Source organism: Calliphora vicina, chromosome 3 (assembly GCF_958450345.1).
Source record: "Calliphora vicina chromosome 3, idCalVici1.1, whole genome shotgun sequence".
Lineage (NCBI taxonomy): Eukaryota > Metazoa > Arthropoda > Insecta > Diptera > Calliphoridae > Calliphora > Calliphora vicina.
In genome coordinates this window covers 59,930,657-60,002,745 of record NC_088782.1, presented here as the reverse complement: position 1 = coordinate 60,002,745, position 72,089 = coordinate 59,930,657, and the positions used below count along the sequence as shown (strand labels likewise).

Genomic DNA, 72,089 nt, shown 5'->3' with positions numbered 1-72,089 from the left:
TTGATATTCTGAGAACGCTAAAACATCAGTCGGTTCATAAAATTTTAATTTCTGCAATAAAACAAAAATTTTAAAAATGTCGCTTACGATAATTTGGCGCTAAGGGCTCGATATAACAATTTAATGTTTTTCTAAAACGTATCTTTACGGCGAATATTTTGGTATTAAAATCATGTCCAATTTTTCGATTATGTCGCCCCTACGCCCATCGGAATTTGACTTATTTTTTGTCAAAATTTCAGCTTTGGGTCGCATGTTCTAAAATTCCAAAGCTGGGATCAGAAAACGGAAAGCAGCTTTGGCAACCTTGCTATGTTTCCTAATTACTCCCAAAGTATTTAGGAAATGTGGACCCTATGGGCAAAATTGTAAAAAATTCCATTTTTGGGATTTTCTCTCCAATTTTTTGGAATTGCGGGATTCCTTTTGACCTGTTGACAAGTATTTTTCCACTTTGTTATTTAGAATAACAAACTTAAAAAATGTTGAAAATTTCATTGAGTTTTGTGAATAAATAATGATTTTATTACATATTTATTGATTTGCTAGAACTAAAATTTTTATCAAAATTTAAAAAAGGATTGTAAATATTAGGAAAAATATTATCCACATTTATTCCAATTAGGGTTTTTACCCCGGGAATTCCCGGTACAAAATTCCCGGGAATTTTGCCAATTTTTCACTACCCGATTCCCGGGATTTTTAGTCGGGAATCCCGGGAATTAAAAACTGACGAAATTACATAGAAAACAAGTTAGAACTCTATTTTTTCACCAAAAAACAGTGAAAAGTTTTTTGCTTATATCTTGGCAATAATAAACCGCTTTTTATAATTATTTACTTGGGGTTTTTCGTAATAAAATTTAAAAATAGAATTCATTATTTATAGAATTTATTTCTTATTGAATCATTCTAATTTATTTAAATTTCTTCTTCAAATCCATAACAAAATACCTTCAAAAATTTATTAAGTAAATGATTAAATTTTCTTCAATTAAAATCTAGCACAACAAGGTTTAAGACAATATTTTCAATTAATTATTCCCTACACCACCTTAAACCTTAAAGTATACCGATAGACTTAGAATCGCTTTCTGAATCGATTAAACGATGTCCGTCCGTCCGTCTGGCTGGTTGGCTGGCCAGAATACAGGTCGCAATTTTGAAGATATTTGGTACATATAATTTTTTCGGCCCAAGGACCAAGCCTATTGAAAATGGCTGAAATCGGTCCATTATTTCACCTAGCCCCCATACAAATGTCCTCTCGAAATTGGACTTTATCGGTCATAAATGTTTAATTTATATATGTATCTACACAAATTTCGCTCCAAATAAGTTTTATATATACAAAATTCATGTCACCAAATTTTGTTACGATCGGTCCATAATTAGTCATAGCTCCCATATAAACCCGCTTCCTAAAATCACTTTCATACAGACATAAATCACACGACCTAATTTCATGGTGATCGGTCCATAATTGGTCATAGCCCTCATATAAGGCCCATTTCGAAAATCACTCACGAATATAAATTATTGATATTTTAAAAGAAAGTCGGGCTTGACCGACCATACTTTCTTACTTGTTTTGTAAATGATTTGATTTAACAAAAATTTAATCATTCAAAGTTTGAATAAATTCTGTTATTAATTAACTTTGATTCAGTTTAAACAAAGGCTTTGGAATGAATCTAAAAAATTCAATATTAGGAATGGATTTATGGAATGAAAGGCTGACATTTTTTAATTACGGCTTAAGATTTTAGTGAATTAAGAGCAAATTTTATTAATTAATTCGAAGCTCTGATATTTAATAATTATAACACTAAGTTTTTATATGAAATTTGGCTATAATATGCGTAATTTACAGTATCATTATATCGAGCCCTTAGCGCCAAATTATCGTAAGCGACATTTTATAAATTTTTGTTTTATTGCAGAAATTAAAATTTTTTGGATCGACTGATGTTTTAGCGTTCTCAGAATATCGAAATTGTTAATAACTTCAAAATTATAGGGGGTAAGATTTTATCGTAAGTCAATGTTTACATTTTACAGTAAACGAATTTTATCGTAAGCGACACATAGCGGTATAGAAAAAAAAGAGGGAAATAAATCTGTAACTTCTAAATGGTTAGATTGGTTTGAATGAAATTTCACATGAGCAAAGAAGAAGTGCTGTTGAGTTTAAGTTCTGAACAAGGACCTCATGGGCCCACAAGGGTCGTGACCAAGGGTCCTCAAAGTAGGACACCTCGGGTATATTACTTTTTTAAAACGATCCTATTTCTTCGTTTGAGTACCGATTTAAAAAAAATTACACACATTAAATCTTTTCATCAAGTGTTACAAAAGACCTAGTCGTAGCTATCAATTGTCTCTTATAGCTTAGGAGATATTCGCATTTGAAAACTAAATTTTCAACATTTTTACCCAACCTACTCCAGTTTTTTGATAACAGCGTATCCAAATATTTTCCTTCATTGGACTAACAACATACGTATGTGTCAAATAAGAAAAGAACTGTTTAAAAATAATGATTAAGTCCAAAGTTATATGCATTTGAATTTAAAAAATTTTGAAAAGCCGATTTTTCGTTATTTTTTTTGGGAAAAAAGAACTTTTTTCCTTATTAAGTTATCGCAAAAAATTTCTAAGAGGATGTATAAGGAATTTATACTTGCTGAAAGCTAAGTTTTCATAAAATATTTTAAATGAAAAAAAAATTAAAAATTTTTGTTACCGAGGGGACCAGGTCCATTCAAATAACACCTATTTTTTATGTAAAATTAAACTTTAGGGCAAAAATTCTCAAATCGCATATTCGATATCAAAATATAATAACCGATTTTAGATGGCCCAATATGCTTTTAATTATTTTGTAAAGAATTCTGATAACTCCGACCCTGGTATGGATATTATAGCCAAAAAACTACAAATTTCCATTTTTGGGATTTTTCAACACTTTTTTGGGAATTGCAAGATTGCTGATAATAAATTTCAAAATTCGTTTTTATTTTTCCATTTTAAATATAAAATTTTACATAACTGTGAAATTTCATTAAAAACTATTCATAAATAAATATTTTATTTCAATTCGAAAAATTTGTATCTATGCAAAAATTCAATAAAAAATATTTTTTGTCATATTTCTCTATAAAGTATTCCATGAATTTTTAATTGTCAAAAGTTAACAGACAAATAGCTTTAACGAAATTATAATATATCGCATCATACAATTTTTAATTCTTTGTATAAATTACAAAATAATCGAAAAAACCTTTTCCTGTAAAATTTGTTTTTTGTCGCTTACGATAATTTGGCGCTAAGGGCTCGATATATTTCGGGAATAGCCGGGTACTCGGGAATGTAGAAAAAAATTTCCCGATTCCAGGGAATCAGAAAAGGTCGGGAAATTAAAAACCCTAATTCCAATCTATTGTTTTTGTTTACATAAGTTAATTTTTGATCTTACAAAAAACATTACAAGTCAATATCTCAATTAGATCCAAAAATGTGCCATTTTAAAACTCCGTCCTTCAAAAATATTGCAAAATTGGATTATTTTTGGATCCAATATCGATATTGGCCTGAAATCTTTTATATATTATTTGTAATTTAGTTGTCAAACTAAAAAACATAGTCGAAAAACATTCGGTCCAAAAGTACGCCTTATATTTTTAAAAAGCGGACCAAGGTATGGCAAAATTTTAAAATTTCAATTTTGAAATGCCTATAACTCGGCAAATTACAAGAGATAAGAGATAGACCTAGCTGAGCGCTTTCCAAAAATATAAAAATCTTTGAAATCGGATGGGAAACAAAAAAAATAGCACGAAGGTACCCTACTTTGAGCCCCCATAGAGTCGAACTTGGATTTTTTAATAACTTAAACTCGAATACTCCTTGGTTACGTTCGATCGGACCAGCCGTTTAGAAATACCAGATTTATTTCCAACATATATTGATTCTGCCCCACTGTGCAATACAGTGAACTTCAAACGAAAATCTAGAAAAGGATTTAACAGATATTGGTAAAGCAAAACATTTTGTACAGATTCTGATCAATAGTTTAAAAGATCTTTTGATTTATCATCATTTCTTTGGCTTACCATTAAGACACTGTTACGCCATTAAATATAATACATATGTTATTTAAATCATGGCTCTTTTTAAAAGACCAGACTTTCATTTCCTCATTGCTAAAACTGTAACGCACAAATTTCGCTTATTATCTCCACAAAAATTTTGCTAATTTCCCACACACAACGAAAAAAAAAACACTCCAAAACTTTTAATTGTCTTCAATCTAAGATCAAATAACAAGACTAATCACCTGATATTTGGTTTAAATCAAGAATGAAAGAAAGAATGAATAAATGAGAGAAAGAAAACTGTATGTTTTTGTATAATCAAATTTAATTCTTTTAGAACGGATTCAACAATTAACGATCACATGTAACTTTCACTACACTCATGCACACAATTCACACGCCAGCTAGTCACCTCTTATCATCGTCATGCGATTCATGAAGCTTTAAGATTCCGTATCGCATAATTTCCAACAATGTGATGGTAATACCGGTACTACTTACTCTGATTACTCATAAATACAAATGTTTTGTTCAGTTCAGTTCGATGTCTAATTATGGCCACGAGTGTATTTTCATTTAACAACAAACAAGAAATGATCATGATTTCATTCACATGTTTAAATATTTAACTAATTAATAAAAATGAACAAAAAAAAAAATAAATAACTAAAACTGTTTTTGGTTTTGTTTGTTTATTTATACAATTTAAAAATTCATTTGGCCGTCATTAAAGTATCTGTTGTTTGTCTTTTTCAATATGTTTTAATGAATTGAAAATTGTTTATTTGATCACATATTTTTACTGTTTTCAGTTGATTTACATTCATTTATAAGCGGAATTTACAAGATGGAACTGCTTTTAATTTACAAGACCGAATGAAACGATTTAAAATATACAAGTAGGGAAATTATGGTAGATATTGAGGAACATGCAATATTGTAGTTATTATTCAATATAAATTCCAATGATATTTGTTTCATATTAAGCCCTACTGCTCTGAATCGACATCTTTAATAGGGCATACATACTGTTGCTTGAAGGTGAAATGGTGTTGGTTCTATATAATAATTTTTCTACTTAAATACCACGAAATTATGGTTTTAGTATTTCAGCTACTGTCCCATTAGTGAAATCAGTAAAACTAATACAATTGTATAAAAAACAACTAAAGCTACGTTTCCGCATACACCGTAATCGGCACCGAAAACGAAATTCCATACATTTGCACCGAAAAAAAGTTCGTTTCAGAATATTTTTCGGTGCAAATGTATGGAATTTCGTTTTCGGTGCCGATAACGGTGTATACGGAAACGTAGCTTAAGAGAGCTATATTCGACTGTGCCGAATCTTATACTTCAAAATAAAATTTTTTAATATTTATTTTTTTAAAATTTTTTTTTTTCAAAGTTGTTTTTTTTCATTTTTTTAAAAAAAAATTTTTCGAATTGTTTTTTTTTAAATTTTAATTTTTTTTTGTTTTTTTTTTAATATTTAGCCAAAAAAAAATTTTGTGAAAAAAAATTCGGGTTAAAAAATGTTGACCCATTGTAGGTCCAACTTACTATGGACTTACATACATACGTCGTTGCAAAGGCTTTTGAAATATCTATCATTAGATATCCATATTGTCTATATCAATGACTTAGTAGTAAATATAGGTCAAAAATCGAGGTTGTCCTGAATTTTCTCGATTTTAAATAGCAACCGATTGGGAAGAATTCCGGAGATATTGATTCTATGAATCGTGTATGTAAGTAATTTGGGGGCTTCGAAAAGTTGATTTCAACAGACAACAAGACAGACGCAAAGTAGACAAAATCCTCTATCCATAGATATATAACATGTCTGTCTACCTTATGTTTTTTACGTGTCAACTTATTTAGGGAAAACTTAACAACTCGCAGATAACATAGAAATTCATAAAAAAGCATGTTGCCTACATAAAAACATTTTTATGAATGTAAATAACAGTGCTAGGTAAATTCTCAGCGAGTTGTTAGGTTTTCCCTAATTAATTTGCCACGTAAAAAATATAATGTAGACATGTTATATATCAATGGATAGAAGATTTTGTCTACTTTCCAATAATGTATATAACTTTTGACAATGAACAAATTCATGGAATACTTTTTTGAAAAATATGACAAAAAATGTTTTTTAATGAGTTTTGGCATATATACAAATTTTTAAAATTGAAATAAAATTTTAATTTATGAATATTTTGTAATGAAATTTTACGCTTATATAGATTTCTGTATTGAAAATGGAAAAATGAAAACAAATTTTGAAATTTGTAATCAGGAATCCCGCAATTCCCAAAAAAGTATTGAAAAATTCCAAAAATGGGATTTTTTCGTTTTTTGGCTATAATACCCATACTAGGGGTTATCGGAACCCTTTACAAAATAATTGAGAACATATTGGGCCATCTAAAATAGATTATTATAATTTGATATCGCCTATGCGATTTGAGAATTTTTGCTCTAAAGTTGAATTTTACATAAAAAATAGGCATTAGAATATTTGATGTAAAGTTAGCTTTTCAAAAAGTACAAATTCATTATACACCCTTTTAGAAAACTTAAAAAGAATAAAATTACTTTTTTCCCCAAAAAATAGCGAAAAATCGAATTTTTTATTTTTTTAAATTCAAATGCATGCAACTTTGGACTCAGTCATGATTTTTAACCAATTCTTTCTTTATTTGATATATACACCTGTTGTTAATCCTATAAAGAAACAAGTAAGGAAGTATGGTCGGGCTTGACCAATATATACCCTACACTAAGTAAAAGAGCAAAAACATTTTGCTTTTAAAATTTCAATAATTTATATTTTTGAGTGATTTTCGGAAGTGGGCCTTATATGGGGGCTATGACCAATTATGGTCATTTTAAAGTTTACTATGTTGAATTTTGTGTGTATACCAACATTTTTAAGCGATTTATGCACGTTAAAGTGATTTTCGAAAGCGGGTCTATATGGGAGCTATGACTAATTATGGACCGATCGTAACAAAATTTGGTGACATGAATTTTGTATATATAAAACTTATTTGGAGCGAAATTTGTGTAGATACATAGATAAATTAAACATTTATGACCGATAAAGTCCAATTTCGAGGGGACATTTGTATGGGGGCTAGGTGAAATAATGGACAGATTTCAGCCAGTTTCAATAGGCTTGGTCCTTGTGCCGAAGTAATATGTACCAAATTTTATCGAAATATCTTCAAAATTGCGTCCTGTACTCTGCGCACAAGGTTTACATGGACAGCCAGCCAACCAGACGGACGGACGGACGGACGGACATCGTTTAATCGACTCAGAAAGTGATTCTAATTCGATCGGTATACTTTAAGGTGGGTGTTAGACTAATATTTCTTGTCGTTACAAACATCTGCACAAACGCATAATACCCTCCCCATTATGGTGGTGTAGGGTATAAACATCGGGAAATATTTGGAACCGCGGTCATCAAAAAACTGGAGTAGGGTGGGTAAAAATGTTGAAAATTTAATTTTCAAATGCGAATATCTCCTAAGCTATAAAAGATAATTGATAGCTCGATGAGAAGATTCTATTTATGTATGTTTTTGAAATCGTAACACAACCGAAGAAATAGGATAATTTTTAAAATTGAACATACCCGAGGTGTCCTACTTTAGGGACCCCTGGCCCCGCTCGTGGTGGGGTCATGAGGTTAAACTCGACAACACTTCCTCTTTGCGCATATGAAATTTCGTTTAAATTGGACTAAGGGTTTAGAAGTAACATATTTATTTCCCTCTTTTTTTTTCTCATACCACTGTGCGATGTGATAGGTAGAAGATTGACTAGACATAACCTCACTAAAAGGAGTATAGAATTGTCAAATCCCTGAATTGACCAAATATTTGGTCACCAGGCCGCACAGTGGGTTGAATGGTACCCAAAGTGGCGATTAATTCATAGAAGCCGTAGTTTTAAAATATTATATTTTTTTATTGATGAGTTATTATAAGAACATAAAACCACAGCATATTAGAAAAAAAAGGTTAAAAAAAATTTTTTTAACCCTTTAAGCGCATTATTGTTTTTTTGGAAAAAAGAGCTTTTTTCACAATTTATGCTGTAACTTTGGAATGGAAAGCGTTAAATTAATGAATTAAATTGGAAATTAAAGCATACTTAATGTGCTACTAAAAAATAAAATTATAAATTTATTATATGTATTTATATTAGTATAAATTTAATTTAAAATCCAATTTTTGTTTTACACAAAATTTTATAAATGTACAAATTCACAAAAGAGAATATTATAATTTGTTCGTAATGAATAAACATAAATACATAAAAACACAGCATTTAAAATAAAAAAAATTTTAACCCGTTAAGCGCATTATTGTTTTTTTGGAAAAAAGACCTTAGTTCACAATTTATGCTGTAACTTTGGAATGGAAAGCGATAAATTAATGAGTTAAATTGGAAATAAAAGCATACTTAATATGCTATTAAAAAATTCAAAACATACATTTATTATATGCATTTACATTAGCATAAATTTAATTTAAAATCTAATTTTTGTTTTTCACAAAATTTTATAAATGTACAAATTTTTTTAAAAAAAGCCACAAAAGACAATATTCTAATTTTTTGTAATGAACAATCATAAATACATAAAAACACAACTTTAAAAAAAATGTAAGAAAAAAATGTTTTAACCTATTTTGTATCCGAATATGTTTTTTAGCAAGAGGAGTTCTTTCTCTATAACTTAAATAAGTAAAAAACCTCAATAAAACCGCACGATTTTTTTTCTGTATATAGAAAATATAATGGAGAACTTTAAAAAAAATCTTAAAAAATATTTTCAAAACATTTATCTAAACAAAAATTATTTATTTATGTTCTCAAATACCTGAAGTTGATGGTTACATTTTAATATTTCTACTTTTAACAGATTTAACAAAAAATATAAGCTCTCGAAATATCACAATTTTCAATTTTAACCACAGCACGCAAAAACTGTAATTTTAGCAGTTTGTGATGTATTATTTAATGCGCTTTAACCCAATACCAAACATGACTGAAACAGATAAAGTTCAGCTTTTGAATTAATCGCCACTTTTGGTACATTTCAACCCTCTGTGCGATGTTCGGATGTCAAAACGTAATTTCGGTGGTGGCAGTGTTATGGTTTGGGCAGCGTTTTCTGCATTTGGCAAGTCGAAAAAATGTTTTGTTCCGACAAAAATGAATAGTGCGATTTATAACGAACTGTTGGAAGATGCTCTTCTCTCATTTATGGATGAAAAAATGGATGAAGATTGCATATTCCAACAAGATAATGCTGCAATCCATGTTTCTAAGCAATCGAAATCTTGATTTAATGAACATAGCATTCCTCTGTTGGACTGGCCGGCTTGTAGTCCGGACTTAAACCCAATGGAGAACTTGTGGGGATACATGGCCCGTAAAGTTTATGCAAATAATGCCCAGAATGAAAGCATAATGACTGTGACAGAGCTGAAACTAAAAATTAAACTAGTTTGGGAGTTTGCTACAGTGGCCCATAAATTAAAGTGCTTCCTATAAACGCACTTTAATTTATGGGCCACTGTAGCATACCCTTAAAAATGGCTGTTAATCTCGAAAATTAAGTTAAAAAAAATGAATTTTTTTTGTAAACAATATTATAAGTGAAGTCTTATCTAATTTAATAAACAAATTTTTATCCCCCTAAACATGTTCTTGTTCAATTTTTACAATTTTCTTTAAAAAAAAGTAGTGTGCGTTTATAGAAATATGCACCAGTGTAGATGTATAATTTTTTTCTGCAATGGTTACATCAAATTTTATCAGAATAAAATTTAATATACATATTTCAGCTTGTATGGAACTCCGGAGCATCCAAAAGCATGGAACTATGCTCTATAATACTAAACTCGGTTTGCTTCTAATATTTATTAATCACAAGTCCAAAATAAAACTCAATTCTTTTAAGCCTCTGATTCCCGCTCCAACTACATACACATTCCATTCATTACTTGTTTAATGAATGAGCCTACATCAACAACAAAATCTTACATAAAATTATAATCATGTACTCGTACAACGAACGATAAGCGGATGCCACAAATTTGGTCATATAAATGAGAGAAGAATAATGACAAACTGGCTACATGGAAGTCTGTGTGACCGAACCGTGCGACCGACTGACTGACAAGTAACCCACTAAACAAATTAAACAGTGAGCAGGCGAGCAAGTAAATGTAGCAGTGAGTCAGTCATTCAGTAATTGAGCGAATGAATGAATGTACAAGACTGTTTCTGTAATTATTAAAGTGAGCGAACGAACAACAGACAGACAACCACCAACGAGTGAGTGGTGGCGTATACTTTTGTGTCGCATTGTATTTCCTTTTGTGAATTTTTATGAATGAATTTTATTGTTTGTAGTTGTTTCGTATATAACAGTGCATGTGTGTAGATCTATTTAAGTGTGAGAGCAATAGTATTTTTTAATTAAGTTTTCTATTGTAGTAAAACCAATAATAGTAATTTTAAACTTAATTATACACTCACACTTACAATTAAACGCTCACTCACATTTAAACACAACACAATGTTTTTTGTTGTTACTAATTCTATAAATGAACATATGTACATAGAAGTTGTAATAATTGCTGCTTTTATTTTGAAAATATAGTATTTTTTTACTAGATGACTACAATTGTGCATGCAAGTATGCGAAAATTAGGTGAGATTCTTAAAAAACAACAATTTTTGCTTTAAAAAAATATACAGCCAAATTATATCAAATAAACGAAGGCAGTCGGAAATGCTATTCTTGGGTGACAATACAATGGAAACTTTTTTGGAAAACTATATTCCATAATTTTAGTATTTAAAAACATGAGCAAACAAGGACTTGCTAATGTTGTTCCATCACTTTATATTTGAAAAACTGTTATACTAAATATATATCAATAAATTTCATTTACACCCTTCGAGGTACTACTGTTGCGTTGATCCTGTGATGATCGGTGATTACGGTCGGCTCCGATTACGGTGTATGCGGAAACCCAGCTTTAGAAGTAGTACTGTACTGTTGAAGTACAATTTCATTTCGTTGATCCTGTGATTTTTTGATCACCGATCAAAAAAATGTTGAAGACCAAATAAGAATTGGAGGAAGATTATCGTCAAACTTAACAAGAGTTTCCAAATTATTGGGATCCACTCAATCAGCAATTCAAAAGCAGGGAAATTGGGTACCATAATTACTGAAGCCTAGACACTTGAAAGACGATTTTGCATGACGTTATAAATGAAAATAAATTTTTCACCGAATCATTACTTGCGATGAAAAACTGATTCATTATGATAACCCGTAGTGTAAGAGATCTTATGAAAAGTCCGTCTATCCATGGCGCTAAGGTACAGCTCTGTATTTGGTGGGAGCAATAGGTTCCTATCTGTTACGAGCTGCTGAAATCAGATCAGACCATCACACCGAATGCAACTGATTTGTTTGAAGTGAGCATTGGCCGAAAAACGCCCAGAATATGCGTCAGACCAGAAACCGTAATATTCCATCATGGCAACGCTCAGCCACAGGTTATAATACTTGTTAAAAAGTATTTAGAATGAAGTGGTTGGGAAGTTTTGTCTCACCAGCTTTATAGTCCAAACCGTGCCCCGTCGATCGATGCAGAACTCTGTCTCTGGGATTCGCTTCGCTTTGGAACAGAGTATTCGATATTGGCTTGATTCGTTCTTGGCCTCAAAATATGAGCAGTTATTTTGGCTCGGAATCCATATCTTGCCAGAAAGATGGGAAAAGATCATAGCTAACAATGGAAAATACTTTGAATACATTTATACTGTACAAATGTTTTAAAATATAAGCTTAAAAATTTAAAATCCCGTATTTTTACGCTCTTAGCTGAAAGGATAACATTGATGCTGTCAAAAGGCTTCTGTCATTTGACTGCTGTCAAAATTTGAACAAGCTGTTTCAATTAGTTTTTGTTTGACTGCCATTGATAGATTATGGAAGCCATAGGCATCTCATATGGCTCAGTGGTTTCAATTTTGAATGATCACTTGGGTATGAGGAAGCTTTCCGCAAGATGGCTGCCGCGTTTGCGAACAATCGAGTGCACAAAAGGGTACACAGATGTACAGCTTCCATTTCAAAATTAGGCTACGAAATACACATTCTTCCGCCATATTCTTCGGATTTAGTCGCGAGTGACAATTTCTTGTTTCCAAACCTGAAGAAATGTCCCAGCGGAAAGAGTTTTGACTCCAACTCACGAAAAATACCCATTTTGATGACCTCGACAAATATTATTTTTTGGAAATGATAAAAAAAAATTGGAGAAACTTTTGACAAATTGTATAGAACTCAAAGGAGACAATGTTGAACAATTTTTATCCAAAAACCTGTGTTTCATTCAAAAAAGCAAGGACTCATATAAAGCCAATATTTTGTGCTTTCAATTTATAGATTTTTGTGGTAAATATTTGAACTTTTTATTTAATATAATTTGAAAGTAAATTTTTAATTAGGCTTAAGTTCAATAAAGATTGTTGTTGACGCCCTTGGCAGGGTAGAAAATGCATTGTCTAAAAATTAATTTTCATTGATATTCTTTGAATTATTACAGATTAATTATAATAAATAAACTTAAGCCTAATTAAAAATTTACTTTCAAATTTTGTGATTTCTTCAAAAAATAAAGTTTTTTTCAATTTAATTGCTTTTAAAAAGTTTCCATTGTATTTTCAACGACTGTATCATGAATGAAAACCATACGATATTTCCGTTCTATAAACACATTGAAGGTAAGGCCCAATATTCGCCATTTATCAATAACTTTTGAGACTAATCTCGTACACATCCAAACTATAATTTAGCGCTTACATTTCTATACATATGTTTGTATGCTTGAATTTGTAGTAGATACGTAGGTTGTTAGAAGAGTCAATTTGGCAAAAACTACTCGTGTTGCATTGTTGTAGGTCGTTGAGTGTGAATAATGTGTGAAAAATGTATTTATTTGTATCTGATTACTTGCCACCACCTTTACAATGTTGCTGTTTTGATAGTTTTATTTATTTATTTAGCATTTGTTCTCATTTCATTTAGTTGTTGTTGTTTTTTTTATGTTTTGCTAAACAATTTAGTATGTCATTGCCAATTGTCAATTGAAAACAATAATAATATTGTAATAATAACAACAATTACGTTTGTTTTGTTATTGCTAAGTATTTCTAGTTACATTCGAGTACATAAAAATAACAGCCAAGTAATTTGTAACGCACTTGATATTACCTCAGCCGATTTCCCGGAAACGCAATGCTGTTCCATTCCAAGTATTTTATGGCTTAAAGTTATCGTATGCCAAGAGCCCAACCCATGATGATCTTGACAGATTTATTTGAAGATATTGAAATTTTGTAATGAAAACAGAATTGTGTCAACAATATATATATTTCGCATACAATACTATTTATGTATATGAAAATAAATATGTACATAGTTGTGATGTTCTTTCACTCTTCTAAAATCGCATGGATTTATTTTGAAAGGTTTTATTAAAACAGATCAACGTAAAACAATTTGTCTCTTTATTACCAAAAACTGTGTTTTCCTTAAAATTCGTTAATAAATGCATATCCGTCATTTCCTTTCAACATTCCGAAAATCTTATAAATCTCTTTTTTTGGGAATCTGCAAATTTCAGTCAAATCTGAAAATGTTAACTGTTACTGCATCGGCTATGAAATCTGGAAATGCATTTACCTAATATTTGTTTCAGTTTTGGAAAAATTTGTTGTCTAATTACACTGTCCAACAGCATTTTTGGAACAGAATAGCGACCCTATAATTCTGAAAGGGCATGTTGAGTAGATAATTTTTGTAAAATAATCTTGTAGTCTACCTGTTCCGATTTTTATACCCTCCACCACCATAAGTGGTGAATGAGGGTATATATAAGTTTGTTATTCCGTGTGTAACATTGAGATATATCTAAGACCCAACAAAGTATATATATTATTGATCCATATGAAATTCTAAGTCGATTGAGCCATGTCCGTCTGTATGTTCGTCTCTGTAAAACACGCTCACGTCCAAAATACAAACAAACTTAGTAGAGTTGCAAGAAAAATGTTTATTGTTGTCCTAAGCAGTTTGGTATTGAAAATCAGCAAAATCGGTACCGTGGAACCAAAGTTATGAATTAAAATGTGGGACAACCTAAAAATAAAATTTATAATTTTCACATATTTTTGAACATTTTTTGTAAATCTATTGCAGCTAATATCATAAAATTTTGCACTCGTTACTTTTATGATAAAAGGAGTAACTCTGGTGAAAATTATAAGAATCGGTCTATAAATGCTTACAGAATAGCACTATCCATAGAAAATTCAGCAAAAATAAGTTTCGTGGTAAAAAAAATTATACTGCAACATTTTTGGTGGATCGGCCCATATTTGACCATAGCCCCCATATAAAGTATACTTCCGAAAATCTCTTAAATAAGCATAAATGTCTTATAAATGTCGCTATCAAGTTGAAATTCGACATAAATAATCCCCATATATACCAAAATCGTTGTACAGCCTACATAAATATCTAAAAAATATCAATATCAAAACAAAATTTCACACACATCCGTAGTTTATATTTAGAAATCATACTACTGGATTTTGTGAATATCGGTCCATATTTGACCATAGCTGCCATATAAGGTCCACTTCCAAAAATCAGTTAAGTACTCATAAATCTCTTATAAATACATTTATCATGCTAAAATTCGACAAAAATTATACTAATATATATCACTGTACCAAATTTTATGCAGATTGGCCGATAGTTGGTCATAGCTCCCCAATAAGGCCCATTTCGATATCAAAATGAAATTACGCACAGATCAGTAATTTGTATCCAGTAATCATACTTCTGGATTTTGTGAATATCGGTCCATATTTAACCATAGCTCCCATATAAGGTCCACTCCCGAAAATCACTAAAATCCTCATAAATTTCTTACAAATATAGTTATCAGGTTGAAATTCAAAACAAATTTATTCAATATATACAAAAATCGACGTACCAAATTTTATGATGATAGGCCCATAATGGGTCATAACCTCCATATAAGAACCACTTCAGGAAAATACATTAACCTGCACAACTATCCAAAAAATCTATACTGAACCAAAATTTTACACCGATCAGTAATTTGTATCCATGAATCGTACTACAAGATTTTTTAAATATTGGTCCATAATTCGGCATAGCTCCCATATAAGGTCCACTCTTGTTAATAGCGTTGTTTATATGAAATTCTACATATATTAAACCAAAATATTACACAGGTCAATAATTTGTATTCAAAAATCATAATACTGAATTTTGTATAAATACATAAAAATCACGTAAAAATATTTTATGACAATCGAATCATAATAGGAATAATAGAAATTTGTCTAAATATATTTGTATACCCTTTTTCTATACTCTGTTTCTTCACTTGAGGATAAAAGGGAAAAATGTTGATCCAAACGTATTTACTAATTATTAAGTATATAAATTGTTAAATTTCATGCGTTCTAATAGGAATTTCAGTTATAAATTGATGAATTAGATAAATTTTTTTGTACATTTGAAATAAAATATCTTCTAGTCTTTCTAACAATTGTTATATTACTTCAGTTTTTATACCATCATATATAGGTGGAGGGTATTTAAGATTTGGCACGGCCGAATATAGTACTCTTACTTGTTTTTGTTGCAGTGGGCCAAAGTTTTAATTTTTTGATCGAAGTATGATCAGAATGAGCAGAAATTTAAAATATAAATAGTCCTTAAGGAGATCTATAAAAATATGTAAGTTATCTCTTTCAGTTCAAGACATATTTAGGTTTATTTATTTATTTGTTTTAATTCTGCTCGATCTTTTTTTGGGTTTTTAGATATGCTGATCCTACGGAGGTTCGAAATTTTTTTTTAAAATATCATCTTGTTCCTATAAAAAGTTACAAACATCCAAAGTTGGAACATGAAAAAAATTTTCATATTTTTTCCGTTTTTTCCAAAACACATTATGCATGGAATGTATAAAAAATCTTAAAATTTTTCAATGGGAGCTAGGTTTGTGGAGCTCCTGCTGAATAAATGTAAGCTTTTTGTATAAGTAGTTGGTATTGGTAAAAACTTTAGGACTTGAAGCTTTACAGGTTAGTGAAATAAAATAATTTTATGAATTTTTCGGACTTCATTTACCTTAGAAACTAAAAAAATGTGAATATTGGGATTTTCCATGAACAAAAATATAAAATTTTAATTAATGTAAAATTTTAACGGTTAAAGATATTATAACAAAATTTGGAAATAGTGTAGATCCAAATGTCCTTAAAGCAATGGAATTATAATCTTTAACACTTTTTATTTTCAAATACCAAAATTCCTAATACGGGCAAAATGTGTCCAAAAACTGAGTTTTTTAGAAAACACCCTACTACGGCGACGTTATTTACTGTGTGATAGTAAAATAACTTTGTACGTGTTTAAATAATATATAGGGCTATACATGCATGAAGCTTTTTCGCTTTTGCTCAAACCAAACATTTTTTTTAATTGGCAAAGTTTGGATAAGTCTGGAGACGACTAGGTCCACTTAAGTGAGCCAAGTTTTACTTTCTACGCTTTTGCATTAGGTTCTCTTTTCGAATCATGTACAAATTTTATATAGTTTGAAGAAAATTTTTTTCTACAAAAGAAAATATATAGGTACTTTTTTGGGAAATACGGTAATTTTTACATGTACCAACTTTGGATGAGTGTAACTTTTTATGGGACGACATGACTGTTAGGAAGTTGTTTTTATAGTATTCCAAATTTTTTCGTGAATATAGGTGATATTTTAAAAAAACAATTTCGAACCACCGTAGGCCCGACATATCTAAAAAACTAAAAAAAGATGGAACAAAATTAAAAAAATAAATAAATAAACCTAAATAACTCTTGACCTAAAAGTGATAATCTACATATGTACAGTGGTGGCCACCAATTTAAGACAAATACTTGAATTTTTTTCATTAACTGAATTTTAAGTGCGATAGAGCCAAAATAAAAGGACTTCTAAGGGTATGAAATTTATTATTAATGTTTCTAGTTTCTGAAAAATGTTTGGAAAAATCGGTAAAACATATATGGACAAATATATGTGGAAATACGTTGACCCACCTCAGCGAACATCCGCTGTTAATAACATGATATGACCGAAACTAATGGAACTAAAAATACGAAATTTGGTCCGAATATTTTATAATAATAAAATTATAATGATATAAATGTGAGAAAATATGTTTATTTAAAAAAAATTTTTTTTGGTCAAGTTGTAGAAAAATTGTATGTGTTCATGGTGAATATGTATGAATTGACACAGTCGAATAAAACACACTTGTGTGTTAAAAAAGTCCTCATGCATACATATTTGCGGAAATATTTTAAAAAATAATTGACAATTACATGGAATTTAGCAAACAATTTTTGTCTTAAATTCCTGGCCACCACTGTATATATATTTTTTGTAGATCTTCTCTAGGGCTATTTATATTTTAAATATCAGCTTATTCGGATTATAAATAGATTTTGGGCGATTTTTTGTGAGACCCAAGGTGGCGTGCAATTTTGCTAATTAAGCGTAAAGTGCTTTATCTACATCTTTGGTTTCTTTGGTGACTCCCACTGAAATTTTCCGGCAAAAATTTACGTCGAATATTTTAATCCTTAAATGTCCTTTTTGAAAGGATATTTTTTCATTTTCTCGAAAAAAAAGGGTCAAATTGACCCCTAATGAGAGGAGCTAGAGGGTTAAGATCTTCCACAAAAATTATCCCCATAAAATTCCACAATATAACTCTGACAATAAGAATTCTCTTAGACATTAACTTACAACATTTTTTTCAGTTAGTATACTGCTCCCTTCGATCAAAAAATGAAAACTTTGAGCCACTGTAAAAAAAAATTCAGACCAGCTGGACTATAAGTTTATTCTACAAAAATGCTCTACTCAACATGCCATTTCAGAATTATAGGGTCGCTATTCTGTTCCAATCAAAAAGTCTCAATTTGTTGGACAGTGTAATTAATATCGTGTTGAAATTGGACATAAACAAGTTTTATAAGAAGGAAAGTCTTTCTATAAACTTTTGTATGGATCGGTCCATAATTGACCCCTATATTAGAAAATAGTTTTTTGTCAATAAGTAATTTATGTATAATGATTTAAACATAAATTTCGACATAGGTTAATTAAAATTTTTAAGAAATTAAACACTCTGTCAAATTCTGTACAGTTTGGATCATAACTGATTCAAGTCGCCATAAAAGGCCAAAACTACAACATATAGATGGTGGGTATACAATATTCTTACTTGTTGCGATTTTGAATCGGTAGCCAACATTGCTCAATACTTAAGTGTAAAATGTTTACAACTTAACGAGAATTATACTGATTCTTTTAAATGACAATTTACAATATTTCCTTAGTATATTTATTTATTACTGTGAGTTGAAAATCGAATATACTATTGCAAATGTGTAATAAATAAAAACACATATATCAGATTATAATCCAGCCATTACTAAACTACTACCAAGTAATGCTGTATATCTTGTCATTACAAAGTTTTTTCTGAGCAATTATTTGACACTTCTCGACCGCTGTAAATTTTGTAGAAATACAAAAAATTTGGCGATTCTTTTTAGAGGTTCAATATATTTGAATTGAAGTTTATGTAATATTTAAAAAACATACATATATTATTAATAAATCCAAAATATAGTTTACTACATAAAATTACTGGGAGCGGTTTCATATAGGCAATCTCAACATTAATATACTCCCGCATTAATATTACCTACATTCCTCATAGTACATGAAAAAATTCTACGTTTTTTTAAAAAAAATATTCTTGGGAATTTTAAATTCACTGAATTTAAATAATATTTACGATATGATTGCCTAGAAACCTATAGTAAAAACTCTTCATTTAAACATTACAAATTCATTCAATTCTAGCACTTGGGCTCTTTTAATGTTGCTAAAAATAGTACCACGCGTAATTGAACATGAGCAAAACAAGGTTTGAATTTTAAAACTTAAAAAAAAAAATAATAAAAAAAACTAAAGTGAATACATGATTATTCGTTAACCATAGAGAAACAAAAGTAAAACCCTTAACAAAATAAAAATTAAAAAAAAACCCAGCATAATTTAGGCTGGCGGGCATAAAATCAAGACGCCAGTTTAAAGAACTCGAAATTTAATTGTATTTATTATAAAAGTCAAGCTAAAAATAGCATTTTCAAACAAGTGAAAACTGATAAATTAACTAATCAAAATAATTCATTAAACAAATAGTTAAATAAATAAATAAATTTATTTAAATTTTTTAATACGCCAAATTGAATGTGTGCTCGTAATTTGTTGACGACACAACTAAGCAAAAATAAAAATAAAAAAAAAAAACAAAATTAATAACTTTTAATAAATTTTAAAAGGCTAAATATGAAACTTATTGTATTTGTATGTCAATCACATACATATTTTTGTCTATGAGTCACATATTGCGAATGTGACACTACATTCATAAATGACAATGACTGCGCGAGTGTATGAATGAAAGAATGACTGACTGGCTCATCGTTTTTGGTTGACAAACACACAAAATATTTTTTTATTTTAAATTATTTTTTTTTTTAGCATAAATTTATAATGAGAAATAGAGGAAGAAACACTACACAGGCAAACATTCATACATAAATATTTGTACATATCTATAAAATTGCACATATGTATTTAGTAGATATAGCAAACTAAACGGATGTCTGAACAAAAAAACCAGCAACAACAAATCGAAACTCAAATATTTATGTATTTACTTACATTCTTACATACATAGGAGCGACAGTATTGTTGGGATACTTATTGTGGGGAAAGAAACCAGATACAAAATAAATGTATGGCACGCTTATTACTCGTATTATCATTATTAAACTGCAAATGATTGCCATACATAGATTTTGATCAGCTGCGTCATTTTACTGCATACACTCATATAGATACTTACTATTGTACTTGTACTTATTGTTGTTTCTATAAATATACTCACAGATACGTTGGCACTTACCCACCCAACCAAACAGTCGAACTTGTATTCGAAATTATAAGAATGATTCGTTATTGATATCGCTCACGAACATGCGAACATTTTCAAAACCTTTGCCTTAGTCGTTCTCGAATGTTTTTAAGCGAGTGATTCGCCTAAAGTTCGACGATTATAAATATTTTAAATGCTCTGGGTCAGCTGGGTAGTGAAGTCATGTCTATGAGAATATGTTTTCACAGAGTAAATATTTAGTATGAATTCTACTACGTCAGAACTGCAAAAGAATTTGAATATTTTGTTTCACATTTTATTCCGCTTTGATACCCAAACTTAATAATATATAGTGCCATTTAAAATTGTATTTCCAAGAGTTTTATAAAGATTCCCCAAAATATGACTGCTTGTGGGAAGATTCTAAACCTTGATAGATGTCAGTTTTGGATTGTCATTTTTAAAGTAAACATATACTGAACACTAGGGTGGCCCTTAATAAACGAAACATAAACTCTAGTATTTATAATAACAGCACAAGAATGGAAATTAACCCTTAAACCGTGATGGTCAAAGGTAAAATTTTTCAATATTTTGATTTTCTCTTCGAAAGATAGCGAAATGTTGTATATTTTTGGACCGATTTTGATGAAAATCATAATTTTTTTTTATGGTTTCAGAAGTTTGGGGTAATTTTAACCCCAAGTGCTATATAGGATTAATTTTAATTTTTCTGCTGTTTTTGTAAGTACTAGACAAGAGTGTTATATTTTTGGTAAGTTTCATCAAAATCGTCCCAAAAATATACAACATTTCGCTATCTTTCGAAGAGAAATTCCAAATACTGAACAATTTGACCTTTGACCTTCACTGTTTAAGGTTAAACGTTTTCCAATTTTAGTAAAACTTTCAGAGTATATTTAAAATTATCTGGACTATAATATTCTGAATAGGTTTTTCTTAAAATTCGTAACAGTAATGAAATAGAGCTCATTCACCAAAAAATGGCCAAATAATTGGCTTTTCTCGAAAATTTCAAAATTAAATCGCAGTTACGGAAAAACTATAAGAGATATTTTCATAATTTTTTTATTCCCTATTATATTCTCAATAAATGCCAATGAGATGATAAAAAAATTCTGAAATTTGTTTAACAAAATTTGAAAAAATTTGAAAAAGGATTTTTGAAACTGCCGTTAAAAAAAATTTTATTTCTTTGGTCATACCTGCGAATAGGTTAACGGTATCCTATGAAGACAAAAACTCATATACAAGTAAATAATGATATATTTAAAGAAAAGATGAGCTTTTATTTTAATATTTATTAAAAAAAATTTAAAATTGTTCCTACATTTCTTGTTCTAGTTGCCTGAGACACGGTAATGGCCTGTCGAATTTTTAATAACTTTAACATTTTTTGACCAATTTCTGTTTTTTTATGTCTCATTAGAACGAAAATTACGTATAAATTTCTATTATTTTAAATTAAATTGCAAAAGTAATTTTTTAATGGCAACATTTTTACAAAAACTGAAAAAAAATAATTTTTTCCCCTTGCAAATGCATCTCAAAACTTCAGATGGCTTGCGGCACGTCTTAACCCCAACCGATTGACCTAAAATTTTTCAGGATGGGAAAGGCCAAAATCCAACTTTCGTTTATTAAGGGCCACCCTACTGAACACACGTCATCAAGCAATACAAAACCGGATATCTTGGTTTATAAAATATTGGGTTTATAATTTAAAAATGTGGGATTCACAACAGATGGTGGATCTATTGAGCGCGGCTTTTGTCTTTAATATTTGTTATGTAATTTTGAAGGGTACATATCAGTCATTTATTCTCACTTAGTTATTGAACATTATAGTGTAAGCAACGAAGTTTGTTTGCTTCGAAAATGTTCGTATTTTTGCCAACAAAGCCACATATGGAAGAATGCTGCTTGAACGCTATATAAGAAAATCGTATAAAGATATCGTATGTGAAGCCCGGCCAACCAGCCGAATCTACACCAAAGCCAAATATCCATGACGTTTAGGTAATTCTCTGATTTTGTTCGGAGCAAAAGGCTCCTTCCTACCTGATCTGCTGAAATCTGGCCAGACCATCACATGGAACCTTTACCGAACTGTTTATAACTATTTAGAAATAAGTGGTTGGGCAGTTTTGCCTCACCCGCCTTATAGACCCTACCTTGGCCCGTCCGACTATTCTTTGCTTAGGTCGATGCAGATCGCTCTCTGTGGGATAAGTTACACTTCAGAACAGAGTTGGCTTGATTCGTTCTTGGCCTCAAAGGATGAGCAGTTCTTTTGGCGTGCAATCCATATGTTACCAGAATGATGGAAAAAGGTCATGGCTAACAATGACCAATACTTTGAACAAATTTTATTTTGTACAAATCTTTCAAAATAAAAGCTAAAAATTTGAAAAAAAAAAATCCGCTTTTTCAAGTTTACACCCAATAGCAAAAATGCATTTCTAAGGCTTTGAGGATAAACGTGTCATTTACGAAGATGCAAAGTCATAACAGAATGCACATTTACCCCGAGGGTGTAATCGGGCATTAATTTTCGAGGACGCCATAGGTTAGGTTATAAAGGCAGCTAGTATCAACCAGCTCACTTGGCTCCATTAATTGGTGCCTTTGTGATCAAGTTCACGCTCAGGTAAGAGGTGCTTCACATGTCAGAGATGGGTTCAGTGCCATGGGTAACATGGTTTTTGTGACTGGAGGACATGTCGGACCCAACAAGACGGTACAATTGCATAAACAGTAAGAACCATAATGCAGATTTACTGATCTTTTAATTTGGTATATATGTACAAGGTACATTCAATAAATCCTTTCATAAATCCTTGAGAACAACGCTGGCGAACTCACAACCTCAAAAAATGAACAGCTGGACAAATGGACAAACCACTACCGGGAATTGCTTAAAACATCAATACAGCCCAATGCAAATCTATGCAACTATGCTGAACATACGGTAAGGCCGAATACATCCATTAGCAGTTCTTCAGTGCTGGAAGTCACCAACGCTATTAAAAAAGCTCCAGAAACTGACATCATCTCCCCAGAAATACTAAAAGCTGACTCCAACGTCAGTGCGCGATTAGTCCTCCTGATAATTCAAGAATTTTGGAGAACGGAATGACTTCACGATGAGCTAAAGGACGATAACAAAAAAGGGAAATCTGTCGGAGTGTACTAACTGGAGGGGAATTACACTTTTGAGTATGGTGAACAAGTTGGTAGCGTATATAATCATAAGCCGACTCACATTCTCCTTGGAACCAGAAATCTGACCGGAGCAAGCTGGCTTTCGACCACGAAAATCCTGTGTAGATCAAGTAAACACCCTAAGAGTTATCGTTGAACAGTCTGTGGAGTGGAGATCTCCCATATAATTATCTCGTATTTATAGACTTTGAGAAACCATTTGATAAGCTCGCTCATAAAACCATCTGGAAGGCACCCCACCAAAACTAATTTCTCTTATTAGAAGCCTATAGAATGGCTCTACTTGTAGGGTACTCCATGATAACAATCTCGGCAACAGAATAAACCTAAATACCGGGGTACGGCAGGGATACGTTATGTCACCTCTGCTATTTAACATTGTTCTTGATATAGTGATGAAAACCGCAACAGAAGACTCCACCGGAATTCGGTGGGCCTATACAAACGGCTAGGTGACTTATATTACGCTGATAACATCTGCCTACTATCACACACGTTCAAAAACATGTCTCAAAATTGAAGGTGCCTAGAGGCAGCGAAATCAGGTTTAAAGATAAACTTAGAAAGGCTAAATCCATGCGTGTTAACACCGGCAACATACGGCGCCTTCAGTTGAGCGGCACCATTGTTGAAGATGTAACAGCTACTGCTATCTCGGCAGTATTATCAAGAACAATGGAAGATCTAGTGTTGATATCGAAAACCGCATCCAGTGTGTCCGACGGTCATTGGGTCTTCAAAGTTATGTATGGAAGGCTACCCATATCTCCACAAAAACGGAAATCAGCATATTCAATTCCAACGTGAAGACAACATTATTGTATGGATGCGAGTCTTGGAATGCAACTGTACGCGACATAAACGCTCTCCAAGTATTTGCCAATAGATGTCTGAGGAGAATTTTAAAAATATTTTGGCCAAATTTTATATTCAACTGTGACCTGTGGACAACCACAAATCCTGTCGCTCTGTTCATCGAAATATTGAGACGTAAGTGGAATTGGATAGGTCACAGACTACGTAAGGTGACCTAACACGAGCAGCCATTGAGTGGAACACACAGTGTACCAGAGGAAGAGGAAAAACCGCCCACACGTGCAGAAGATAGCTGGATTCTGAAGTAACACTCACAAGGAAGTCCTGGAATGAAATCAAATAGCTTGTAACAGATCATATTGAAATACATTTGCTCCAACTCGGAACTACGGGAATAAATCTGTGAACTTTTGACAAAACAACTTATGTGGAATTTTCAAATTTTTCAGGAGAGCGCAAAAACTGTTGAATTTATCGATCAATATTTTATTATTTAAAGAATTTTATTATTTGTCTCAAACAATTATACAAAGAATAAATAATAAAATAATTATCGATAAATTCAACAGTTTTTGCGAATTTAATTGTTTTGTCAAAAACAAATCAACAACAACTCCAAATAAATTGATTTGTTATTTTATGATATCTCAGAAACTAATATTTGTAATAAGAGGCTAAAAAACTAAGATATTTTCCTATCTCGACTTAAGATGTTTTGTGCAAACTTCGCAGAAATATATATGTATTCAATAAAGCCACTCCTAAAATCGAATTATTTAGCTTCATTCAAAGGCTCTTATTTAAATAGAATTCATTCATCGTTGAATTAATTCATAATGGAATTAATTCATTTGTTCAACTTATAAATGATTAAACTTTTCTTCATTCAGCTTTATTTAGCTTTTAGTCAGTTACAAAAAGAATTGAAAAAATAGTTTAAAGTATTTTTGTAATAGATTTGAATTGAAGAACAATTTTATCATTTAAGAAATGTTTAAAGATATTTTGTAAAGAATTTGAATTAAAGAAATCTTGAACGATTCCACAAGGAGTAATTAATTAGTTAAAAATGAATTCTTAGAGGAATGAAGTCAATACCTTTGCAGTAGTAAGAAATTACAACAACGAATTTATACGTTCTGTATGTTTTAATGGAATTGTTAAATGAATATATTTAATGAGATTTGTCGGTATTTCCCGAAAATCTCAATCAGAAGAACACTACACTAATCAGATATTTTGAAAGAAATATGTATCCCAAATCAGGTGATGATCGAAAATGTATTCTCTTGGAGGAATTTTTCAGTGTCAGTTGGCCCTGTCAGAGAAAGATTTGTTCGGGAGTCAATTTGATAAGGTCGTATGGCCAAAGTTCCTAAAGTTTCCTCGAGTCTCATGACAGCGTAAAGAGCAACAGTTCAACATTCCAACACGTGATCATCCGTAAAGAAATCCTCAAGATACTATCGAAAATGTGCACCATACATTAGTATGGATTTATTCAACATATAGGCCTTTTGGTACTGCTAGGTGTAATGGGTCAGGTCTAGGGTTTGGGGTTTCCCGGATAATTTAATTTCCCGGGAAACGGTAATGAAAAATTTCCTCGGGAATCCCGGGAATGTTTTTTTAACTAGAAAAATAAGTAAAAAAGAAAATTATTTTATAAAATTGTCATTTTATTAAAAAAAAAAGAATACATTACAATTCAATTGTACCCACATAAAAGCAAAAAAAAATTTGTTAAAATATCTGGAGATCACTTGTTACTATAAAATTAAATATTAGCGGTATTCATGATATACATAGTAGAGTAAAAATGCACTTTTTAGATTCTTTCTTTTGATTTTTGTGTTATATGTCCGTCATAGAACTATTTTTTTAAAAAATTGATTTGTCAAAATTACTAATGCATTCAATAAGTCATTCGACAAGAAAACTCTTTCGCTTTAAACATATGTTGGCTTTATCGTTATTAAAGCATTAGGTTAGGTTAGGTTCCATGGGCTGCTGCTCCTCAAGCAGCTCACTTGGGTCCATTCAAATCTGATCCCATTGTGATACCCAGGGGGTAGACATCAGGGTATTTACAATACTTCCGTTGACTCCAAATTAAACCAGCCAGATTCCCGGATGAAGGAGTAGATTCGTTTAAGACTCAACCTTGATAGCTCGTCCAAGCATGATAGGAATGGAAATCCGACGATGCGTTCCCTCAGGTTCGTAAGAGCCGGACATTGGCAGAAAAGATGATACACAGTCTCTTCCTCTTCTTCATTATGACAGCTTCTACAGTAATCATTGTACCGTAGGCCTAATCTTCTAGCATGTGTCCCGATTAAACAGTGTCCTATAATAAAGGAGACAATTAGCCTTATTTGCTCACGACGGTATTCTACAAGTAGATTCGTCCTGTTGGCATCATATACGGGCCAAGTCGACCTCGCTGTAGCACAGGAAGGTTCATTAGTCCACCTGTTTTGTGCAGTCTCATATAGTTTCTGCTGAACAACCATCTTGCATTTAACAAGGGAAATACCAGAAAAGGGATCGATTGCCTCCTCACTCATCATCGCACCCCTTTTGGCCAAATCATCTGCTATACAATTACCCTGATTTCGATCGTGTCCAGGGACCCATATAAGCGGTATCCTAGAATCTCATTTAGGGATACCCAGCATTCCTCGGTTAACCTAGATGTCGTAAAGACACCCGCTATTCCATTAACGGCAGCCTTGCTGTCAGTAAATATACATATATCACCAGATATTCGATAATACCTCAGCCAGTTGGATGCACGCTTAATGGCAGTAATTTCCGCCTGAAGAGCAGTACAGAAATTAGGTAGCCTAAAATAGGTTTTTATCCCAAAGTTTTCAATATAGAAACCTCCACCGACCCTGTTTCCCCTATTAGAGCCATCAGTATATATCCGTATGACATCAGTAGGAGGGAAGAGTCCGCGCTGCCATAAATCCCTGTTCGGCATCATAATATGGAAATTCTCCGATTGCTACTTGCTTCAAATACATAAATCTAATTCCCGCTTAAAACTTTCAGCATTTGATTTTAAATGTTTAGGGCTTTCCTTTTCAATATAGATTGAATATTCTAATTGGTTTTTAAAATTTTGCTCCATTTGTATTTCGGAAACCTCATCATCAACGCTTTGAACAGATGAGGGAACATTGTGGTCAAATAGACGTTCATACATTTGCTGTCCATAAATTTGTCCGGGATTTCCCGGGCGGGAATTCCCGGACCCCAAACCCTAGTCTGGTCGTTTCCATACTCATGAATAATGAGAGAGTGATTATTGGTTTATTGCCTTTGTTTGATTTTCTGTTTCTATAAGTGCAGACTCGAGCAATCACAAATTAAAATTGTCCCAATAAGTACCAAAGTCCCAAAAATTCAAGCACTGGAACATTTTGTTGGAATTTAACTTGAATGCAAATGTAATTATATTTTAAATTTGAAAAATATTTGAAAAATTCAATATTTTTCAAACAAAAAATATATGACTTGAATTTATGTACTGGAGAATGCTATTGAAATAAGGAGTAATACAACTGTAATTCAATTGCTTGACTATAATTCAAGGCTTAAATTACACTTGATTTCAACTTGAATTCCAGTAAAAAATGTGTGTGTGTTCCATGCTGACGAGGTATAAGCGATTTCTTACAAAGCAAACTCGAATTAGAGATGAATGGAAAGCTTAGAGAAAAATAACTTTTCCGATTCCAAACTGTAAAGAGTTTAGTACACAATCTGCGCATAAATTGTTTGAATATTTCAGCCATTTTAAGGGTGAGAGGACAAATGCAGTGTCCAAATATAGGACATGTATTGTGTCGGAATTAGAAATTTCAATATGATGTGCAGAGTTATTCTCGATGAAGATTTTAGCATAAAGTTTTTGTGTTTGATTGACTTTTCATTCCACATTAATTTCTATCCAAGAATACCTCGAGATAATTTTTAGCCTGCGAATAACAGGAAAATCACAAATCTAGTTTTCCGAAATGAATAAGAATTAATATCCTTTTTTTTTTGTTACACCTTAGTGATAAAAATGATCGACAATATTTATATTAACTGGGAGATTTTGCAATCGATTTTGTTTCTTTTTACCTTGTATGTATATGAATATGTATTTAAATGATTTGAACCCAGGAAACATGTGTTTCATCCCAAAATCAACTCATTCCTTTAAACACTGCACTAAGTATCTTTTCGGTAGCCACGCAATATGCGAAATATTGTACTATATCCACAAAAATTTGTTTTTATAGAGAAAATCCATACAAACATATTTAGTTGTATGTAAATGTTTTTCTTATTTTAAATATTTGTGGCCGTTACTGCTGTTTGTCGGTATGAGCAGAAGTCGTTTGTAACAACAACAACTAACTGCAACAACTTTAGTCAGTCCGTACAACAGACAAATACTGCATACATAATGTATTGAGTGTAATGTGCCTGAGAATCTGCTCTATACTGAGTAAGTAACAACACACAGCACCGCAATGCACTGCAATTCAATGCACTACACACTGCATTGCACTGACTGCAGTGTGGAAGTAAAGCACATCCGTTTGGGTTGAAGCGAAAAGAAAAAAAAAACAGCAACAACATCAACAAAAGCTTTATTTTATATACATAATACAACAAACAAAAACCGGATGTTGTGGGAATTTTAAGTAAAATGCAAAAAAAAAAGAAAAGAAAAAAGCGAACAAAAACACAAGCGTATTACAACAACAGTCATCATCAACAATGACTTCTATCACTTGTTTGTAAAAAAGAGACACTGACTACTACTGCATCGAGACGAGTCTTTTGCTAGCACTAACAAACAAACCCAGAGACACTGACTGACTCAGTCGTATCTACAGACGGACAGTTATACAATACACTTGAGCAAAAATGTATGTGACCAAAATTGGTTGAGTTTAATTTTCATTTGTCGTTTTTTTTTTAGGTTAAGTAAAAATAGTTTTATAAATATTTGTGACGTACTTCCTTTCTATATAACTTTGGAAGTAAAAGAAATTGGTGACTGACAAGTTTGGAATTCTAGAATCTAGAGATCAGGAAATTACATTCCAGAACAGTCTAAAGAATAGAGCTAAATATGATTTTGCTTCTTCCTCGACTGCACGAAATCTATATTATACAACATTTGGGCTTCTATCTACATTCACTTTTTAGAAAATTCTAATCAATAGAGCCTAATACGATTTGTGTCCTCCCTTTCATGCACTGAATCGAGATGATTCAAAATATAATTCTAAGGGCAAGACAATACTCGAGAATATTCCTTCGAAAGGACGACAATCAAAGGTCTTAAGGCTGGAAAATCACCTGGTATAGATAAAATTACTACCACGATTATAAGTAATCTGCCCAACTCAGCCACTGAGAATTATTTTGTTCATATTTAACTCAATACTACGTATTGGATATTTCCCATCCTCATGAAAAATATCTGATATAGTTATGATACCAAAACCGGGAAAATATGTCACTCAAGTGACATCATACCGTCCCATTAGCCTACTGTCAATATTCTCAAAACTTATTGAAAAGTTGTTAGGTTAGGTTACGTGGGTTGCTCGCAATTTAGCGAGTTCACTCGGAGGCCTTGTGGCCCATTGTGATACCCTTAGAAATACTATTCCCTTATGCTGAAAAATTCGTACATAAAGTGAGAATAGTTTCCCTCCCTAATTTCGTTGACTATGTGATTCCTGTGATCCCCGTGGGAACCAACCGGTACTTCTAATAAATCTGATCATATTTACTAGTGACACATCTCTGAGACAGTCCAGATCATGGAAAAGAGCTCTACCAAGATGTAGTAGTCTATGCTCTTGTAAGGCTGGGCATTCACATAGAAGGTGCTGTACCGATTCCTCCTCCTCTTCATCTAAACAACTTCTACAGTAGCTATAACGTGGGTAACCCATATGTTCCGACATATGTCCAATCATACAGTGCCCAGTAATTATACCCGTAAGAAGCCTGATCAAATTCCTGCTATGATACAAAAGAGTCCTAGTTCTATATGAAAAGTTGTTACTTGAGAGACTTGTAGTGCACCTTGACGAACATTGCATTATTCCTGACCATCAATTTGGTTTCAGAAGGAAACATAGTACTATCGAACAGGTACAATGTTCCGCATTATTTATTGACATATCTCAAGCCATCGATAAAGTCTGGCACGATGGACTTATACACAAAATTACTAGATTACTACCTGCGAACGTACATAAACTGCTTAAAAATTACATACAAGAAAGATCTTTCCAAATCAGATCAAAGGATGTGATCTCAACACGTCGAAAAATATCCGCTGGTGTACCACAGGGAAGTATTCTAGGGCCGTTCCTATATATTTTATATACTGCGGATATGCCTACGAGCGCACTGACTCACACATCTACATTTGCGGACGATACCGCGTTTTTAAGTACACATGAAAACCCCGCAATAGCTTCTGAACAACTCCGGTCTCATATCGGCGATTTGGAAAAATGGCTGGACAAATGGAAAATTAAAGTCAATGCAACAAAATGTATTCACGTTACATTTACTCCAAGACGAGAAAGTTGCCCTTCCATACAGATAAATAATATCAAAATTCCAGAACAGAGCAATGTGAGATATCTCGGTATCCATCTTGAGCCAAGGTTACACAAATAAAATTAAAGTCAGTTCAATTGTACTGGTTAATTGGCACACGGTCTGCTCTAGACTTGGAATACAAAGTGCTTTTGTACAAAACAATTATAAAACCGATATGGCTATACGGCATTCAGCTATGGGGAACAGCCTCCTCATCTAACGTTGAAAAATTGCAAAGAAAGCAGTCAGCACTGTTAAGGACAATAACATGTGCCCCATGGTACATTCGCAATAGTAATATCCATAGGGATTTCAATGTCCCAATAATACGCGAAGAGATCAAACTCTCCAGTCTAAAATACATTTCAAAACTAATGGATCATCCAAACCCCCTTGCCAGGGAGTTGCTGTCATTTGAGGGTCATAGACGACTGAGGCGATTGGAAACACTGGATCTGGCCAGATAATCATTTAACGAGCACTCATGTTGGACATTGCAGCGGCAATAACAACTTCAGTTTTAGTTTAGGTTAAGATTTTAATACTTATTGTAAATTTCTAGAAATAAAAAAAGATAAAAAAAGAAAAGAAATGGTTTTAATTGTAAAAATATCAAATGAAGACAATTGAGGTACTCGTATTGTCAAATATGCAGCATCTTCAAACCGCAAATTAAATCTAGCATGTTTCCGGACGCTTACTTTGAAACACTCTGAATTCTCATGTATAGATCATTTTGAACTTTTGCTTAAATCGCATGTTTCGAAAAACAAAACCAATAATAAGCTTTTTTACTCGAATTCAAGTTGAAAGCAAGTGTAATTCAAGCCTTGAATTATCGTCAAGCAATTGAATTATAGTTGTATTACACTTTATATCAATAGCATTATCCAGTAAAAAGGAAAAATATTTAATTTTCTCAAATTTTTAAGTCAAAACGTAATTATATCTGCATTCAAGTAAAATTCCAACAAAATGTTCAAGTACTTGAATTTTTGGGGCTTTGGTGCTGGAAGAGATTTATATGTTTTGTAATTGAAAGAGCTTAGTTAGAGGAATATTGTTTTATTACTATTTATTTATTCGAAAGAGCGCGGAAATGGAGGAACTCAGGAGTACGAAAATTCCAATAAAAGAACACATTTGTTATGCACAGGCCTCCCAGATTGTACTGATAATATGGGGAGAAGTTGGCAAAGTTGGTACACCAATGACTCATTTGGTACAATTTTAAAATTATTTCTAGTTTAAAAATTTCTTTAGTAAAAAGTTTTATTAACGAATAAAATATTAATAAGTTTGCTTTTTAAAGTTATAGCAATGTTTGTAATAAGGAGTGAGATCGAAAAATTCTTAACATACATATATGTTTATAAAAAAGAAACCACTAAACTTACAGCTTTAATTTTTTTTTTATTTGATTGAAATTATTATTACAATTTACAAAAAAAATTATTTTTATAGTTTTAATCACTAGTGATGAAATTTTGAACCTTTTTCGGAAACCCTTCCATTAACGTTTTTATAGTGCTTTCTGTCACTTTGCTCGAACATGTAGTCCATCTCCGTTTAAAATCTACCACACTTTTGGACACCTTTTTTGTACTCTTCAATTCTCTTTTAACAAGAGCCCAATATCTCTCCACTGGCCTTAGCTCCGGGCAGTTTGGAGGATTTGCCTCTCTTGGTACAAATACCACATTATTGTTCTTGTACCACTCAAGGGCTTGTTTGCCATAGTGACAGGATGCCAAGTCAGGCCAAAAATAAGTGGACACATTATGAAGTCTTATGAATGGAAGCAGCCTTTTTTGTAAACATTCCTTGATGTAAATTTCGGTATTTATAGAGCCCGTTGTAACAAATGAGTGGCTTCTTTTGCCGCAACTGCATATTGCTTGCCATACCAAGAACTTTCTGGGAAATTTTGTCTGCTTTTGGGTCCTAAACTTTTCTTCAACATTCCCTCGAGCATCAGCAACATAAAATTTTTGACCTGGAAGTTGCGAAAAATCTGCCAGAACATACGTTTCGTCATCCATTATGCAGCAAGAATATTTTTTTATAAAACTTGACTTCAATTTCCGTGCTCTGTTTTTGGCCTCTAAATTTTTAGTAGCGTTCCTGTCAGGAACTTTTTGAGCCTTGTATGTTTTTAAACCTGCATTAGCTTTAACTTTTCGTACCAAATAGTCCGAGCACTGAGCTAACCGGGCTGCTTTCCTACCGGATGTGTTGGGAGCTCTTTTGAAAATGCGTTCTATTTTTTTGGCTTTAGAAACATCATGTGGACCATTCCTTCTACCTGAACCAGGTTTTCTATCAACTGACAAGTTCTCCCGGTACTGTTTAATAACATTGGAAACAGTTTGACGGCAGACCTTTGTATGCTTGGCCAACTTTTTGTAAGACCAAGTTGGGTTTTGTTGAAAATATTTAATAATTTCAGTACGCACTTTTTTCTGGTCACTCATTTTAATCAGATTAACAAAAAAATTAATATAATTGACATTACACATAATAACTGACATGTTTTTCAAAGGTAACTTGATCAAAAAAAAAATTCAAATAATACTTGGGTTAAAAAATGTAATGAAAAACGTGTGTTAAGAATTTTTCGATCTCACTCCTTAGTTGTTGAAATATGAAAGAAATTACTTCAGATTATTATTATTAGACATTTTTTGGAATCTCCTAAGAAACACAGTTTTCATTTAAACGCCTGAAGTTATAATCATGAAATTTGCGCTGTAGGTTCTCTTCTCACCTTATAAATCAATACAGATCCCAATATCAACCAATACAGATACAAACAAAATTTAAAATACAGAGTAGACATTCGAAACTTTTAGGGGAGAAAATATGATTTTTTTTTTTATAAATTGATATAGGCATATGAATATTTTATTATGAACTACGATACTGATACTCAATGGAGGAAAAAAGTACCAAAAAGGGATGAAAACCAGAAAATAAATTGAATTCAAACCTATTAAGACAATTTTGATAAAATGTTAAACATTGACTCCTTTAGACATACGGCAATTAACTAAATCTGGGTCAACAGTTTGGTACATTTTGAAAGCGTAGTATTTCTGGTAAAGGGAAATTGGTACTTTTTCTTCTAATGATACTTTTTAACTTATCGATAAAAAATTTAGAATCAAGGATAGGGAGCTTAATGGTATTAAAGTACCGAAAAGAGAGACCTTTTTTAATTTTCTGGCTATGATCGAAGGTAATCCTCTTTATTCTAGTCTTACAATACATACCAGTTAAATTAAAGAAATGTTCTGTTTCAAAAATTAAAATATTTTTAGGTTCAATGTTTGAAAAAAATATTTTATATTTTTTATCTTATTTTAAGTGAAACAAAATATTGTTACGATTTACAAAAATTTGATTTGGTACAATCAGTTTCTAAAAAGTACAATTTTTAATGCTTGTTGGTACAATTTTTAAATTTCATTTGCCATCCCTGCTTCTCACATTGAAGATCACAACAATCTTCTAATTCAAAACGATAACATCACTTGTCATCTATCCAACTGAGATTGAAAACTATAACAAGATTTAAGCATAACAAAGAGGCAGGTGCTCCTTGTTAAACAAAAGCAGGTTCCGGCTCAAACAAAACAGAATTGCTGCATAAGAATCCCTGTATATTTTTCGGTAAATATTTCACTATATAGTTTAGGATTTGGTTACCTAATCATTTTATTATTTTAGACTTTTTTCTTACCGTGTATTCAACATATCAGTCCTCATACAACCTAGTACACTGATGCAGATTCCTATAAAAGCACACAACTTTTTTTTTAAAAAAATTGTAAAAATTAAACAAGAACATATTTAGGGGGCTACAAATATGTTTATTAAATTAGTTAATACTTCACTTAAATTATTGTTTACAAAAAAAAAAATTCATTTGTACTTTATTTATTTTTTTTTACTTAATTTTCGAGTTTAACAGCCACTTTTAAGGGTATTTTCCTATAAACGCACTTTAATTTATGGGCCACTGTAGCATTATTAATAATGTGTGGATGATCCTTTGTTATGGATTGTTTAAAAAATACGGTCTGGCATTGATTCCACTAATTTCTTAAGCAGATCGGAATCAATTTCCTCCCAGACTTGTTTAATTCTTAGTTTCAGCTCTGTCACGGTCATTATGCTTTCATTCTGGGCATTATTTGCATAAACTTTACGGGCCATGTATCCCCACAAGTTCTCCATTGGGTTTAAGTCTGGACTACAAGCCGGCCAGTCCAACAGAGGAATTCTGTGTTCATTAAACCAAGATTTCGATTGCTTAGAAACATGGATTGCAGCATTATCTTGTTGGAATATGCAATCTTCATCCATTTTTTCATCCATAAATGAGAGAAGAGCATCTTCCAACAGTTCGTTATAAATCGCACTATTCATTTTTGTCGGAACAAAACATATTTTTGACTTGCCAACTGCAGAAAAAGCTGCCCACACCATAACACTGCCACCACCGAAATTACGTTTTGACATCCGAACATCGTTTAATCTCAAAGGAGCCAATAGCATGAGTATGATTCAGAATCGTCTAAATTAAATTTTTTTTCGTCAGAGAAAATTACTTTTTTCCACTCATCTGTCCATTTCATATATTTTCTTGCGAATTTTAGACGATTTTCTTTATGGTGCTTTTTTAGAATTGGTTTACATTTCGGCTTTTTCCATTTTATGTTTTCATCGTTTCGTAAAATGTGTGAAAAGTGTTTGGAAGTCAATGGAAGATTTAATTTATTCTTTATTTGTGTGGAATTCAATTTGTTGCGGGTTGCTTCTTGTTTTATTAGATAAAGTTGTCTTCTTGTTAGTTTTGTATTTCCCTTTGTAGGTTTGCGAACTCCATAATTTTGACCTTTCTTTAAGAAATTTCGCACTACACTTTCCGAACGATCGATTTTACGTCCAATTTCTCTATTGGAAGATCCTTGGTGGTGAAAAAATTTAATTGGAATCTTTTCTTGATCGGACAAAAAAGTTCCCTTGGGTATCTTTAAAAGTGATGAAATTTATTGATTCAAATAGAAAAAGTTGCAGTAAATTGAGATGTTACTATTAGAAACATACCTTTGGTTGAAAAAAAAACTAAAATTGATAATATTTAATTTTTGGTAACTTTTTTAAAAATGAATTTCACGTCTGCGTTTATACGAATCTTCCACTTAAAATAGCACCAAAAACATTTGATCGCATAATTAAGGCAAACATCAAGAATAAGAAAAAAAAACTTGTTTACTTTCAAAAAGTACCGTTAATTTGTCTCTCATTAAAAAAGTTAAATTTTTCTTTTGGATGAGAACAACAAAAATATAACAAAAATACAGAAAAAAATTAAGTGCGTTTATAGGAATATGCACCAGTGTATACTTATTCAAATGTTATATTACATATATTTTCTTATTAGACTACTCCGAACAAGTGACATTTTGAATTTTAAACATAACTTCTATTAAATTTGTGCTACTTAAAATATACATTTCCTAAAATAGAAATGGTCATAAGTGTAACTAGTGATTAATCGGTCTTAATAATTTAGACAATTTGAATTTGTTTTTCAATTTTCGTACAACGGAATGAGAATCTGATTGTATCCGTACTGACTCGGATATATTCGACCTATCTAGCATGGTTATACATTCCGGAATCCTAGACCAGGCCTATTGTTGTCTTCATGCCTTTTACACTAGATCGAAGGATATTCCGTCCATTAAACTATCGTTCTTCCTCTTGAAAGCCATATAAAGGATAATCGATATCTGCTTCTCAACATGCCTATATTGAAATGGAAAATCCGTTGAGACGGCAATAGACTTGCTTGTGAGCATAAAGAATATTATGAATATTAAAGGGACCTTCAACAATGTGAAACCCGAGTCAATATTAACAGCTTTGTGCCGATTCGATCAATCGTTTGCTTTATAGGAAAACATCTGACGAATAGAGTCTTATCTCTTTTTTTTTTTTGGCACTCCTATGAAAACTTGGCATTAACTTTCTTCTTGTGGAATTACACTCTTATTAGAATTAGACTATATAAGTAATACTGTTGCTTATGCTGATGATGTTGATGTGGCTGTTTCTACAAACCTCACTAATTCTGGGAACACAGAGCTCTTGTTCATTTTAGGAAGAGTTTCATGGAGATTTGTGCCTCATTAAGGTGGAACTCAAGCTTTTGGATCTCTCTAGACTCCAAACTATCCTGGATCTTAAATATCAAAGCCGTGACGCCTAATGCAGCTTGTATATATGCTTGCAGAAGGTCCATAGGTAGGATCTGTGGAATAAACCCAAGAAACGCGAAGTGGCTCATCAACATGGTGGCCAAACTCACCATGAAATGTGTGGTGGATGGCTCTTTTCAAATCCACCTACTGCGGGACTATCGAACGAATCCTGCGAATTTCTGCTAATGATTTCGTTATTTTGACATCCATTGCGAGCTTTGTTTGTATGATGCACTATCTGGTGTTTATACGACATCCAGATTCATGTCTTGCCATTTCGTGAAGAGACCAATCAAATCAATAGATTCAAAAATATGCCACTTTAAAACTCCATCCTTTAAAAATATTGCAAGACCTTGCCGAGCGCTTTCCAAAAATATGAAAATCTTTGAAATCGGATGGGAAACAATAAAATAGCACGTGTTTATAAATTTTACATGTCGAAGGTACCCTACTTTTGGCCCCTTTAGCGCCGCCCCTGGAGCATATGTAGGGTCCATTTTAATAACTTGAACTGGAATACTCCTTGGTTAAGCCCACGTCAAATTGTATCCCGATCAAACCTGACTTTTGGAAATGCCAGATTTATTTCCCAAAAATGCTTAATCTGCCCCACTGTGCATGGTTGAATACCACAATAATAAGTCGATGACTTTGCCGGTGTCGATTACAGGGCACTGTTTAATTGATGGACATGCTAGGATAATAAATATTCCTTCTAATGACTTTTGTAGAAGTTGCCATGCTGATGACGAGGAATAAAATGTTGAACACATTCTCTGTCATGCTTAATCGGGGATTAGAAAGAACTATTATGGATCTTACGGATTTATCATGGGTGGATATTAGGATTAATTTGAATTGCACACCGACATGTGAAAGACCTGATTTGAGGGACAGGAACATGATCCTTAAAAATGATTTCCAATTTTAATCCATAAGATATTTCCAGATGGACATGGTGTCCAAATAAATGTTTAAATTTCTAATTCAACTAAATATAGGATATTGGCACAGACAATGTTGCATCGTTTCGTCCTCTTCCTTACACGCTCTACATATCGTATTGTCGCATAGGCCAATAAAAGCCAACTCTCCATGACCAGTTAATACATTAATTAGTTCTATTCAGGTTCAAAATCTCCATTGTTAGATTGGGTTTCGCCAGTTATTACATGCCATTGATTTATTTCTATGATCATATCCTGTATGGCTTGTTCGCCTTCTTGTTTCCGTTAATGCTATGTTGGCTTAGTCCCCAAATTATCTCAAGATTTTCTCAATTGGAGTAAATTTCCCGAGATACCTAAGGGCTTTAATAACCGCTTTCTAATACTAGTTGTCTTCAACCACTTAATATCCTCCATAATTTCCATGATGTCGGTCGGAAACATATTTGTATTGTGATCCAGGAGACGAAAGTATTTACCTCAGGGATGACAAAGTTGCTACAATTCAAGTTTTGTTAGTATAATTCGAGTACAATATGGCCAAAAGAGTTCAATTCCGACCAATAAGATAATTTTGGATTAAGAAATAACCAGATAATTTTAAAGAACTCCAATTATATATCAGTAATAAATGTTCGCTGCTCAAGGATATGAAATAAAATGTTTTAAAATGGCCTTAAACGTTTTTTATCACTCAATTCCGAAGCAGTCTAAGTATAGTCTATATTTAATAAAAAAAAAAATAACCATGTTTGTTTTATAACTTCCATAAATATTTATACTATTCATTTTTACATACTGGCAACATTTTAATATTAAAAAATAAAATCGAAAAGAAATGTTATAAAAAAAATAATAAAAATACAGTGCATGCATGGTGTTTGTTTTGCCATTATTTGTACGTTTTTAATGTGGGGGTTTTCCCAAACCAACGCCTTTGAATTGTAAATTTTACAATTCATTTGATATCAGTCAGACGTTTATGTGTTTAACACATACTTACTTACCCTCTCGCCTTTATAATCTCCCTCTGCCACCAGCCGTTTTATAAAATATGCAAAACAAATATTACTCTGCTTTCGAATTACTGGCAATAAGTTTATAATAATAATAAAGCAACCAAAACTATAAATGACTTTTAAAGAAAACGCCTCTTTTCGCGCACTCTTTAATTTGCAGCACAAATGTGCGACACCATCATACTACATCACACACAATACACAAGACAGTCTCAGTATCGTCACTCATGTCATGACATAAATTTTACACGACTCATACTCAGACTTAAACGCATGTCAAATAGACGCATTTCTGTTTTTTTTTTTTTTTTGTTTGTCTTGACTTGCAGTGTCTTGAAAAACTAATTGCTTTACTACTACTATATGTTCTATAATTAAGTCTTTATTAATGACGGGCGTAGTTTTAGTTGAAATTAAAATTGAAAATGCAATCGAAACAAAGAACAACAAAACTCATAATGATAATTTTATAATTAATGACAACAATTTACTTTGACTGGCAGTTTAAGTAGTTTTGTGTCGAGTTTATTTTTATACCCACCATCAAAAATATGTGGGGTAATGAATTTATCATTCCGTTGGTAACATATTGGTCGTATATTGAATGGTAAAAATTGATCAATGATTTCTCCCAGCCCAAAAACTAATTTCATCCCCGAATATGGCTCTATGATTCATAAATTCCATTAAAGAAATATTCGATTAGACCTAGACAAAAATCTTAGTTTAATTTAAAAGGAAGCATTCAGAACTTGGCTAATGTAACGCCAATTCCTATAAAGGAGAGTCTAGCAATTTGTTCAACACTTTCCAAAGTTATGGAAAGTATGGCAAACTACCATCTGATTATTATAATGTTGTTGTTGTTGCTGGGAAGACATCCCTTGGCCGAAGATCTTCGGGTCATTTCGGTACGTAGAACCAGCTGTCGTGGGAATGCCTGTCCTGTTTAACTTCTACCTCTCTAAACTCCCAGTGCACCCACAGGGTGCGGAGGTAATCACCAATGCGGACCATCAAACCGCAAAGCTCATCAACGTTGTGATCTGTCACAACGTTGCTTTGCGGTTTGGTAAATTATTATCACAACAAAATCCACAATTTCTTCACTACACATAACTATCACCAACGAAGTCATCGGTAACACTCTTCACCACCTGGACGAAGGAGATAAAACTCAACTTATGCATTATGGTCGACGGCGTATAAATTCCGACAGTGAACCACCCGAAAATCTTGGGTGTCACTTTTGATAGCCTTTTTACTGCCACTGCAATCACGCATAAACTGCGAAATAGGAACAAGATCCTTAAGACACTAGCCGGCAGCATGTGGGTATGGACAAAGAAACCTTGCTAGCAACCTACAAGACGACTAGGACGGTCAGTGGTTAACTATGCTACCCCAGTGTGGTCGCCTTCGTTAACTGATACTGAGTGGCGAAATATTCAAAGCTGTCAAAATGCAGCCTTAAGGACCGTCACAGGCTGCCTCCAATTTACCTCCAAACACCACCTTCACTAGGAAACCAAGGTTCTACCGGTCTGGGAAGATAACGTCATGCTGACGCAACAGTTCCTTTTTGATGTCAACTTCAACATCACACAATTGGAGTCTCCACCGAGGCATGTCAGACAGGATCTTAGGAAATACGTGGAGAGCATACAGAGGTATGTGCAGGACATTCATAGAGACACCATCAATTCCGCGGTAGCAGGATATCGTATGAATGTCGTACTTGGAGGTCACCCACCACCGACAGCAGACGCCTAGAAGATTCATCCGCGTAAAACAAGAGTTGCTCTGGTACATCTAAGATCAGGATGGAGCAACAAGCTTATACCTGGTCAACTTATGACCAGCATGTGGTCAGGGCCCCATGACACCCTCCACATATTCAACTATCCAGCCAACCCTACTTCACTATATCCAGTGGATTTATGGATCCACCCAGCAGAAGTAGCACAATTTCATGGACTTGCAGAACCCCAAGATTAAATATTGGAAAATTGTTCACGCTGCTATAACAACAACAACCATCTGGTTAAATATTTGGTGTCTAACAATTTACTTAACGACTGCCAGTATGGCATTCGTAGAGGACGCACTACGGGAGACTTGCTAGTCCCCCTATCTTAAAAATGGTTGATATAGAAGAGAATGAATCTGATCAACGAGTTCAATATAAATTCAGGGGTACTGAAGGCTCCGTTCTTTCTCCTACTCTATTCCTCATTGTTCTAAACGATCTTCTACGTCAAACCTCCCAAGCCTATCTATTCTTTTGTTGACAGCAACATTAGACATTCATATTCATTCAGTTATAAATCAAGCCTGTTGGAGATTGAAACATTGAGGCAAAACATGAATGATTCCCCTAATCGGGATCGTGTGACAATCCCTGAAAACTCAATGCTGGCTCAAAAACGAAGGTCAGATCATGTCTCTTCATCTGTATTTATGGGTGGTGTAAATATTGTGGAATCCGATGCTCTTGATGTTCTGGACATGAGAATACAATGTGATGTCCGCTGGTCTAAGCACATTTTGCAAGTGTCGAAAGAAGTATTCAAGTGTCTCTCCCCTTACTGTAATCCATCTGATCTCCCTACTATATACAATACCTATATCCGGCCGAAAATGGAATACAACTCCCATGTATGGGCGTGTGCTTCAAAATCTGGAGAGGGAGAAGGTTATTATTGGTGTCAGTCGGGTATCCAACTCTACTCTTACTCTAGCTCCTGGAACACTGACGCCTTACTATTTACAACACCTATATCCAGCCGAAAATGGAATACAATTCCCATGTATGGGCCGGTACTTCAAAATCTGGAGAGGGCGAAAGTGGTTATTGGTGTCAGTCGGGTATCCAACTCTACTCTAGCTCCTGGAGCACTGACGCAATGTAGATTGCATTTCACTGTTCTATCAGTATTACAATCGAATGTGTTCTGATGAAATTAGTGAACTTGCTCCTGATACCCGCAGATTTTTAAGTGATACTCGTTTTTCAACAAGAAAATATCCCTTTGTGGACGATTGACCAGAGGATCGAACACTCTACAGAGAAAATTGATTCTTTAGCCGAACGGTTCGTATGTGGAACAAACTTCCCGATGAAGTCTCTCCTGTCATTTTCAAATCGAATGTCCACAAACACTACTTCCTCTTTCCTCCCTACAATAACCTATTTTCCTAGTGCCAACATAATGTCTTTCCCTGAGTGCTGGTCCAAGATTCTGTAAAATAGCATTATCCATACAAAACTCAGCAAAAAAAATTTCCGTGTAAAAAGAATTCACAAAACAAAATTTTACACAGATCAGTTGTAGGTATGCAAAAATCATACTGCTGAATTTTGTGACGATTAGTGCATAAATAACCATAGCTGCCACATACGATTTACTTCCCAGAATAACTTTATAATGATAGGTCCTAGAATATAGCGTCCAACAACACGTGGAAATGACAAAATTGTTTTATCAAAAGGGGTGTTCTGTTCGAGCTACGTTGCGCACATTTTACGATGAGACCCATTTTTGCATGAATGGGTATGTCAGCAAACAAAAATGTCAAATACCAATCCCTCTGACATCCAAGTCACACTTTGGTGGAATTTGGGCTGAAATATTTCTTCGTCAAGTCGAGAGCTATAGGTCGATGATTACCAACTTTTTTGTTCTGAATTGGATGATATGGATAACAACGACATGTGGTTTCAAAAGATAGACGCATTCTGCACTGTCGATTTGAGGTGGTGATGTGAACTGGCTACAGAGATCGTGTGATTTGACACTGTTATATTTTTTCTGGTTTGGTTTTCTCAAGTCGCAATCATAAGCGAATAAGACAGAAACCACAGCTGCTCTCAAAGCCAACATAACCCATGCCATCCGCCAAATTCAGCCTAATTTATGCCCAGAGTCATGAAAAATTGGCCAGCGAATATTTGCACGATATTATAATTCAAACATAATGACACCGATAGACCTTTCAAAAGAAACACTCTTTGACGATTTATGTAAGACATGTCTTATATCAAAGACAGTTGACGACAAGATGAGCGACAATGTCTTGAATGTTGACGAAAAGTCAAGTCCATTAACTTATAGCCGAACATTTCATGGTTATTGTGTAAACGACAAATTGAGCGACATGGTCTCTCTTTTAGTTGTCCACGATTTTTGCGACATTTGTTCGAAAAAGTCTTTGACGATTTGTTTATGTCGTTCACCTATCATTGAGGATGTCTTGAATACGTGCCCAACTGGGAAGTTTCGATGATATCACACAAACACTTTATTTTCTTTAAATTTAAAGCGAGGAAGTGCTTAATGAAATAGCCTTCAATCTTTGTTGATGAGAAACATTTGGTATTTAAAATGGGCAAACTCGGTAATAGAAAATAGAAAACTAGCCAAATCGGCTGAACCCGATAACAGTTTTATGCAAAATGTGCAATAATCGATGCCCGTATTATATTGGTGGTGGGTATATATGATTCGGTACAGCCGAGTATAACGCTCTTACTTATTATTTTTCTTTTTAATATATAGTGTGTAATTGACGCTGGGAACTGGTTTGAAGGTGTTCTAGGTGGGTTTTCTTGTTAAAATAGTTAAATCCGCTTATGTGGGTTTAACTTGTAAACTAGTACACGTAATATCATCTTTAAGTATTAAAAAGTTTATTTTGATGAATGTTTTTTCAAATAAAAGTAAAGTAAATTCAGCAGCACAATAGCAATCATAAGTTGTTTTACAAAAAGTTTTGCTCTATAGTTTTCTATATTTAAACAAATTGCAATGCTTGTCAGTGTAGCTTTAATAAATAATTAAATAACTTTTAATATTCATACATTTTTATCAATATTATTTGTTTAGTTTAAAAATAACCCATAAGTTATGACATAGTTTAATAATTTATCAAATATTTTTTTTTTTTTTTAAATACAACAAAATTTTATTATTTACTCTACTATTTGTATATCTTATCAATTACCTTTAGAGTTCAATGTCAGTTTTATGTGCATAGTTTGTTTTTTTATTTTTGTTATTCCACCGGAAGGTTAAAACTACTATTTGTGCTCTACTTTAACATTTACGAGATAAAACTATTTTTAATTATATAAAAATAGTCTATATATTGAAAGATAATGAACGACAAAAACTAGAAATGTTGGTTGTTACTCGTAATTTCTGATAACACAACCTTAAGTTCATTCTATAAATATATCGTCAGCTAAAATGCAAATGGGCCTATCATCACTTTTCAAAATTTTACAGGAGAGACAAAAAACTAAATAAAACAAGTAAGAAAGTATAGTCGGTCAAGCCCGACCATATGATTAGGTGACATGACTTCTATATATGTATATGATACCGATTTGTGTTCAATTTTATTTGAATACCAAATTTTTTAGGAAAGTAGCTATGAGTAATTGTGGACCGATCATCACAAAATTTCGTGAGGTGAGCCCGGCTTATAAGAAAGTTGTTTTTGCTGAATTTAATTTGGATATCTACAGTGGTGGCCACCAATTTAAGACAAATACTTGAATTTTTTTCATCAACTGAATTTTAAGTGCGATAGAGCCAAAATAAAAGGACCTCTAAGGGTATGAAATTTATTATTAATGTTTCTAGTTTCTGAAAAATGTTTGGAAAAATCGGTAAAACATATATGGACAAAGATATGTGGAAATACTTTGACCCACCTCAGCGAACATTCTCTCTTAATAACATGATATGACCGAAATTAATCCCAGTATGCAAAATGATTCGAAGTTATATCGAAAATGAATAATTTTTTCGTAAAATTTTATCGATATCGACTTCGATATAATGTCGAGAATGTGCGTGTATTCCTAAGTAGAGTGCAGAGCGATAAAGAGTCGAAAATCGTTTATTATTCTGATTCTAATTTTTATCGATATACTATACCTTTTTCGGTATTAAAAATGTTCTAAAATGATTCGATTTCGATTAAATTTCGAGCAATTTCTTCTTGAAATAATGCATATTCAATACCTTTATTATTATCCAATAATGTTGCGTTGGATGTGTTTTCATTTTCAAATGCAATAAACTCTGCACATATTTCTGATGTTTGCTGATTTTGAAGATTCGAATTGTCAAAAACAACATCAATAATTGGCCGCCCCTTTATTTTAAGACGTCTTTGATCCATTTTTCGTGTTAAACTATATTTTTATGATTATGTTATTGATAGGATAAGAAATAAAATTTTATTTTCTCACAAATTGACAAACGAATAATATGTATGTATATGAATTTGTCAATTTGTGAAAAAAAATTTGACATTAAAAACTCGAACATTATTCGCCATTTCTATAAAATATTAAAATACGATATTCTAAAAAATGTAGATTGGATAGAGCATCATAATAAATTCATATTTTCGATTTTAATTCGAAATAAGTTCGATAAAAAGAACTGACTCGAAATGTTGCATACTGGGATGGAACTAAAAATACGAAATTTGGTACGAATATTTTATAATAATAAAAATATAATGATATAAATGTGAGAAAATATGTTTATTTAAAAAAAATTTTTTTTGGTCAAGTTATAGAAAAATTTTATGTGTTCGTGGTGAATATGTATGAATTGACACAGTCGAATAAAACACACTTGATTGTTAAAACAGTCCTCATGCATACATCAGCACTAATCCAATATATCCTCCCCCCACTATGGTGGTGTAGGGTATAATTAAAAGTATTATGGTTACAAATATGATTTTCTGTCTTTAATAAAGTCGTTATTTTTACAAAATAGAAAGGTAAAAATTTGTAAAGACGTGTGCCTTGATGCGCTGTACCGATATCCATTAAAAACTAAATTTTGAATTTTTTGGTTGTTAGGCCCTTTAGCATTTCAGGTGACGATTTGTAGGTAAGTGCATTTTATATAAAAGTGTGCGAAAGGACTTTGAACTTTGCTGTTTATTTATGATTTTTTTAAATGAATTTTTGAGCAATTTGATAAAATTTAAAGTGTTTAAAATACTTTTGCTTTCATTATATGAGAGTGAAATATATTTATTGCTGATATTCATTCCACAATTCTTAAACGTGCTATACATGATATATTGATGCATTGGGACTGTCAGATATCAGAGGTCGATATCCCACAATTCCCAAAAAAAAAAACATTTCAAACCTTTGATATTTTTTAGATTTTTGGATCTGTTAAAGGCACCAAGCTTGGAGCTTTGATTTCCCTTAGCACAATATTGAATAACGTATTGGGACATACAAAACAGGTCTTAATTTTTTGAAAGCAGCTATACGATTAGAGAAAATTTTGTCAAAAGTTGAAATTTACATTAAAAATAGGTCTACTTCGGAAAGCTCTGGACCACGCAATAATACGAATTTTGATATTATTTTGCTTTTATAATATTTAGCAAAATATTATCTTTTAGAAAAATACAAGTACATTATTTATCTATTTCTTATTTAATGTATAATTTAAAATTAATGTAAGAAATGTTTTCGAAAATAAAATTGCGAAAAATTACTTTTTTATTCCTTTTAAATTTGAATGCCCATAACTTTTGACTCAGTAGAGGTTTTTAAACAATTCTTTATCACTATTATTAATACATTTGTTTTTAATTCAACAAAAGATATTTCAAGAAAATCGATCTTAATTGACCGTAAAGCTAGCTCCGGCTTCGTTTTTAAAGAAATAAGGTCCGATGATGCCACCAGCGAGCATTTTTCTGGATTTAATGGAGTCTGCAGGGTCTATTGTGGATTGGCCTCACTCCATATGCTGCAATTTTGTTAGTTAACAAATCCATTAGTCAAAAATTAGGCTCATCGCTCAACACAATTTTTCGATAAAACATCGGATCAGTTTCAAACTTCTCTAGAGCCCGATCGGCAAAAGAACGAATATGATGTTCTCCTTGCTCTAATTACTGCACCAGCTGGATCTTATATGATCCAAGATCTCTGCGAAAAGTGTCTACGTACTGGACGAACAGAGCTCCAATTCCTGTGACCAATGACGAATCCATAAATTTGGATCTCCTTGCACAATTTCATTTACAGTTGCGATATTCTCTTCATTACGGACATTCCTTCGGCGTGTTGGTTGCAATAACACCAAGAGCGGATCCAGAGGGGGTGAAATAGGAATTAACCCCCTTTTTAAAGTTTTCAAATAAAAAAGAGGAAAGTGTAAAACAAATTTTAATTTTTTCCCCCCAAATGGTTGACCTGGATCCGCGTCTGATTAAGAGAGTATGTGGTATGAAATCTATCCACAGTTCGGTGAATAGCTTGCTCAGTCGTCTATAAGTTGGGTGAATTGATGTATGATTTTCAAACTAAATTTGCATAATTTGGTAGCTCTATTCAAGCTTCAATCTATTCATGATGATTTGCCAGAGTATTCTCATCATAAATGTCAGAAAGTGCGAAAAAAAACTCCCCTTTGGGAGTTATGTATTTCAGTTTAGTCCGAAATTTTTTATTTGTTTTCCAATATAAGCACAAGTCAGCTGTCTTTTGTCAAAATGTATTAAATAAATTTGCACCTTAATTATTATTTAACCCTTTTCGAGAATTGTTGTGTATACAAATCCTTCAACGTACAAGACGAGGTGGCCGAGTGGTTAAGGCGTTGGACTGCTAATCCAATGTGCTCTGCACGCGTGGGTTCGAATCCCATCCTCGTCGTTCCATAACTTTTATTTTACTTTTTAATATTTCCCCCCAAAAGAAAAAATTCATTGAACAAATTTGTTATTATTACAAAATTTACATTTACAAATACTCATTCATACAAATATTCTTCATATGAATGGAAAATTTTTGCCTAGTCATTGTTTGTAAACAAAATTTCCATTACCTTCTGACCAAACAATTTAGCATTGCAGTGTGAATTAGTATTAAACACTGTAGAGCAAAGCAGAGTAGATAGAGTGGAGCTCTGACTAGATTATGATTTGAATTCAATTCCGCTTCTACTACTATAGACTTGTGAATAGTTTGTACACAACATCATCATTATTGAGCCCATCATTTTATTTACTTGTAGAGCAAATAGCATTTGGTGTCATTAATATAAAAAAAAGTAACTCAGCTTTGATTTACATATTCTAACACATTTATGTATGTAGATGATGTTGTGTTTGCATTTATATATGTAAAAGTATCTGTGAATTTGTATCTACATCTGAGTAATTCAGTCAGTAATGCACACGCAGTTGTGTTTATTTATTTATTTCTATTGTTAATAATAAATAATAATACAAAAAATAACAACTCACTAAGTAAATTTACTAATAAGATAAATTCTTATTTTAAAAAAAATATATATACAATATCACACTCTAAATAAAGCCAACAATACTTGGACGAAGTGGAGAAGTGCTACCTATTGGATCAAAAAGTAGACTCAGCCTTTAACGTCGAAAAGCCAATTGAAGTACAATAGATTCTGAGACATAAAACTTCAAATAAATTTAAAAACTGCATGTCTTAATTTGTTTCCCATTATGTATCCAATTAAACAGAACCATAATTCAATTATTGTTCAGTTTTACTACATAAAAAAAATTTTGAATTTTTAATGTTAGTTGTTTTTTTTACTCTGTCTCCAACATATTGCTGTATTTAAAATGCCTCACTAAACTGTGTAGGGCATATAATCAAGTAGAGCGATGTCGCTTGGTGTCACCGATTAATGTCATTTAAGAACAAACAATAGACATATGAAAATTAGTATAACAATTGATGAAATTGTTTTGTTAAAAGAATTTAACAGATTTTTCTTTCTTTCCTTAAAATTACACCTAATAAAACAGTAATTTTAAAGAAAAGTTTATATTTTGTTTAAAATAGAGGATAAGTTAAGATTTTATTTTTAGAATTTAAAGAGATGCTGCAACACTTACTGCACAATGGGGCACAATCAACATAATTTTGAAAAAAAAAGTCTGCCATTTCTTACTGGCTGTTCTAATTGTCATGTAATCATACATGGGCGTGGCAGAAAAGAATTTGAATTTTGACGATGGACGATTAGGTTTGTGGTGTACCAAAAAGGGAATTCTATCAAAAACAAAATATTTTGGTAGAATTTTGTAACTGGCAGAGCAGATCCATTTGATATGAAATTTCACGTGGGCGACGGACCGAATAGTCATATTAGGATTTTCTTTGTAGGGTCCCTAACTAGGATACCTTATCAAACTTAAAATATTTTAGAAATAAGACATAGAATTTCACATGGGCATAGCAGAGGAGTATTCGAGTTAAATTTTTGACATCGGATTCCATAGATCAGTCATGATCGGTTTTGTGGTGTACCAAAGGACGCTATATTTGGCATGTATTTTGTCCATGACTTAAAAATCCGAGAGTTTTTTAAATGTTTAGCTTTTATTTTGAAACATTTATTCAAAGTATTGTCCATTTTCCCATCTTTCTGGCAACATATGGATTCGAAGCCAAAAGAACTGTATATCTTTTGAGGCTAAGAACGAATCTAGCTAATATCGGATGCTTTGTTCAAAAAAAAAGTAGACAGACGGTGCACGGTCTGGACTATAAAGCGGGTGAGGCAAAACTTCCCAATCACCTCATGCTAAATAGTTTTTAACAGGTATTGCAAAATGTGGCCGAGTGTTGGAATATTACGGTTTCATGTCTGGCTGTATATTCTGGGCGTTTTTCGTTAAATGCTCGCTGCAAACGAATCAGTTGCATTCGGTAAAAGTTTCATGTGATGGTCTGGGCAGATTTCAGCAGCTCTTAATAGATAGGACCCTTTTCTCGATTCGGCTGGTTGGCCGGTCTTCACATACGATCACATACGCTTCGGGTTATCGTAAAGAATCCATTTTTCATTGCAAGTAATGATTCGATTTTATAGTGTTCAAGCAGCATTTCAGACAAACAATATCGTCTTTCAAGGTCTCTCAGTTTTAATTCGTATGGCACCCAATATCCCTGCTTTTGGGTGAATCCTGCTGCTCGCAAACATTTTGAAATTGCTAAGTATCTCCCAATGATTTCGCAAACTCTTCTTGAGTTTGGATACAATCTTCATGGAATAATGCCTCCAATTCTTGGTCTTCAAAGTTTTTTGGCTGGCCTGGGCGATTTGGAAAAGAGCCATTGAAGCACAACGGCACTTTTAGATCCGGGAAAAATATATATAAAGGGTGTTTAATTTAGCGCTTCCTAACATTAAATTTAAATAAAACAAAGTGTTTGTAAGAATTCATCGAAATATTTTTATTCGTTTGAAATTTTTGTACATGTCATGTGAATGTGTCAGATCAAATATGTTTCAAATGGGCAAAAATTCTAAAATTCAGATTTTTGAGATTTTTTAAAATTTTTTTTTGGGAATTGCCCATACCATACCATAGACTATACCCTCAAATCGCTCTTGTTGAATGTCCAATAAGGCATAAGCTGTTTAGCACGTAGTAAAGTCCTGTTGAAACCACATGTAGATTGTGTCCATATCATCCAATTCAGGTCAAACGAATTTGGTAATCGTCGACCTATATCGCTCGCCGTTGACGGTCAACGTCGCACAGTGGTATGAGAATAAAAAAAGAGGGCAATAAATCTGTAACTTCTAAAGCCTTACTCCGATTTGAATGAAATTTCACATGCGCAAAGAGGAAGTGTAGTCGAGTTTAAGTTTTGAATTTGGGGTAACAAACATTTGGTTGCTTCAATCGAAATTCTTCCTTATTAACAGATTTTCAGTTGCTATAACCGAAAAATTCTATTTGTGCAATCGAATCATTTAATTGGTAACAAATTCGGTTGCCACTACGAATCTGTTTTCTCTGTGTAGGTTTTTAGAACGGATTCGATTTTTTAATTTCTTTTATTTTTATTTATCGCCAAATCTTTGTGAATAGCTCCTAAGCTATGGATAAGATTCAAAATTATTGTTAACATAACTTGGAGGTAATTTGAATTCGATTTTTTTTTTATATATTTTTTAAACACATCGTTCTAGAGAGATATTCTGCAATTCATTTTCTATATAATGGTGTATCCCAAGAACCTGAGTTAATTCAAAGCAAGACATTTAAATTGTCTATTAACTTGACTTTAATCTTATCATTTAACATTTAATTTATTTATATGTATTTTATTTCGTTGCCCTGTGTTCTACAAAGAAAGTATGCATAATATTACACATCTTGCTTATAAATTAAGAATTATCTATCAATTAAACTAAAAAAAGTATTTATAGCAACATAGTATTCTACATATATACGTAGAATATAATTGTATATGGTAATGAAAATGAACATATACAAATAAGTTTACTGTATATTCTTCCCATCCTGATAGTCGAGTGTGTTAAATGTATGAGGTTTTGCCAGCTTTGTTTTTAGCGTCTGGGTTCGAATCCCAAAAACAAAGATTATTTGTGTGTTATTTTTTAATTCAAAAATATAAAGTTTAGATTATTTACATAATATTTATTAAATAATTTTTAAAAAAAACTATATTAAATTTACTATTTTTTTTACAATTAAATATTTTATTATTATTTATCTACAAAAAATCTAAAATTTTTGTTAAATAGTAATTTTTATAAGCAAATATTTTCTCAGCCACCAATAAGACGAGGTGGCCGAGTGGTTAAGGCGTTGGACTGCTAATCCAATGTGCTCTGCACGCGTGGGTTCGAATCCCATCCTCGTCGGGTTTTTTTTTATTTTTTTTTAGAATTATAATTTTAAAAATAGCAATAATTTGAAATTAAATTATTTAAATGTTTAATTAAAACTTTATTTTCGTATAGTCTTTAGTATGTTGAAATCAAGTTTTCTCAGTAATATAAAAATTTCAAAGTGTTTTATTTGCTTTTATGGGTTATTTTTAGTCTGAGTTAAATAACTATTAAAAATCAGCTTAATCGGTATTGGAATGAATAAATTATAGGTTCAAGAACTTGATTCTCTACTACTTGTTGCATTTTCATAATAATAAAAAGTGATGCTTTGGAATTTATTTTTAAAAAATATATGATTTCAAATTAAACTACAAACAATTTATTTTTATATATTTATCTGACGATGACAACTTTCTATTTATAAACTTAAACCTTGAACTTTCACCTAACATAAACTTGGTTTAAACTTGCGATTAAAGTGATTATTGACAAATGAGTTTAATGCTTAAGTGTTTATTTTAAACATATGACGAGGTGGCCGAGTGGTTAAGGCGTTGGACTGCTAATCCAATGTGCTCTGCACGCGTGGGTTCGAATCCCATCCTCGTCGATTGATTTTTTTTATTTTCTAAAAAGCTTACTAAATTCCTTCTTAACCCTCTAACCGGCCAATTTTATTTCGAGGTAAAATAATTTACCAGGTTATTGTTTGAAAAAAAAAGAAATACGTAGGAATAAAAACAAACAAAAGACAAGTGCACGTTCTTGTTTATCACAATAAGTAAAATGTTTGTCTCTTTACTCATATTTACCGTTATAACGGGAAAGCAGCATTACATACATTTAACATACCCGCCTAAAGGCAGCCTTGCCGGTTAGAGTGTTAAGTGCTTCTTTACAAAATATAGAATATCAATAAAGTAGAATTAATAGACAATTTATGATAGTAATCACTTAATTGTGAATAAAATGGCTTGATTTTAATAAAATTTAGCTTTTACATTCATCAGATATTTAGCTTTATGACTTATGAATAGTAAAATCTTATTTTTGGTTGTTTTAGATTTTTTTTTATAAAATTTTTCACGAAACTTTTTGAATAACTCCGATACTATTGAGTAGATTATATAATAATGTTAGTATAGCTTAAAGGTAATTTTAATAAGAATTTTTTGATATTTTTTGCAACCAAATCGCACAAATAATTCTGGAGTTGTGATAAATTATGTTGAACAACCTCTTTAATTTTTAACATTTTATAATTTAGCACTAGAACTAGATTAAATTAACAAACATTAATTTATTGGCTTAAAACCTCATTTTAGCATAAATCAAAATTGACAACAAAAAAAAATACAACTCAAAATAAAATAAAAAATTGAAGCCCTGTGTAATATATTTTTGTGCTGGGATTCGAACCTGTGCTTACAACACTTTTCCCCTACCACTATATTTCTTTTACTTTTCTTTTTTGCAAAAATAAAAAAATATGCTAAAAATAACTCGAAAAGTTTATCTCTATATAAAAAATTGATTTTTAAACTATATTTTAAACAAATTAAAACAATACGAGATAGCCGGCTGGTTTTTTTAAACAACTTTCACCGCCGAATATTAATTTCTAATTAAATTTTTTATTGGAACATTCTAAAATTTAGAAAAATTATTTTCTTTCAACACAAATGGCTGCAGCTGGGATTTGAACCCAGGCCAGCAAAACACAAAATTTTTTTTTAACAGTGACATTTAACCATTAGACTATCGCATGGTAACTATAAATACCAATACAAATTTAGTTTAAACAGCTTCACAAAAGTACCTTTAAATATAAACATAAAAGTTGTCTTGTTAATTACAATTTAAACAAAAACTATTAAAATCTATTTAACAATAGCTTAAAGATTTTGCAAACTGTGTATGAGATCATCTTCTTATACTTTCTTTGAAAACCTTTAATATTATTTTATTCCGTGTTTTTATCAACAGTTATTTTTCCTTTATTATTTAATTTCTTAATTAAATTAAATATTTTAAATCATATTTGTAATTTTTAAAATAAGTTATTTGAAACGACGAGGATGGGATTCGAACCCACGCGTGCAGAGCACATTGGATTAGCAGTCCAACGCCTTAACCACTCGGCCACCTCGTCACATGTGTTTATTTAGTCAGCCGAATCAACTGTGCATTTCATTTTTCACACATTTATAACTGTTTTATTTTTTTAGAATAAATGAATGTTTATCAGCATAAATACAACTTCAAAAATAATATAAGATAATAAAAAAGGTTTTAATAATTAATAATAAAGCTGATTTTACTTATTTTTGTTCTGTAGTGAAGAAATTTATAGAATTTGTAAACTACTAGAGCGATCAACACTAAACTCTTAACAGTTTTCAGAATATTTGCAGAGGAGTATTCGAGTTTATGTTTATTGACAACGCAGGCGGAGTGGTGCTTTGGGGTTTCAAAGTAGGGGACCTCAGAAATCAAACATTTTTTAAATGATTGTAAATATTTTGGTTAAATTTCAAAGATTTTAACACATTTGAAAATTCAAATTTCAATATTATACCACTAATTTAAATTTCGGACACAATTTCCATTCAAATTTTTTCATAAATAAAAAAAAAAATTATATGAAACATGTTTCAAAGCAATATCTTTTACAAGTTTCCAAATTAAATAGATTTCAATCAATTATACTAAGGATCTAAAGTCGGGGTTTCTCTAGGCTCTTCCTAATTCAACCAATTTTTATACCCTTCACCTTCGTGAGAAGGGTATATATAAGTTTGTCATTCCGTTTGTAATTTCTACATTTTTCATTTCCGACCCTATAAAGTATATATATTCTGGATCCTTATAGATAGCGGAGTCGATTAAGCCATGTCCGTCTGTCTGTCTGTCTGTTGAAATCAATTTTCAGAAGACCCCAGATATCTTCGGGACCCAAGTCTTCAATAATTCTGTCAGACATGCTTTCGAGAAGTTTGCTATTTAAAATCAGCAAAATCGGTCCACAAATGGCTGAGATATGAGGAAAAAACCAGAACAACCCCGATTTTTTACTTATATCTGGATTATTAAGACATTAATATCGACAATATGGATATCTAATGATATATATTTAAAAGACCTTTGCAACGACGTATATAAGACCATAGTAAGTTGGACCTTAAATGGGTCAAAATCGGAAAAAATATTTTTTAACCCGAATTTTTTTTTAAAAAAAAAATTGAAAAAACAAAAAAAAAATTTTTTAAATTTAAAAAAAAAAATTTTAAAAATTTAAAATAACAATCGAAAAAAAATTTTTCCAAAAAATTAAAAAACAACTGAAAAAAAATAAATTTTGTTTACCTAAAAATATTTAAAATTTTGAAGTATAATTTGGTGAAGGGTATATAAGATTCGGCACAGCCGAATATAGAACTCTTACTTGTTTTTTATCGAAATTTTTAAATTACACTACATAACTGTTCTAAAATCTCAAAGCTGTGATAAGATTTAGATACACTGATGTATTCGAAATCATTATTCATACCATTCTTTAAGAAGAACCGAAATAAATTGGATTTTTTTTAGCAAATTAGTTTTTCCTATATCGTATTCAAATTTTAATTTACTGTCAATAAATGTACTATAAGAACAAACCTTTTATTAAATATAATATATATTTGAATTCTCCAATTCCACAATATCTGTCTAAATACAATTTTACTCCTACTTTCTTAGCAGTTGGAAACAAATCTTTACAAACCATCAATTAAATCACTTTTCATGAGTTTAAAGGAGAAGCAAAAAACAATACTACTTACGATATTGAAACAAATCGGGATTACAATGAAAATATTATAATTTTTTGTTGAAATTGGAGAAAAAATGTCTAACATTTTGTATAGAAAAATATCATTCAAATTATCATAGAAAAAATCACTAAAATGTCCTTACGAAAAAAAACCTTTTACATAACTTAAACTTAGTTTAAACTCTCAATTTAAATTGATTACATGACGAGGTGGCCGAGTGGTTAAGGCGTTGGACTGCTAATCCAATGTGCTCTGCACGCGTGGGTTCGAATCCCATCCTCGTCGTTAAATAAATTTTTATCTGTATAGCCAAAATCTTTAAAAATTAAAAAAATAAAAAAGGTTGCAATGCAAACATTTTCTATAGAAAAAAACTTTAAAATGTCTCTTTTGGGAATGTTTACTTAGGTATACCCAACAGAGACATGCGCCGAACGGCTAAGCCGAGCCGCCGATAAATTCTCAAAGCCGCCGCCGCCGCGGCTTAAGTCGGCTTGAACATAACCGCCGTTTATGATAAAAGTTCCTTAATAATTTCATAAAATTTTCACAATTTCACTTTTTAAATTTTTAATTATTTATAATTTGAGCATTTACTCTTTAGTCGGCTGACAGCCGGCTAGCCGCCGCCGCCGACCTTTTTTGGAGTCAGCCGCCGTCGCCATGAAACTTAGTCGGCGCAGGTCTCTGATCCCCAATAGAAGAACTATAGAAATTATTTGGAATACATCATAGCATCTAAAACTGTTGCCAATTTCGAAATACCAGCTTTGGAATATTAAAACACTAAGCCGATTTTTCGATTAAAATTTGTTTGAATTCGGAAGGCGCTAGGGAAAATCATGTTAGTGAATTGCAGCATTTTCTATTTTAAGTTACCTGTTTTTCAAGAAACTATATAATATAAATTCATTAAGAAATTGTTATCTAGAAATTTTTGCATTTTGGTGTTACTAATATTTTTTTTTATTGGGTGTTCTAATATTTTTGGGCATCCAAACATCAGCACAAGAGCATAATACCCGGCCTAATGTATATAATGGTGTAGGGTATTGATTTGTATTTGATTTGAGTTGAATAAAAATTTAATCATTCAATACATTTTTAAAGCTGTTTTGTATTGGATTTAATTAAATTCAAGAAAATAAGTTTTGTGAGAAGTAAAGCAAAAGTTCCCGCATGTGACGATTCGTTGGTACACAATTCGGCATTTTCAAAGCAATAAACTTTGATGTTTACACTATAATGTTCAACAACTAACTGAGAATAAATGACATGTATGTTATTAAAAACAAAAACCGCGTTTAAAAAATACGTCATCTATTGTAAATTTCGCATTTTTAAGTCATACATCCAATATAAAAAAATATGTATGTATATTTTAAATTGGAGAAAAACTTATAACATTTTCAACAGAAAACAAATTTCTACCATTTCCATAGAAAAACATCATCATATACATAATCATTAAAATGTCCTTACGAAAAAACCTTTTACTTGACTTAAACTTAGTTTAAACTCTCAATTTAAATTGATTATATGACGAGGTGGCCGAGTGGTTAAGGCGTTGGACTGCTAATCCAATGTGCTCTGCACGCGTGGGTTCGAATCCCATCCTCGTCGATAAATAAATACATTTTTATATAGCCAAAATTGCTAAAGTTTTCTAAAGAAAAAAATCTAAAATTTTCTTTATAAAAATGTTTGCAAACATTTTCTATAATAAAATAATTTTAAAATTTTCTTAGAAAAAAACCGTTAAAATTTTCTCCAAAAAAAAAAAAACGCTAAAATTTTCTATTGAAAATAATAGCTAAAGTTTTGTATAGAAAAAATCGCTAAAATTTTGTATGAAAAAAAATAAAATTTTCTTTAGAAAAAAGTTTGCAAACATTTTCTATACAAAAATAAATTTGAAATTTTCTCAGAAAATAAACGTTAATATTTTCTATGAAAAATAATCGCTAAAATTTTGTATAGAAACATTTTGCATGAAAAAAAATAAAATTTTCTTTAGAAAAAAGTTTGCAAACATTTTCTATAAAAAAATAAATTTGAAATTTTCTCAAAAAAAAAAAAAACACGTTAAAATTTTCTATGAAAAAAAAATTTAAGTTGTTCACGATCGAATTAAAAAACTATTAATTTTGAACTCCAACTCTCTAATAATAAGGTTGATTTTTCTTTTATTATTTTCTCATGTATTGAAATCGAGTGTGTGTCTCGAAGCCTTAAATTAAACCAATTCAAGAAATTAACAGAGTTTATCTAGATCATTGGTAGGCGTTAATATTATTCAGATTACGAAGATTTTCAATTTTACACGTACACAACCCGAATGTAAAAAATACACAAATATTTCAATGATTTGCTTGATGTTGTTGCGGATATTTTATTTTTTACCCATACATGCACACAAATTAAAATCTCTCTATTCGCCTACCAATGATCTAGAATCTAGATTCTAGATCAATTACAGAGAAATAGAGCTTTGCATTTAATGAGATCTCTCATCAGCTTTTTCTAAAATTAAGCTTGAACTCTTCTGTTATTCCTTGGTAAATTTATATAACAATTTGATCAGATGGTTGCGCATAAGTATACATGGACAGCCAGCCAGACGGACAGGCATTATTAAATCGACTGCAAAAGTGACTCTGAGTCGATCAGTATAGGTGTTACTAATATTTTTGGACGTTACAAATAAATTGAAGGTTAATGTAATAATTCAATAGAATTTTAAAGCTTTTTTAGAAATGAATTTAAATTCAAGAAAATTTTAATGATTCAATAAGGAATCAATTCTATAAATAATGAATTTACAAAGAAATGAGTTCAATACATTTGAAGTTCAAAGAAATTAAGCCTATGAATTAACTCATAATGTAATCTTTAACGGAATGGTTAAGATATAAAATTTATTCTGAGTTCGAAAATGGAAGTAAGAATTAATTCTTTCGAGCCTTTGATTACATTCACAGAGTAGGCCTTCCTCATTTGGACCAATACCTTTTTGAGGGTGTGGCACATCTCATATGATAATAATTAAAAAAATAGAGACCAGATATTTATAAAAAAAATCAAGGTCATCCAAAAATTATAAAAAAAAAATTTTTAAACTAAATATTTCATGATCGATCATGATCAAAAAGGTTATTTAGGTTATCAAGTACTATAGAAATATAAAATTTCTAAACTCTCGAATAATAACTGAATTTTTGGGGATTTTTTTTTAATTTTGTAGGATCTAGGTGATCGATTTTGGAGGGCCGCCCAATATCCCCCAATTCAATTACGAACATGTTTCTAAGCCCCGGTTCAGCATGTAATAGTACTGCTTACTGCCTCCTTTTGGCTTCTCTGGCATCAGCAAAGTATGCTGAACTTTGAAACTATTTTTAAAACCACAAAATATTTAGCTGGGTTAATACTACTAGCCTGTAAGTGTAACTTACTATTTAGTCGTAATAAATCATGAATGAATTTTTGAACTTATTAATAATGGAAAATTTTAGATTTTTTTTCTAGAAATCTCATCAACTTTTAAGTAATTTTCATAATTATATGAATTAGGAAATGTTTGTGTTTGTTTTTTTAACTCTTTTTATAATATAGTTTCTTTTTTATGTTGTAAAAATTTCAAAATTGTTTTATTGTTTATTTGTAGTTAATGGTAAATGCTGCTTGTTTGGTGATTTTTTTTTATTTTTTGGTTTTCGGGAAAAAGGTAGAAATTATCATGTGAAAATTACCACCTTTTTTTGAGGTGTACGATGACGAGGGAACAAGTTGTATAATAAACCAAACAGCCAACCTACTAAAAACCAACAATTATTGTATTTTGGCCTGATTATTACCGTGGCGCATTTTGGCTGGCGCTTTTTTATGCCATCGTGTGACGGTAATAGAGAATTTATTTTTATAACTGGCGCCAGAACAGCAATTGCAGTATTATATTTTTTGTTTTTCAGTTTATTTTATTTTTTTTGTTCATTTCACTACCAGCACACAATCAGGCTGGAAAACTATGAGTCGTTTGTAATAGTTTTTGTGTGGAAAACAATAAAAGCTATAAATTTATGTACAGTGGCAGTTACAATTAGGGAAAGTTTTGAAATAATTTCAAAATGTTTGCATAAAAGGTAATTTTGTTTTCAAAATAAAGCGTAGGTTTGTCCAAAACTTGGAACATTGGAATATATTAAGGAAACTGAAAGATATTACAAATTAGAAAGAAAGATATCAACTTAACATTATTTTCTTTCTTATCTCATCCACTGTACAAACACTCTCATATTTGTGGGTTTGTCTGTGTGTGTGGCACATACTTTAGCACCTTGCAGTTTCTGAAAGCTTTTACACTCACTCATACACACGCAACTCAGGACCCAGTAGTTCTAGGAGACTGTCCCGAACTGGTGATTTTACCTATTATTTAGGGAGACAACTAGTTACAAAACTAGTTACTTGTCTAGTTATTTTAAAACGAAACTGCCCTAAGCAGGGGGTCATTGACCTTTTCGAATCACAATCTGACAGTCTGATAGCTAGGCCAAAGGTACATAGAGTCAGTTACCTTACTAGCTACCTAACTGTTTACTTGGATTCACATACCGGGTACATAGAGTCAGTTACGTAACTAGCTACCTAACTGTCTACTTGCTCAGCTACATAAATAGTTATTTTGACATGTACTGGTGCTAATTGACCTCAAATAGTCAGTTAAAAAGACATCTCATAGACAGTCCAATAACCGATTGCTTGTAAACAAACCTTCCTCCGACAACACTCCAATACATTACTTCTGGTGGGTGAACTACTAAACTAAACTACTTTCTCAAGTGCAGTACGAAATAATCCTAAAAATGACTACACTCTAGGTTAAATAGAGACACTAAAGTGACAATTGACTTTACGCTAGGTTACATTGGATGTCAGTTTACTTAAGCAAATAGAAAATAGACTGTATGAGAATTATATCAACACAATTTACACACATTAAAGTGCAATACATAATAAACGTTTAAAGTGACTACACTCTAGATTACTTAGAGATACTTAAGTGACAATTGTCTTCATGCTAAATTTCATGGGATGAATAAAGTAACCAATTGAATTCTCTCTGCACGACGAATAGCCAAATTATCAGACTTTAGTGACAATTACTGTATCTAAGGGATACATTGACTTCATGCTTAACTGCTGGGTATAAGTTGTAGCCAGACTAAACTGTTTCTTGAAATTGCATGCGGCTGCAGAATGTATTTTGCCCATGGCAATATTCCTAATCTGTTTGTATTTCAAATAGTAACAAACAAGTACAAAAGTAAAATATAAATATAAATAAAAAAACAGAGAAATTAACAGGGTTATAAATACAAATTTTACATTTAATTTCTTTTTGTTTGCATTTTTGATAAAATGTATTTTAAGTTGGTTTCAATGTCGGCTACTTTCAGCAGAGCGTGACTTTAGATCATGCCGAAAATTCCCCTTTTTTTACTCGTGGTCGTCTACAATCTGCAGACTTTAGTTTTAAATCTTTCGTGGCCAAAAAACAAGAAAGAAATAATTTGTTTGCCAAAATTAGCATTTCTGATAATCAAAAATAAAGTTAAGGGAACAATTTAAATGACTAATATGGGGGTTATACTTAAGAAAGCCAAAAAAGAAAGGGGTACAAGGGTTGAAAATCTAAACTTATTATCCAATTAAGTTAGCGATATGTTTATTTAAATTTTATTATGCAAAGAAAATAATTTCATGGCCTGAATTTATATTTTTCTACAATAAAACATTTTAAGTCAGGTGAATTTTGGTTTGTGCCTAGTAATTGTAGCACGAGCATTTTATACTCAATTAGCCTTAAAATAACTCCTTCCTAAATATAAATCTGTGTTGAACTAAACTAACCGCTACGAGTTGTCCCCACTCAAATATTTTGTTATACTTATTAAATTTTTCTGGAAAAAACTGGATGACAGAATTTCAATAAAGCCGAAATTCCAAAACTTACTTGTTGACCTCACTTAAATTACCCGATGACTGTATCCCTGCTATATCTTTCGGGGACAAACTGGATGACAGAATGTCAATAAAGCCGGAATACCAAATCTAATCCTTCTAGACTAAACATCGGTTATATTTTATTTCCTTATATTCCTCTTTTCTGTTTAACTATCTGGGGAGAATAGGGTCTCCACAAACCTGTTCCAGTATTCCGTTTCTATGACTTGTGAGAAGTTTTGGAATCGGAACAAATTTTAAAATTCTAAGAGCCCTTGAATATTTATGTTTATGTCTCTCTATCTTTTTCCGCTATGTTCTATTTCCTTCATCAATCTCTTTTTGTTAATTTGTAGGTCATCCCTTTCTACTGTTACCTTCAGGATACCAGTCTTAGGAAAATTTCTTCGGGGTCCTTTCTATGGTATGACCGAACCATTTTCAGCAAAGTTTCACAGCCATACATTAGAACGGATAGAACATTTGAATTAAATATATTATTACCGGTTATAATATAGGATAATGCACTTTCTTTCAATTTCGTCTTCAATAATTTCGAAAGTCTTACCACATAATTCAAGAACGTTCGGCATTTGGTTTAAATTGGAATATCTATACCCGATATTGCACGACTTCTAAACCAGTTTGATGTTCTTTTTATAGTTTCAGCAGATGTCGTTAAATGCTATCCCTAGTTTATGGTATATGTGTCATCATATTATTATTATTAAGCAGGAGCATGGAAACCTCGGGAAATAAACATTGTAGGTACAATTCAGATGAGGCCATAGAAATGCAACGAATGTATCGCCCTTGTATAGTTTTACAATATATGGATATGAAAACATTATGGTAATCCTTTTGCAGGTGGAATCGGTTTTGTATTCAGGTCTCTGATATTCGATGATACTTAACCGAGTGTTCTGCTTATCTGATAGTTTATATATCGATTTGGAGATTACTGGATGCCTTTGGGAGTCAGAAGGTAATACTGACTCCATGTGGACTTCAACCTTCTTACCTAACAGTGCAGTTCGTGAAAACACAAAGGCTTCATTTAGAGAAGAAGAGCATATCGATACAACCGAAATTGAGAAATGAAAAGTAGACTCCATGTCAAAAAGAAAAAGAATTAAATTTTTCAGCTCCCATATCAATGAAAATTACAAAGTTATGAATGGATCCAGTGTGTATAAGCTTGCAAATTACATTTTCTCCCTTCCGGAACCTTACCATTAACATTCTGCTGATGATACATAATATGACTCAGCCAGTTCTATTCAGAGGTTTGCTTCCTTTGAAATAATTTATGAATAATTTCATAGTTGCTGTATTTAAATATAGGCAACAAAGCTAAAAGATGATACGCCGGATACTGAGTAGATGAGACGCAGGTAATACGATGGAGAATCTGGTTGAATATCGTTATAGTTGTAAGAAAGAAAAATAAAATCCGAAGGGAAGATATGATATATGGAAAATTTTTCGATTTGTTAAATACTCATAATATAAGTGGATGTCTTATACTCAGAGTTTCTATTCGTTTTATTATCACTAAAATCATAAGAGAGATTCTCTTGAATTCGGTTACGAAGAACTGCAGTAAGACTACAGCAAATTCAAGTAGAACTCCTAAGTTCTGGAGTTCGGCTAAGTCACACTAAAGTTAGTACCAAGGATATATCTGCTAAATAAAGGATGTCGCTAAATTCGATCCAATAACCAACAAAAACATTTTGACAGCTGTCCAAGCTAAATCATCCTAAACGACGAATCATATTTTCACCTTGATGGCTTAGTTAATTTTCAAAATTGTCACATTCAAAATCAAATGCATCCATAGCGTATCACTGTTAAATGAGGATTTTAGGCATCACTGGACCAAAATTCTACGAAAATGAGGCTGATCAAGCAGTATATCTTACTGGTGCTCGATAACACGGCATGATAACAGATTACTTTCTGCCTAAACTGGATATTATTGATGTGAAAGATATGGGATTTCAAAACAAGGCTGTTTCACATTCCATACAGCCCGAGAAACAATTAAATTAATGGAATTTGTCATTGAAACTTACGAAATCCCGATTGATACTGTCAGTGTATCTGAGCTTGTCAATCGTGATACATCATAGGAAGGTATCTTCTAAATTTTCTCCCAGAACCAGGATCTAGGATCCTGAATTGATATAGAATATTCCAACATTTTGGAAAACAAATTTCTATTAACAACGATCTCGTCTAATGTAGCGACTTCTATAGGTCTCTCCTAACTGCCATATTTTAATTTGAATTTGAATTTCAATTATTTGTGTTCCTTTAACCCCTTTTTTTGTTTAATTGAGGTGTTTTGTTAAAAATTCCAAATAAAATGTTACTAAATTACTGTTATTTAATTGGTATCGTTAGTACTGGCACATTTTAGTAGTTGCACTATTATTTAGCCATTACAGGTAATAATTATGAGTTCGGTAACGAGAAAGTGTGAGCCGATGTGTAAAAATTGCAGTAAAATACTTTTGAAACATGAAAAACAAAAAAAAAAAAATACTCAAATAAAACTCACACACAATTAAATTGAATTGGAGTGTTGAAAAGTGTTTAAAAGTTCTATGGCGCCTGACCAACAGCCAACAAACTACGGCTAACTAGTTACAATTTTGACTAATAAAAGCTGGTAATAATGTTGTATCATGACGACGATGATGACGATGACATAGGATGACGGCTGCTATAACTTTAGCACGTGTTTTATGGGGTTGTTGTGGTTTGCTGAAACAAAGTGCAGGCATGATTCATGCAATAATAAATGAAGAAAGAGTAAAATGACTTGAGGTTTTGTTTTGTTTTCTTTTTAACTTAAAACTTTGTTTTATTATGAATGCACTTTTAGAAAGAAAGTATGTATGTATGTATGTATGTACTTAGTATTTAATTTAATTATATTTAAATAAAAGCTTTTAAATGAAGCTAAAGAATTAGATGTTGGAAATGGATTTATGGAATGATTGGCTAACAATTTTTTATTCCGAATTAAGATTGTAGTGGATTCGAAGCTCTGAGTAAAAACAGATTGAAATTGAGAAATACAAATACTGTGAAATTATAAATTGAAGATGAGAAATTCAATTTAATATTGAGAAACTACAAATTGAAAATCCATATTTATATTGCTCAATTTCAATTTGGATTTGATAACTATGAGGTGTGATTCAATAAGTTAGGGGATATCTTAAGAGAGCGAAACGGAGTTCATCCGTTGATAACGTCAATGAGTTATCCAAATTTCGGCGAATTTTATCCAAAGACCCTAAAGTCATAGGATATATTTAAAGAGAGGACAACTCATGGACGGAATCTAGCTCGGAGACCCTCTCTTTGCTTATGGAAACACACTTTCCTGATTGTGCTGGTGCGGGAATTTGCAATGACGACCAGGGTGATATAGTGCCTGCGTGTATTAGTAGTAACTCTATACAAATTTAGAAAATAGTTACTAGGGAGAAACCATTTTGGGCGGATAACATTTTTGATCCGTATAAATTACCGGGTCTGGAAGGTGTATTTCCGACTATGTAAAATCCTGTAGATGCCACTATTTCTTTTGGCAAATATCTTTAAGAGCTGTCTCAGTAGGAGATATCTGCCTATGTAGTGGAGGGAGGTTAAGGTAGTTCTCATACCCAAAGCCGGTAAGGCCAGCCACTCGAAATCAAAGGATTTTAGACCTATTAGCCCATCGTATTTTCTCTTGGAGACACTAGAACGACTGATATATCCACATCTAAAAAGCAATATAGATACTCAACTCATTAGCAACGCTGTATTCTCAAAACCTTTGAGTCTACAAATAGGAAGAATTAAAAAGAAATTTTCTCTCCACTATCAGTGACATCATGCAGGAAGCAGTTGGTGATATGTCGTCTTGGGCAAGAACTAACGGGTTGGGTGTAAACCCATCGAAGATGGAAATGGTGTTCTTTACCAGGAAATACAGGGTGGAGTGCTTCAATTTGCCACAACTGATTTTATACTTATGGTTGTACAGTGTGACGGGAGGCAATGAGGAAACGCAGTTAACAGGTGCCTTTGTCAGCTTCTCACAGGCGACCTTGGATATGAATCCTAAATCTACTACCTATTCAGAATTATGTTGAGAGTGTGGCGGCGAGGAACTTACTTAGGCTATTTGAGTCTTCGTGAGTGAAACCATTGCGGGAAGGTATCACTAAGATATTGTATGAGACAGGATAATATTCCAACGGGAATCTCTGATCATAGGATCACGACCTTTAATTTGGTGTCTCACTCCCAGTAGAGTTCCCCAGTAGGGATGAATATATTGATTCCGATCAACTGCTTGAACCGGGTGCAGTTTTCTCTGATTGATCCAAGATGGACAACGATATTAAGTGGTCATATAGACTCTCTGACGAATGCAGCGTCTTCCAGGCAGAGATCTTGGTGATCTCGAAAGCCACGGAGTTGATAAAAGCACACGTAACAGATAGACAAGGGACACTTAATACATTCTAGAGTAGTGGAGGACTGCAGGAGAGCTTTTGAAGAGTTATTAGCACACTACTCAACCAGATTGTGTTGGGTACCAGGGCACTGTAACATACAGGGAAATGAGGTAGCAGACGAACTGGCCAGACATGGGTCAGATCTGGATCATGGTATTAGGGACCGGAAAATAAGACCTCCTATTTGTCGCTACCACCGGCTAACATTTGAAAGATTCCGTGACTCCACCAACTAATCCTGGAATAGTAGGACGGATTGTCAAATGTCCAAGGCATTCTGATCAAAACTGCACACAGGTTTTTTGTAGGGTGTGTGGGGATGTAGAGGAATTGGAGACAGCACAGCACATTATGTGAATCATAAATTTAAATGACTAGATTTCTAGATGAACTTGAAAGTGTTGGTGGCTGTAAATTGGGTAAGTTTTATCAGGGGAATAGGTTGTCTAGTTAAAGGATATTCTGCGGTGAATTCAAATCTGTAACCATTTTCACCCTCTTTACGCTGACTTGGATTTTTCTTGTTGTTTCACCTTTAGCTATCTCTATCTCCCCTTTTTTAGGCGTGGCATATTTATACCCTACACCACCATAGTGGGGGGGGGGTATTATGCGTTTGTGCAGATGTTTGTTACGCCCAAAAATATTAGTCTAACACCCACCTTAAAGTATACCGATTGACTTAGAATCACTTTCTGAGTCGATTAAACGATGTCCGTCCGTCCGTCTGGTCGGCTGGCTTGCTTTTGTCCATGTAAACCTTGTGCGCAGAGTACAGGTCGCAATTTTGAAGATATTTCGATCAAATTTGGTACATATTATTTTTTCGGCCCAAGGACGAAGCCTATTGAAACTGGCTGAAATCGGTCCATTATTTCACCTAGCCCCCATACAAATGTCCTTCCGAAATTGGACTTTATCGGTCATAAATGTTTAATTTATAAATGTATCTCCACAAATTAAGCTCCAAATAAGTTTTATATACACAAAATTCATGTCACCAAATTTTGTTACGATCGGTCCATAATTAGTCATAGCTCCCATATAGACCCGCTTCCGAAAATCACTTTAACGTGCATATATCGCTTAAAAATGTTGGTATACTCACAAAATTCAACATAATTAACTTGAATATAGACACAAATCACACGACCTAATTTCATGGTGATCGGTTCATAATTGGTCATAGCCCCCATATAAGGCCCACTTCCGAAAATCACTCACGAATATAAATTATTGGAATTTTAAAAGAAAAATGTTTTTGTTCTTGAACTTAGTGTAGGGTATTATATGGTGGGGCTTGACCGACCATACTTTCTTACTTGTTTATAATTGTATCTGACTCTTGAAGGGAATCACAATCACATATAGTGCACACTCCTTCCAAACTAAACTAATTTGGATTTCCAATTTTCTATTTTTTTTACTTATATAAAACGAAACGACAAACGTTAAAATAAAATTCTATGGAAAATATTCAAGTTTCAAACCCTTTTCCCAGTATTCTTCATAAAAATTGCTCACATTTCTGAACGCTTCGTTTTAAAAAATGAGGCCCTTAATATTAATTTGAATTTCTTGATTTGAATTTGTATTTTCTCAATATTAATTCGAGTTTCTTAATATCAATTTTTATTTTCTCAATTTCAATTTGAAATGGTGTAGAACTTGATGGTTTCTAGATTTATTACAAATTTCAATATTTTATTTTCTCAGTGTTATATGTTTTAGTATAAATTCGAAAAACAAATTGTTTATTTCTTTTATAATTTTTTTTTTTTGAAATAATAAATTTTTATATGCATTAAGTCTTGGTTCGTTTGATTTGTCATGTTGCAAAAACGTGTGTTATTTTTTTTCATTCTTTAAAATTGCGCTCAGGGTCTTTTTTTGTCAAAATTTATTTTTATATTTTTTTTGTTATTTGTTAATATTAAATGAAATGCCTCAATGTTTTTGTGCAACTACATTGTAAATATTTAGCATGTCATGTTCTCTTTAAAATAAAATTTTTTTAATTTTCTAAATAATTTAATTTTTACGTTTTTATATCTTTTCAATTACATTTAATTTGTTTATCACCTTGATTCAACACATAAGTAGTGTGTATGTTTGTAGGGTAAGAGGGCCGAGGGGGGAGAGGCCATCATTTTAAATGCCGATTCAATGAACCTCCAAGCAGATAAACAAAATAAATAAACAATGACATTTGTTGGCTAAATGCAAAATATAAAATACAATACAGCAAACACAACAACTGCTACACAATTAATTGCTATATTTAATTTAAATTTGTCATCAGTAACGTATTTTTTGTATTTTTTTGTTTGTTTTTAAATAATTTATTTATTTGTTATTTATTTATTGTATTACTATTTAATTAAAAGCAGCAAAACAAAGTATTTTAAAATTTTGAAAACAAATAAATTCAAATTTAAATATCAAGGCGGCACCGGTGATTTTGATGTGACCAAACAGCATTAGTAAGTACGGTCATGGACCTTTTTCTTTTGCTAAATTTAAATAAATACCAAATTGATAACCAAAATAAAAAAACCTGTCCAAGCTCTCTATAACCAGGACTAACTGTCATTAAACTTGTCTAAAGAAATAAGAAAACTTTTCATTATAGAGTTCATTATTAAGAATGTCTGTAGTTTTGTGTGCAAACGAGTTAAGTCCCCTTTTTAAATTTTACAGGAGACACAAAAATTATTATAAAATCGTTTATTTTATATATTTTTGAAATCTGTTTGCCGAAAAATTTCATATACCAAAGTTGTATATAAACCCTCGTGCGGCACGCCAATCTTTAAACGATTAAGATCCTCACACAAAACTCAGCTCCTCACACAGTGCAGTGATACATTTCCGAAAAGGCCCTTATTCAAATCTAAGGCACTGCTAACTTACAAAAGATATTGACCTAATTCTGATTGGCTTTTAATTTACTAAAGTACAAATATAGCTGTATGAAATATTAATTACCACATTTGTAAATAACTATTCTGTTATTTATATCAAAATGTATTAATCTCTTACAAAACCACTCTTTTAACCATAGTTTTATAAATAACCAAGGATGGCTACCGATTCGAAACGGTTAATAGCTAACGGTAACGCTAATTCGGATTATTACGGTAACGGTATTTGCTCTTATTTCGATAACTGTAGTTTAGCGTAATAAGGGGTTTACATTTTACATTGTCAATACATATTTCATTAAAATCAATTATTGAAATGAAAAAAATTTTATTTTCATAATTTAAAATTGTTTACATAATAGCGGTAATGGTATTTACTATTATAACCTTAATTGTAGTTATTTCGTTAACGGTAGCTTAACGGCAACTGTAATTAAACAGAAAGAGTTTTTTAGGGGTAACGTTAGCTTAGCGGTAACGATAGCCAACCATGTACATAAATAACATTATTAATAATGAATTTGTAATATTTATTTTATAATAATACATTTGCTTTTTTTTCTTTGCAATGCATTTCTATTTTTAACCTTTATGAGGCATTTCCGATTTAAATTCATTGTGGAATTTCTGTTTTAAAAATAAAATGAAAAAAAAATGCAAAATAAACGGCAGCATGTAAACATTGTTTGCATGGTTGTTTGGTATATTATACGCGTTTTGTTTGTTGGCTTGGGAAAGTACCGAATTCCTAGGAAATGCCCATAATTACGACAATAAGAAATAAATAAATTAATTTTATAAACATCAACCGCATCAGATAAGAATTTGCTAAAAACAAATTTAAGTGAAATATGTAGTAAAGGGTAGAATAATAATTATGTACGAAATTTTAATTAAAATGTAAGATTAAGTAGAATTTTAAAATACTTTACTCTAAAATTTCGGTTAAATTTGTTTTCCGATTTTGACCCATTGTAGGTCCAACTTACTATGGTCTTATATACGTCGTTGCAAAGGTCTTTGAAATATCTATCATTAGATTTCCATATTGTCTATATTAATGTCTTAGTAATCCAGATACAGTTCAAAAATAGGTCAAAAATCGAGGTTGTCCTGGTTTTTTCCTCATATCTCAGCCATTTGTGTACCGATTTTGCTGATTTTAAATAGGAAACTTCTCGAAGGCATGTCTGACAGAATTGTTGAAGATTTGGATCTCGAAGATATCAGACAGACAGACAGACAGACAGACAGACAGACAGACAGACAGACAGACAGACAGACAGACAGACAGACAGACAGACAGACAGACAGACAGACAGACAGACAGACAGACAGACAGACAGACAGACAGACAGACAGACAGACAGACAGACAGACAGACAGACAGACAGACAGACAGACAGACAGACAGACAGACAGACAGACAGACAGACAGACAGACAGACAGACAGACAGACAGACAGACAGACAGACAGACAGACAGACAGACAGACAGACAGACAGACAGACAGACAGACAGACAGACAGACAGACAGACAGACAGACAGACAGACAGACAGACAGACAGACAGACAGACAGACAGACAGACAGACAGACAGACAGACAGACAGACAGACAGACAGACAGACAGACAGACAGACAGACAGACAGACAGACAGACAGACAGACAGACAGACAGACAGACAGACAGACAGACAGACAGACAGACAGACAGACAGACAGACAGACAGACAGACAGACAGACAGACAGACAGACAGACAGACAGACAGACAGACAGACAGACAGACAGACAGACAGACAGACAGACAGACAGACAGACAGACAGACAGACAGACAGACAGACAGACAGACAGACAGACAGACAGACAGACAGACAGACAGACAGACAGACAGACAGACAGACAGACAGACAGACAGACAGACAGACAGACAGACAGATGACAGACAGACAGATGACAGACAAACAGGCGGACATGGCTAAATCGACTCCGCTATCTATAAGGATCCAGAATATATATACTTTATAGGGTCGGAAAATTATGTTGTGGAAATTACAAACGGAATGACAAACTTATACAGTCACGGACAAAAAAATAGGGTCACTCAAAATTATTAAGAATAAAGCGGAAACAAACAAAAAATTAAATTGTAATTGTGTGTTTATTAATTTCATATTATTGCTATGTTTATATGTCTTTACTATTTATATTAAAAACTCAAAATAATTTACTTATGGAAAAAAAAAAATTAATTTTGTAAATTTCATTGATTTTTAATGGACAAAAATATAGGGTCATTAACGAAAACGATTAAAAAACTTAAACTACATTTAAAATCTTGGTTCTAAAGCTAATATTTTGTACTGTAACCCTTATTTCTAAGAACAGCTTTGCACCTTTTTGGCATTGATTCCACCAAATCTTGACAAGTCTTGTTTGGAATAGAATACCAAGCGTCTTTAATTTTCTCCCACAACTCCTCCTTATTTTTTGATTTTAGTGGTCCAATTTTTTGTTTTACGATTTTCCATAAATTTTCTATCGGATTTAAATCCGGGGATTGTGCTGGCCATTGCATTACGTTCACACCGTTATCCAGAAACCACTTTTTCACAAGATACGAAGTGTGTTTCGGATCATTGTCCTGCTGGAATATCCATTTGACAGGCATTTCCCATTCGGCATATGGTAGCATCACTTCGTTTAATATGCGACAGTATAAGTTTTTGTCCATGTTTTCTTTTATCCAGTACAGTGGTCCCACGCCATGCCAGGAGAAACATCCCCAAACCATAATACTTCCTCCTCCATGCTTAAAAGTTTTTGTTGTATAACGGGAACAAAGTTCTTTATTTTTGGGACGTCTTACCCACGTTTTTCCATCACTACCAATTAAATTAATCTTACTTTCGT

At 32.2% G+C, this 72,089-nt stretch overlaps 6 non-coding genes across 6 annotated transcripts; 5 read left to right on the top strand and 1 right to left on the bottom strand.

The window, feature by feature from the left end:
* Positions 1-47,840: 47,840 nt before the first annotated feature.
* Positions 47,841-47,922, top strand: TRNAS-GCU (transfer RNA serine (anticodon GCU)). The gene has a single exon. It is a non-coding gene; the product is annotated as a tRNA-Ser (tRNA).
* Positions 47,923-51,849: 3,927 nt separating this feature from the next.
* On the top strand, positions 51,850-51,931 carry TRNAS-GCU (transfer RNA serine (anticodon GCU)). Its single transcript has one exon. It is a non-coding gene; the product is annotated as a tRNA-Ser (tRNA).
* Positions 51,932-52,429: 498 nt separating this feature from the next.
* On the top strand, positions 52,430-52,511 carry TRNAS-GCU (transfer RNA serine (anticodon GCU)). The gene has a single exon. It is a non-coding gene; the product is annotated as a tRNA-Ser (tRNA).
* A 1,460-nt stretch (positions 52,512-53,971) lies between these two features.
* On the bottom strand, positions 53,972-54,053 carry TRNAS-GCU (transfer RNA serine (anticodon GCU)). Its single transcript has one exon. It is a non-coding gene; the product is annotated as a tRNA-Ser (tRNA).
* Positions 54,054-55,919: 1,866 nt separating this feature from the next.
* Positions 55,920-56,001, top strand: TRNAS-GCU (transfer RNA serine (anticodon GCU)). The gene has a single exon. It is a non-coding gene; the product is annotated as a tRNA-Ser (tRNA).
* Positions 56,002-57,257: 1,256 nt separating this feature from the next.
* TRNAS-GCU (transfer RNA serine (anticodon GCU)) lies at positions 57,258-57,339 on the top strand. Its single transcript has one exon. It is a non-coding gene; the product is annotated as a tRNA-Ser (tRNA).
* Positions 57,340-72,089: the final 14,750 nt, after the last annotated feature.